The 72,089-nt window shown below is 42.8% G+C and overlaps 1 protein-coding gene and 1 non-coding gene across 2 annotated transcripts; both read right to left on the bottom strand.

Annotated features, from left to right (window-relative positions):
* Positions 1–1,900: 1,900 nt before the first annotated feature.
* LOC126278752 (facilitated trehalose transporter Tret1-like) lies at positions 1,901–29,598 on the bottom strand. Its single transcript, XM_049979029.1, has 4 exons — positions 29,357–29,598; positions 17,866–18,145; positions 8,792–9,079; positions 1,901–2,910 (listed from the first exon to the last, which is right to left on the bottom strand). The coding sequence occupies exons 1-4, from the start codon at positions 29,596–29,598 to the stop codon at positions 2,407–2,409; spliced, it is 1,314 nt and encodes a 437-aa protein (XP_049834986.1). The 3' UTR covers positions 1,901–2,406.
* Positions 17,005–17,078, bottom strand: Trnat-ugu (transfer RNA threonine (anticodon UGU)). The gene has a single exon. It is a non-coding gene; the product is annotated as a tRNA-Thr (tRNA).
* Positions 29,599–72,089: the final 42,491 nt, after the last annotated feature.

Consider the following 72,089-nt stretch of genomic DNA (forward strand, 5'->3'; position numbering starts at 1 on the left):
CTTTTATTATTTTACAGTTGATGATTTACGCGTGCTGGTTTGATACTCATAGTAAAAACAGGAGGAGCAGTAATGTTCTTAGTATCTTGCACACATTATTAAAAGCCGCAGTTTTACTATCACTTGGTTGTTTTAATGTTTCCATAGAAAAATAAACTCGGTTTACATTCATTAAAGGTTTTCCTCATCGCACAGTTTGGCATCAAACCATGCCGAATACTGGCGAAGATAACTCGCAATTTACTGTGTCATGTATTTTGATGCAGTCTTCTTGGGATGTGAATTCTTTTTTACTCTGGATGAATTAAAAGCAGGTTTGAGTATTTTCCATCAAATGCCTTACATAAACTTGGAAATAGATATCGTATGGGTGCAACAGCGAAATGCACTTGGAAGGAATGCCTTGAGTACTGCACGATGGCGATCCCTCACCTCGAAAAATCAACTAGTACGATTATGAATATGTTTGTGTTCCTCATGAGTTAATTGACACAGGAAATACGTTCTCCTTCACGTGGTGTTAATCACATCAGTCAAAAAATTTTGTTGTGTATGCCTGTTACTAGTCTCCCAGATTTTGCCGCGCGGTTAGATGCGCCATTTCACGGATTGCGCTGCCCCTCCTGCCGGAGGTTCGAGTCTTCCCTCGGACATGGGTGTGTGTTGTTCTTAGGATAAGTTAGTGTAAGTTAGTTTAAGTAGTGTGTGCGTATAGGGACCGATGACGCCAGCAGTTTGGTCCCTTAAGAATTCACACTCATTTGAACATTCTCCCACATTTTACTGGAAGAATGATGACATTCTCACATTTTTCCGCCTACTCATCCACTTTTTTTTTTCTTCGATTCCTCGGTCTAAAGAGACAGTGCGCTCTTGTAGGCATACGTAGACCTTTGGCTGTAATGTTCTAGGAAGGTTTACAGTATACTGCGCTGTATACGTGTGATTCACTTTCTCCATACCCCGTCGCGATACTTCAGCATTTGATTACAAGTATTTTGGTAGTGGCAACCTGGAAAGAGAACATACGTATGTGAATATTTTATTATGCGTAACGCTACAAACAGTGTTTCGATTGACGTCGACGATTGGGAATTCTCGACTCAAATAGCTCTGAGCACTATGGGACTTACCTTCTGAGGTCATCAGTCCCCTAGAATTTAGAACTACTTAAACCTAACTAACCTAAGGACATCACACACATCCATGCCCGAGGCAGGATTTGAACCTGCGACCGTAGCGGTGGCTCGGCTCCAGACTGTAGCGCCTCGAACCGCACGGCCACTCCGGCCGGCAATTCTCGACTCACCTCTTCGATCAGACGTTTTAATTACAATGCCTTCCGGGAAAGTTATTTGCAGAGTACTTGAGTACGCCGAAAGTACAATCCTTTCATGGAGATTTATTTGCAATCCTTTTAATTATTTTTATAAAAATATTAATACGTACAGTATATGGAACATTATTTCGGTTTATTTCCTTTTAAGTAACCTAAAAGACTCTCCACCCGAACAGACCTTGGAAGGACTTCGACCGCCGTGTCATCCTAAGTTTGACGTCACTGGACGCGGGTATGGAGGGACATGTGGTCAGCACACTGTCTCCCGGTCGTCGTCAGCTTTCGTGACCGGAGCCGATGCTGCTCAGTGAAGTAACTCCTCAGTTGGCCTCACAGTGTCTCTGTGTACCCTCGTTGCCAACAACGCTCGTCAGACCAGAACTGTCACCCATCCAAGTGCTAGCCGAGCCCGACTGTGCTTGACTTCGGTAATCTGACGGGAACACGTGTTAGCACTGCGGGAAGGCCGTTGGTAACGTAAAAAAAAAGAGAATAAGAATACTGATTCTCTCAGAGACTTCAGTCTCCGACCCTCGGATAACCGTTATCTACTCTCTCAGCCGCGCCATCCGCGGCCTGGGAACTACAGTAACACAAATGACTCATCTCTCGCCAGGCCCGCGTCTGACTCCCATTAATATCACTCTCAATTTTTGGCCAAGCCCTGTATGTACCATACATTTGGATGAAATCGATAATGAAGACTAGGCACGATCACCTTGTGAATACGCGGACTCCAGTTCTCTACTGGCCAAAATACACATGTTTCTTCGGTACAGTTTAAGTTGACGTGTCATGTTTTGTCGGCGAATAGTCACTTGCACAGATTAAATGTTTCTGGGCAGCAGAATTTGGGTCAAAGCCTGACGTCGCGACAATATGTGTACGTAGTAGGTTCAGACCGTAATTTTGCAACATATTTCGGATCAGTCCTCCAGAAGGGGTGCAGTCCAACATATGTAGAAGTATTGTGGAAACATCACTCTCGTGCAGGGTGGACCTGAACGTGGCAGACTAAACGTTATGTGTAAACACGTCAGAAATATCTTCGGCACAAGTAGAACGCGTCATTGTGAGCTGCTAACGAAGACATCCTTTCCACCGTTGAGTTCCTTGAGGATGTCCTCCAAAGGTCGTCCCTTGGTTTCCGGCAGCAGCCACCATCCCACGAGGCTGCAAGTCAGACACGCAGCTGCAAAGAACCAGAAGGTGCCGTACACTCCCATGGACTCCGACATGGTTGGGTACAGTTTGGTCAGGATGGTTGCAGTGACGCAGACCATTGTGTACATGGCAATGGCAGCCAGACCTCTGATCCTCGGAGCCGCGATCTCAGAGAGCACCACATACGGCAGCGGATTCAAGCCAAACGAATGCATCAGCACATATATGGACAAACATGTGGCAGGCAACCATCCGACGGACGATATGTCTACGTCCGTCTCCTGCTTGAGGTACATGTAGACCCCCAGGAGGGCGACACAAGTTCCAATTACCGCATTGGAGAGGAACAGTAGGGGTCGTCGACGGAGGCGATCCATCGCCAGAGCGGACGCCAGACCGCCAACAACCTGTGCAAACAGAGGAAAAATGGTACTGTACGTTTGGAAATGTCTTTACAGTGTTTGTTTTCGAAATACTAGGATATTGGGGATGCGACTGTGTAAGTACACTACTGGCCATTAAAATTGCTACACCAAGAAGAAATGCAGATGATAAACGGGTATTCATTGGACAAATATATTATGCTAGAAATGACATGTGATTACACTTTCACGCAATTTGGGTGCATAGATCCTGAGAAATCAGTACCCAGAGCAACCACCTCTGGCCGTAATAACGGCCTTGATACTCCTGGGCATTGAGTCAAACAAAGCTTGCTTGAATGGCGTGTACAGGTACAGCTGCCCATTTAGCTACAACACGACACTACAGTTCATCAAGAGTAGTGAGTGGCCTATTGTGACGAGCTAGTTTCTCGCCCATCATTGACCAGAAGTTTTCAATTGGAGAATGTGCTAGCCAGGGCAGCAGTCGAACATGTTCTGTATCCAGAATGGCTCGTACAGGACCTGCAACAAGCGGTCGTGCAGTATTCTGCTGAAATGTAGGGTTTCGCTGGGATCGAATGAAGGCTAGAGCCACGGGTCGCAACAAATCTGAAATGTAACGTCCACTTTTCAAAGTGCCGTCAGTGCGAACGAGAGGTGACCGAGACCCCATGCCATCACGCCGGGTGATACGCCAGTATAGCGATGACGAATACACGCTTCCAATGTGCGTTCACCGCGATGTCGCCAAACACGGATACCACCTTCATGATTCTATAAACAATACCTGGATTCATCCGAAAAAATAACGTTTTTCCATTCGTGCACCCAGGTTCGTCGTTGAGTACACCATCGCAGGCGCTCCTGCCTGTGATGCAATGGTAACCGCAGCCATGGTCTCCGAGCTGATAGTCCATACTGCTGCAAACGTCGTCGAACTGTTCGTGCAGATGGTGGTTGTTTTGCAAACGTCCCCATCTGTTCACTCAGGGATCGAGACGTGGCTGCACGATCCGTTACAGCCCTGTGGTAAGATGCCTGTCATCTCGACTGCTAGTGATACGAGGCCGTTGGGATCCAGCACAGCGTTCCGTAATACCCTTCTGAACCCACCGATTCCATATTCTGCTAACAGTCATTGGATGTCGACCAATGCGAGCAGCAATGTCGCGATACGATAAACCGCAATCTCGATAGGCTACAATCCGACCTTTATCAAAGTCGGAAACGTGATGGTACGCATTTCTCCTCCTTACACGAGGCATCACAGCACCGTTTCACCACGCAACGCCGGTCAACTGCTGTTTGTGTATGAAAAATCGGTTGGAAACTTTCCTCATGTCAGCACGTTGTAGGTGTCGCCACCGGCGCCAACCTTGTGTGAATGGTCTGAAATGCTAATCATTTGCATATCACAGATCTTCTTCTTGTCGGTTAAATTTCGCGTCTGTAGCACGTCACCTTCGTGTTGTAGCAATTTTAATCGCTAGTAGTGGAGTTGTACAAATCACATCTGAATTAACATACAGAGTATTATTCATCCTGTACTAAGTACACCGAACAAAAAATTAACCACCCACAGGGGACATTAAGGTAATACCGTGTTATGCGCTATCTAATCGTCAGTCAGAAGCTTCTGCTAGATATTGTGTAACTGAGGAAACATATAAATTCCATTTATCACTGTCTGCTTTTGTGGTTCCCAGTTCGAATACTTCTTTGATGCAGCTCTCCATGTTACTATGTACTGTGCAATCCTTTTCATCTCCGAATTACTGTCTCCGACATCCTTACTGTTCTCTTTGTCTACCTTTACGATTTGTACCCCACCTTCCCCTACATGCCACTATTACTAGACTGGTGATCCCTTGACGTCTCAGAATATGTCCTATCAACCGATCCCTCCTTCTAGTCCGGTTGAGCCTCAGATTTCATTTCTTCCCAGTGCTATGCGGTAGCCCCTCGTTAGTAACGTGATGCACCCACCTAATCTTTAGTCCTGCTCTCTCTCTGCCGCTGAACGTCACTAATTCCCACTGTACATAACATCAACATACCCATTTCCATTTTCAAATGTTATAACCTACCTACTCCGGGTAGAGCTCCAGTTTTGTTTCCTAGATGACGACACCCTCCAGAGTAGTCCCCGTCCGGTGATCCTAACTGGGAACTATTTTACCTCCTGAATATTCTGCCCACGAGAAGGCCATCATCATTTAACCACACAGCAGAGCTGCATGTCCTCGGGAAAAATTACGACCGTAGTTTTCAGTTGCTTTCAGCCGTTCGTAGTACCAGTACAACAAGGCTGTTTTGGTTAATGGTACACGGTCAGATCAGTAAATAATCCGGACTCTAATTAGTGAAAACGCTATTGGCCGGTTCCAGGAATCACTTGTTTTTCTGACCTCCGTCGTGGCTGCAACTACCATACGGCTAACTGTACCACGGAGGCACGCAAGACGCGCCCCCAACGGTAAGGTGCTTAGTTGAAGGGAGAGGGGGTGAGCAGTCCCTCACCGTATTCAGGCCTTTATTAATACTTAGGACTGTGTTACACGGTATTAGCGTGACATATCCGGGAGTGACTAAATTTTTATCTGTGTGCTGCTGTTTTCCCCCTTGAAAGCTTGAAAGAGCTAGTCTGGTATCATTGATACGGGAATGTGCAAGAGGTGTATTATAAAAGTAGAACCATGTTAATTTGGACAAGGAGAAACTGAACGTATTTTAAAACTGGTGTAATCGACATACGTTTAAATTTAAGTGGAATGACGACGTACGAAATAAACGAGTATTGAAAAGAACCTATATTATTAATTAATTTGATACAGTTCCTCACAGTCGTTTCGTGAACAAAGTAAGAGCATATGGACTATCAGACCAATTTTGTGATTGGATTGAAGAGTTCCTAGGTAACACAACGCAGCATATCATTCTTAATGGAGAGAAGTCTTCCGAAGTAAAAGAGATTTCAGGTGTGCCGCAGGGGAATGTCCTAGGACCATTGCTATTCACAATATATATGAATGAGCTTGTGGATAACATCGGAAGTTCACTGAGGTTATAACAATAGGAAATTGTACTGAAATGCAGGAGGAGCTGCAATAAATTGATGCATGATGCAGGGAATGATAATCGAATCTCAATGTAGACAAGTGTAACGTGCTGCGAATACATAGAAAGAAAGATCCTTTATCATTTAGCTACTATATAGCAGGTCAGCAACTGGAAGCAGTTAATTCCGTAAATTATTTGGGAGTAGGCATTAGGAGTGATCTAAAATGCAATGACCATATAAAATTAATCGTCGGTAAAGCAGATGCCAGACTGAGATTCATTGGAAGAATCCTGAGGAAATGCAGTCCGAATACAAAGGAAGTAGGTTACAGTACACTTGTTCCCTCACTGCTTGAATACTGTTCGCCAGTGTGGGATCCGTACCAGATAGGGTTGATAGAAGAGATAGAGAAGATCCAACGGAGAGCAGCGCGTTTCGTTACAGGATCATTTAGTAATCGCGGAAGCGTTACGAAGATGTGCAAGAGAGAAGCTCAGTAGCTCGGTACTGGATTCTGTTGAAGTTTCGAGAACATACCTTCACCGAGGAGTCAAGCAGTATATTGATCCCTGCTAAGTATGTGTCGCGAAGAGACCAACAAGATAAAATCAGAGATATTATAGCCCACACAGATGCATACCAATAATCTTTCTTTCCACGAAATCCATACTGCATTAGTCAAAACTAGAAGAAAAGTTGCTATAATTAGGTGTACGGATACCAGTACGTGTTGTGATGTGGGTCTTCGAAGATGGCGTTCACAGCCTGCATTGAAGAATGAGGCAGGATTCGCGAGAGTTGGGATAGTAAATTAACAGATCACGCTCGAGTGGGTAGATGTCAATCCTCGAGCGATTATGGAGGTGAGGAATCAGGATCGCTTCTTTAATGAATGCAGAGTAATTATTGGTGCTAGACTCAATGGGCAAACACTTCACCAAACAAATTAACAGGTGCTATGTAACAACGATTTTTGCGCTATGAAATACCAGCATTTTTGGAGAATGTTACCCTTGCAGAAAGACAATGACGCTGCTTTATGCAAGACTGCGCAGCATCCTATTTTCTACGGCTCGTGCAACAGTACGCCACCACGACGCTGCGTGGCGATCCGGTAGCACGGCCATCCCCTTCACCGCACGTACATCAGTTTCATATATAGCTATGAGGACGTTTAAAGGCACTGGTGGACGCTCAGCCCATCGAAAATGTGCATACGTCAAAAGGGCGTGTGATGGAAACTCGTGACGCAATACGGATGGAGCCATATGTATTTGAAGGAGTGGGTGGTTGATTACGAAGAAGGGTTGAAGGATGTCGGAATGTATGGTAACCACACGCGATACTACGTATACAGGGTGTTTCACAGTTCATGTTACACAATTCTCGAGATTGTAGAGGGGACTTATTAGATCCAGTTTTACGTAACAACCATGTCCGGAAACGTCATCCAAGGACGCTATAGGACGTCAGAGCTATAAGACGCAGGCGCCTGTAAATGTACATATCTACTGGGTGATTCCGTGATGATACTACAAACTTTCAGTGTTAATGCAGACGGGTAAATGTATCAATATGAGGTACGGGTCCCTGGTCCGGAAACGAGTGAATCGAAAGTTACAAGCGAAAATCATTCTGATACCTCTGACAATGGAATACATATACCGGTACTGTTGCTCCTAAGAATGTAGGATATGCAACTTCCAGAGGTGGTGGTATTGGCCAAGACTAGAAAAAATGTGCAGTAAACATGGATTCTAAAATGTATACATGAGGAGCTGGGAGCATTTGTTCATCTTCGCTAGTATGAAACACATCTCCTCTATTGAACAATGTGCATTTTGGAGCTCATGTTTACTAGATACGTTTTCTTGTTTTGGTCCATACTAACATCTCTGAAAGTTGCTTGCCGTGCAGTCTCAATAACAACAGTAGCAGTACATGTATTCATGTACAGTACATGTACATGTACTCCACGGAATCACCCCGTATATACACACGTTTCCAAGCGCCGGCGCCTGTAACATTCTCTGTCGCGTCGTTGTTCCGACATGGGTTCCTACGTCAAACTTGATGCACTAAGTCCCCTCTACAACGTCTAGAAGTGTTCAATATGAATTACCCTGTAGTGTCTGCTTCCACGTAAGAGACGAGGGAGAAAAGACAGACTGGTCCATATGTCAACACGTACTGGTCTGTGGACGTAAAATTATAGTAGTTGTTTTTGTTTTGACCAACTCTTGCAGAAACAATTTTTTATTAAAATATTTTTCTTATTCTTTTAGAAGTCCTATACGCTCTTCACGCTTTTGCTGTGTTGGTCTCTTCGCATAATGAAAGTGGCCCCAGATAGCAACCAAAGGAAACACGAAAAGACGGTGTATGTATCAGGTAGTAACAGGACTTACGAGAGTGTAGCTCCACAGGGTCGAATTTAAATCTCTTCATGAATGCTTTCCATGCATTTCCGTTCCCTCACTATTTTAATGAACTTCAGACGATTACTTATATTTTCTTTTCTTATTTTTATTCCCGTTCCTCTTTCTCTCGCTGCTCCTCCTTCATTCCCTTTTTTCCTACCCTTTCCTTATTTTTTACTTATCAGGGCGGAAACGGCACCCAGTGCATACTGTTGGGCTGACATACCCTAGTTGAGCCACTAGAGCTCCAAAAGGCTGGGTTGTGCAAAACACATTACAGAGGATGTCTGGTGTAGTTGTAATTGTAAAGATGAAAATAACAGCACGAGGTACGAGATAAGAAAAGACTGAGAAAACCGCGAAACCAAACGAAACGCCTAAGTTGACATGGAGGCTGCTGCGCTCTGAAGCAATAACGTACCTGCAAAGCACCTAAGATGATTGTTGCCACCTCGGAGGGTACGGATCCTCCAGCCTCATCGAACATGATGACAGCATAGTTGAGCACAGCGAAGGAACCGCAGAGCTGCAGGTTGGTGCCTAGGTTGATGGCATTGGCGAAGCCCCTGAGCGAGGCCCTGGAGCATAGTTCCTTGAGGGTGACGCGTCCCGTCCCACCTTCTTTGCTTCCGGCCAGCGATGCCTGTATGCGTGCCATCTCATGCTCCACCTGTTCCTCTGAGATCCCTCGACGCAGCCACCTCAGAACCTGCGACACAGGACGCACGCCCAGCTCACTTAATGTCCTAATTGTTTGAAGCATAATGATGCTGTGAAAGCCATGGATCAGTGAAGTCAGGCTGATGCAGTAGTTCTTGACTTCCAAAAAGAATTTTACTTGGTACTATATCAGTGATTATTAAAAAGGGTATACTCATGTTGAGGATTTTTTGGTAGGGACGACGTACCTAGTTATCTTGAACGGCAACGCCAGCCAATAGATTGGAACTCTTCCTCTTCTGCATCTACGTCCATGTTCTGCAAGCGTCACTGAAGTACATAGCAGTGGGCACTTCCTGTTGTACCAATTATTCGGGCTTCTTCCAATTCCTTTAATGTATGAGGGGTGTGAAGCACGTCTGGTTAAACGCCTTGTAGCATGCAGTAATTAGTCTAATCTTGTTTTTGCGCTCTACAAGAGAACAATGCTTAGGGACTTGCAGGAATCTCCCACTTATCGGTTCTTAAAATACTCTAAGTAGGCTTTTTTGGGATAGTTTGGGTCTTTCTTCATGTGTCTGCCTGTTCAGTGTCTCCAGGATTTTCATGACACTCCAGCGTTCAAGGAAACCTGTGACCATTCGTGCTGGTATTCCTAGTCCATATTCAATACCCTTAATTAGTCCTATTTGCTACTTGTCTCACAACGTTGAGTAGTATTCTAAGACGTGTCACACGAGTATTTTACAAGCAATCTTGTTTGAAGACTGATCGCATTTCCGTATTATTCTACCAGTGAACCAAGACCTGTCATCTGATTTATCGACACTTAGTCTGTGTGATCTTGTGATGTCATAGTCTTACAAACAGTTACACTCAGATACTTGTATGAGTTATCCATTTCCAATTCTGTGTCACTGGCATTGAAGTCAAAGGGCACAAAATCAAATCGTTCTCTGAAGTGCTTACATTTATAAATATTTAAATCGTGCTGCACAAATATTACGGCATATCTTTATAAGATTTCCAGATGGCGAAAGACTATTTATTTTCTTTAAAACTACAGTAGTTCTTGTTTTGTGACTTGGGTGTCATGAACTAATCCTGTTAGAAATAGGAGCTAAATACAGTATCAACACACAGGCTACAAACAAAATATTGGAGAATCTGACAACAGGAAGTAAATACGTAATCAACAGGAAAGGAATGAGAATGTTTTGTTCTTGTTTTGTGACTTGCCTGTTAGGAAGAGTATCTAAATACACAAGTTACATACAAGAGAGTGAAGTATCTAAAACAGAAATTGAATACATAATAAAAAAGACAGGGATAACAAACGAGCTAAAAGCAAAGGAAGTAATGTGTATAATAAGGGAAAAACTAACATTAAGCCAGGAAACGAAAGTGAAGAAGAAAAAGTATATATGAAAATAAGAGATAAATTTGGAAAGAACATGGCCTTATCACAATAGCCGACGAGGGAGCCATATAGTCATAAAGAAACAGGAATAATAGTCACAAGTCTGTAAAATTTCTAGGAGACAGCAACAGAATGAAGGTAGCCAATGGCTCAACACAAAGACAAAAAAGAAAATATACAGAAACTTTAATAAAAAAAAATCTCGCACTTATTCACAAAACAGGAAATGAAATGGTTAAAACAAAAGAATCCCAACGCATCAGCTTTACAAGGGATAACAAAATTCTTAAGCTGGACATTCCAATGAGACCAGTTGAGTATTTTAAAAGTGTATTATTCGATCTGGGGCCAGCGCGCCTGCCTAAACCCTTTAAGAGATGTACTGACAGACAAAGCCATCTGGAAAGGTACAAACACACGAGAAACATAAAAATAAGAAGCATCCACAATAGCCAGCAAATAGCACACGCTCAGCGACAACAATGTAGTATCGTACTGGACTGGCAGCATGTTCAAAGAATCAACAAAGACTGAAAGTAGCCTACAGGATGGCAAAGTCTAAACAAGAGAGACTGAAGACAACCAACACTAGCACAGACAAACACAACATATTTCGAATCTGTCAGCTCACATGTGAAGACTGTAACTCAGTTTTTAGTGGACACACAGAAATTTCAGGGTTAGATGCACCTACGACAAAGAGAGTAATTACGAGTGACAGTAGCAGTTGCACATTTTTTATGAGTAGGTGGCACAAACCAAAAGACATAAAGACCAATCTAAAAACTGTTAAGTGCAGCAAAAACCTCACACAGAAACTCACAACAGAAAAACATTACCCTATACCAAAAGCCACAATATGAGGACATAATGAATACACAGCGGTCTACAATAGAACCCCATTCTCAGCGCTCTTTCTCTCTCTCTCTCTCTCTCTCTCTCTCTCTCTCTCTCTTTCTTTCTCGCTCTCTTTCTCGCTCTCGCTCTCTTTCTCTTTCTCTCCATCCTGTAGAGAAATGGAAAATTGGAACCAAGAAAGGGTAAACACACTCAATTTAAATACACAGGCTCTACCCTACCACTCACCAACTTACATAGCTCGTTTATAATCAACATGCAACATTTTCGAAACTTGTTAGTTTAATGTAAACAATGGTAGTTAAATGACAAAAAAGTAGTTATTGACAGTAGAATTTAGTGACAGTGCTATATTCTAATATTAGCAAGGCAGAAAAAAATCAGTAATTTCGCCTGAGGCCTAACATTTCGATAAATATTTGTCACATAACGGTGATAAATCCTAATTAATTGCAGATGACAACCTGGAACAAAATACCAGCTATACTGCAAATGTCAGACAGCCACATAAAAAAATGTGAAACTAAGATATATGTAGTTTTTCTATAAATGATTTAATAAATCTGAATACCATAACTGAAAACTATATTTATAAGAATGGAAAATTTCTTTACATGTTATTTGACCGAAAATAAGTGAACACGCTGAAACTGCACCGAAACATCTTTGGGAGTTAAACAGAACAATCTGTGTCCGCTCAAGTGATTACTGTATTCCCATAATTATAAGATTAGACCAATTACACTACATACAGTGTACAGAAGCATTTAAGCAATCATTCTTCCCATGTTCCATACGTGGTTGGATAGGGAACAAACTAACACCTGGTAGAATACTAAGCACTCATTGTCATGCTCGTCACAGAGGTTAGCACAGTATGGACGTAGCTGTGGATTGGGCGATTACGTAGCAGAGCAGCGTTTTTCTTGGAGAAAGTAATTCGTATCGACTCATAAATTATTGAATTATTTCAAACGTACAAATGAAATACAGTGACGGAAAAAGCGTGACACGAAGGAGGGGTTGTGCAACATACGGGAAAGTCGTTAGGGGTGTTGCTACATGATCTCTGTTCAAACATCGCAGCAGTCGGATGGGTGGTGCTAGTAGCGTCGCTGTGACGATGCATCGCAGGTTTGCTTTAAATACACGCTTTAACAATCATAAGCGTTAGTTACCTTTGGGACGGGAGGTGGTGAGTTGACGTTAGTGAAGTTTATCTTCAAGGCGACAAAGACGCATTTGTCAACACCTCATTGAGTTTCAACGAGGTAGTGAAATAGGGCTGCATTACTCCTTCTCCGATATTGCAGAAGGACTTGGCAGGAATGTAGCACAGTGTAAATGATTGCTGGTAGCGGAGATCACGAGAATGTACGATCGCAAGAAGACCGGGCTCCAGAAGACTACGTTGCACTACAGAGAGGGAAGACCATCTTGTTCGGCGCATCGCACTGCGCCTAAAGCAGCAGTTTAAGTAGCATTCGGCACCACAATGACATTACGAAATGTTAGAAGTCTGGTACTTCAAGGACGGCTTCGAGCTAGACTCCATGTAGCGTGCATTCCATTAGTCCAAATCACCGCCATTTACGACTTCAGTGGTGTTAAGCGAGAGCCCATTTGGGTAGGAGGCGGCTAGAAGAGGGCCTGCAGCCAATGTGTTTGCATCCTAGACGCACTGGATCTACACGTGGGTTATGGCACAGGATACGATATCGTACGAGAGCACAAGCTCTCTCGTGTTTATCCTGACTGCAGATCTTCATGTCAGTCTGGTGATTCGACTTGTGCTGTCGTTCATGAGCAGCATGGCAGGGGGTGTTTTACAACAGCGTAATACTCGCCCACATACCGTTGTTGTAACACAACATCCTCTATGGAGTGTCGAGATGTTGTCTTGACCTGCACCATCGCCATATATGTCTCCAAGCGAGCACATATGGGTACATCATTGAACGACAGTCCCAGCGTCGTCCACACAGAGCTTTAACCGACCGTGTATTGACCATTTCAACAGACATGGAACTCCGTCTCACAAATTGACATACTGCACCTGTACAGTATTTTGCGGGCAAGCTTACACTCAACATTCTGGCTGTTAAACTGGTTATTAAGGTACCGGTACTTCATATTTGCAATGGATTATCTCCCGCTAACATTAACCTGTGATCTTCACTGGTTGCTCATTTGGATAGTTCTTTGGAAAAGAAAATTATCTGCAACTACATTGCCATTAACATACCTTAAATATTAAAGAAGTTTAGCGTGACCGCCAATGTCGATGGACTTGGAATCACAAATGAGAACTTACGACTAGTGTTTATTCTCTCCTTCAAAATGTCTTTGATGTCACTGGATATGTCGCTAACACGGCTGCTGATTGTGTAAGCAGAGAGAGAAATTTTTGAAATTTCAGTTACAGCTTCTGAACCAACGATTATTTTTTTCTTTACGCATGGGCATTGACAACCTCTCTGCTATTGTGTGTATTTTTACCTTTACAATAAGTTAGGCTACCTTCCTGTGCTTTGTACGAAACACGTGCCGATGTAATCATGAGCTTCACTTATTTTTTATTTTGTTCCGACACAACAACAGTCCAAAGTAACTCATGTCTTTACTAAAGAGAGGAATGTTTTGTTTTCAGATTTTTCAGTTGTCTGGGCTTTGCTGCATTTTTTACCACACACAACTCACTTGGGGATCTGGGCATGCTGTGTCACTACACAAAAAAGTAAGATAAATAATTAAGATAATAATTATTGTGTTGCCCTTTACCTAAGTTAGGTTTCTTTTCTTCGGGCCAGAGGGTTTCACTACTTGCATTCAGTTCCAGACCAGTCCGTACAATGAACTAAGCCATGCCGGGAAACAATAGTTTAGTAAAGCTGTGACAGAAAATACTGGTGCAGTAATTACAATATTCGCACTATTGCAGAGCACAGCTGTGATAAAACTGAACTGAAGTACTCAAACAATGGAAAATCCAGGATGAAATAACAACAGTATTGTTGAATTGAAACACTACATTGTTGTCTGACCAGTGTATGGGTCCTTCGGCGACGAACGGAGAGTGCAATAAATTTTCAGGAACGGCTACCAATTGGAAAGAATGTGAAATCAATGCAATAAAAATAATAAAAGGGGGTCATTTTTGTTAATCCCCAGAATTTTAGGTAAAAGAACGTACAGCTAGCCGCACATAAAGATGCGGTGCAGTGGTGCGGGCGAGAATACAGTTGCTCAAGGAAAGCAAAGTATAACAACTATATCGAGTAAATACATAAAATTTATTTTCAGTAAGAATATCACTTTCATCAGCATGCGTTAAATAATTAAAGAATAGACAAGAGTAATAATTATTGGTATGTCTAAAATCGAACTCTCTTAATTTCTTATAATAACGCGTAAAATACATTAAGTGTCTGAGATACGTCAGCAACTCCGTGTAGGTAAAAGAACAGGAGTTTTTGCAAGATGTGGTGCTCACCATTTGTTTGTGCATCTAAACGTGGTGAAATAAGGAATGCTGGCTTAACAACATCTAACAACCAAGGCAGCAGAAATTACAACTATGCCGACTCATAAGATGCCAATACATAACCATAAGACAGCAGGAAGCAGCAATTTCTCAAATGTTATAGCCATAGTATCACAATAAAGGATCACCAACAAAAACATGGCGACCAGACATCTGTCGTCTTCGAGTGATCTCTGTTGTCATCCAAAAGAACCAGCAAGACCAGACTAGCATAAAGCTGCATGTGTGATTCAATTCCTTCAGTGAGCTGCAAAGCTGCCCCCTTGTGGGACGCTAGGGAACATTTCACTAAGAAACGAAGACCAGAATAATTCGGTGAGCAGTAGAAATCGATGCGAGTGCACGTATGATTTAGTTGCACTGTATCTAATCGGGTGTTATTTTCATCTAGCAACAGAAAGGCATTTTCAGAACTTAAAATTAAAGGAATAACTATATTTAACGATCATTCATTTGGTAAAGTCGTAAACTGGAAGTTCTGTGTGGAAATTTTGCCAGAATACGGAGAACCGTTGTGCACCCAAGAGACTGTGGAATGTTTAACAGCAATCCTATACAGAAAATCAAAAGCAAAAATAATATTCTGTAAGGCTCTCAGCTAGAAGAATTGCAAAAACAAGAATAACTAATTGTTAAGAGGATAAAAGCGATAGTTAACTTGAAAAAAATTAAAATTCGAGAACATACCTTCTCTGCTTCTGTCCGATTTCTGGGTGGAGAAAGAATCAGACGATTTGGAAGTAGATTTAAATTACAAGTTAAAAATCAAGGTGGATATTATTAAAAGTACACGAAACAAACATAAAGAAATAAGTGAGAGGAAGGAATGAGGCTTAGGAATGGGGAAGGCGGAAGAGGATGGGGAAGGGGGAGTGTTGGGTAGATGACTGTAGATAAGAGTAACGCTGAAAGTCATAAGTCAGAGGCCAGAGGTCAAATGTGATGAGAATGCCTTTTGTCCTCCTATTGACGACGATTTAATCAAATTCACATGTGTTGAAATTTCCCATATTACTTGAACTTAAAATTGCCGCATTGTTTACACTCTACAATATTTTCTGGGCTAACTGTATGCCGGCCGGTATGCCCGCGTGGTTCTATGCACTACAGTCTGGAACCGCGCGACCGCTACAGTCGCAGATTCGAATCCTGCCAAGGGCATTGATGTGTGTGATGTCCTTAGGTTAGTTAGGTTTAAGTAGTTCTGAGTTCTCGGGGACTGATGACCTCAGAAGTTAAGTCCCATAGTGCTCAGAGCCCTTTGAACCATTTTGCTAATTTTGTAATGCGATACTGCGCCTTTTACTTAACTAGTCACCTCTGCTCCTGTCTGGTTGTGGACAATTGTCCTTCGTCTCGCATTATTTCCTTAACACATCAACATTCTCTTCTATCGTTTTCCGTAGTGAAAACTGAGGGCTTCTGTGAGAGGTCCAGCATAATTGGGAAGCGATGTTCTCTGAGAACACTCTCATTAACTTTGACTGTTTCTGAAAAAAATTCTTGTTTTTGACTCATTGAATGACTTATGCAAGGGATTTCCGCTGATTTTCAACTGCCTTTTATGCCTACAGGACCACCTCTTTTTGCCCATAAATCACTTTTCACACACATTTTAATTCACTACCGATTTTTTGATAAGATAAATGCTGCAAAGTTGTCACCACCTGTTGAAGGTGAATACAGAGTTCATCAATCCTCTGTGTTCATTCGATTGTTTCCAGAGATAAACTTCACAAGTATCACTGCAGTATTGTGTGACATGATACGGAATCACCGCCACTTAACAAGTCTCACTACATTACTGTGTGTCTGATACGAAATTGTAGCCCGCAGCATCCAACAGAAGTTTTTCTGTCCACACCATCACAGTGAGTGTAGATTCCTTTTGTGAAAGTAAACCCTGATAGATTGTACTGAAAGAAGATATAACTGTCTTTATTGTGGTATTGATGCTGTTCTTTTTCAGTATTCAATCCTGTTGCCTATACCCACAAAAAAATTAAACTATATGTAAAGATAGTAACTGTTCTCAAAGGATAGATACCATTGACGACCGTGCAGTTTCTCTAGAATAAGTGATAATTAATTGGAAATCTCAGCTGCCGACAGGTGTTGTTGACATACCTCGATGGCGACAGCTGAAAGGTTGTGCCCCGACCGGGACTCGAACCCGGGATCTCCTGCTTACATGGCAGACGCTCTATCCATCTGAGCCACCGAGGACACAGATGGATAGCGCCACTACAGGGACTTATCCCTTGCACGCTTCCCGTGAGACCCACATTCCCAACTCTCCACAATCTAGATACGTGATGTTCCTAATAGAAGCTTTGCCCATCCACTCATCATTCGCGCCCACCCAGGTGATGATTCCCGTAAGAGTTCGGGTAACCTGTGCGCATTCGCACAGACGAAGGTCAGATGGATAGAGCGTCTGCCATGTAAGCAGGAGATCCCGGGTTCGAGTCCCAGTCGGAGCACACATTTCGGCGGTCCCCATCGAAGTATGTCCACAATACTTGTCGGCAGCTGAGGGTTTCAACTAATTATCATTTTAAAAAATTAAATTTCGTCCGAACGGGCTTCGGAATACCCAATGGTACCGGCCAACCACCGTGTCTTCCTCAGCCGGTAGGCATTATTGGATGCGGATATGGAGGAGTAAATTGTCTGCACATTGCTCTCCCGGGCAACGTCAGTTTCGGTGACCGGAGCTACTACTCAAGCAGCTCCTCAACTGGCCAAGTGTTGAGTGGACCCCACTTGCCACTAGAGCTCGACAGATCCATACGGTCACAAATACGAGTGCCACTCAAGCCTGACAGCGCTGAACTTTGGTGATCTGAAGGTAAATAGTGTTACAACTGCTGTAATACTGCTGCCGCTTGTGTCCATACACGCCAGTAAATTGTATGAGGTGGGAGAAACAGTAATACAACTTGTACAAAAAATGTAGTTATTGGATTGTTGCTGTAAAAACAAAAAAAGCAGCCCTCGCAGCATCTATTACCTTTCTCGCCTGCTCGTACCGATGAACGGCTGCCAACCTGTACGGAGTCTCAGGCATGAAGGCGAAACAGATGATGAAGATGGCTGCAGGAGCGAGGTTCACGTACAGCACGGTGTAGTAAGGCAGAACGGCGCCGATGACGTAAGCGAACAGCAGGCCGCTGTTGCACAGCAGGGGCAGCAGGCAGCCCAACCTGCCCCGCACCTCGTCGCTGGTCGTCTCGCTGACGTACAGCGTCGTCAGCATCAGCGAACCGGCGCTCTGCGCACCGGCCAGCACCCTGCAAGCAGAGGAGATATGCAGACGGATGTTGTGTTGCGTACACGAAGTATAGAAACGGCAGTGCGTTGCCAGAGTCATTTGTACTCAGGTTACTAACGGGAGTATGGCCGCGCGATGGGATTTAATAGGTTTTGAACGTGGATCGTTAGCTGGAGCTAGACGCATGAGATTTTCCATTTTGGAAATCTTTAGGGAATTCAGAATTCCACAGTGTCGAGAGAGCTCCAAGAAAACAAATTTCAAGCATTGCCTGTCACCACAGACAACGCAGTGGCCGATGGCCTTAACTACTGAGAGCAGCGACGTCTGCTTAGAGTTGTCAGTGTTAACAGACAAGGGGCACTGCGTGAAAGAACCGCAAAAATCAGTGTGGGACCTACGACGAACTTATGCGCTAGGACAGTGCGGCGAAATTTGGCGGCGTAATGGTCTATGTCAGCAGACGAACGCCGCTAGCGTCTTTGCTAACAGTACGACAAAGCCCGCAGCATCCCTCCTCGGTCCATAACCATATCGGTTTGTACCTAGACGACTGGAGAACCGTGGCCTGATCAGATGAGTCCCAGTAACAGTTGGTAACAGCTATTGGTAGGGTTAGAGTGTGGCACAGGCCCCACGAGGTTGTGTATATGTGGAATGGGCTGGGTCCTGTGGTCCAACTGAATCCATCATTGACTGGAAATGGTTCTGTTCGGCTACTTGGAGTTCACTTGCAGACCTTCACGGACTTCATGTTCCCAAACAACGATGGAATTTTTATGGATGACAATTGGCTGTATCACCAGGCCACAATTGTTCGCGATTGGTGGTTTAAAAAACATTCTGGGCAATACAAGCGAATGTTTTGGCCCCGCTGATCACCCGACATGAACTCCACTGAACCGTTTAAGGGCCATAATTGAAAGCCTAGATCATGTACAAATCCGGTACTGGCAACACTTTAGTAATGTGGACGGCTGTAGACGAAGTGTGGCTCAGTACATCTGCATCGGACGTCCAACGATTTGTTGAGTCAATTCCATGTCGAGATGGTGCACTACACTGGCCTAAAGGAAGTCCGACACGACATTACGAGGTATTCCATGACATTTTTCACCTCACTTTAAGTACCCCTTCAGAACTGTTTCATCGACTTTGTGGAGCTGTGGATGTGAGCTCGATGAACACAATATTGGTGACGTCCTTAAAAGGAAACATTGGTTGTTTTGAATCTCTGTAAGCAATGTAAACCAAGCACTTAGGCGGTCAAGTGATCCTCTGCTGCTGATTTAAGTCATTGCAGTTATATGGTGTACACATGGCAGTCGGCTTAATGAAATTGGCGCAGTAAGGTGGATCGACGTTGAGAATCGATAGCCTGGCAGAAAAGAGCTAGTCTGGTTTGGTGTGCTCATGATCAAACAGTGATTTAAGTTGCCTGCCTGTTCGGTGGAAACAGGATTATGGGCTTTCATGGCGAATTCTTAGGCTGAATATCTATCACGCTCACAAGCTATTGCTTTTGTGAGCTATCATCGATCAGTATATTTTGCACTGTATGGCTTATTTCACTGACACCAATTGTAACAAGACTAGAGGGGTGTCACAAACCTTTTGGGTCAAGTGCAGACAGGTGTTATTAGGGCCACAAACGAGTACCGTGAGATAGGAAACCAGCGGTCGGAAATGCACATTTATTGTGTTACGGACATACACAGCGTACACTGCGTAACAACAAAGTAACTCTGAACCCTTACGGTGAGTGTTCAAAGTGAAGTCTGCCAGTCTCGATGCATGTATTGCAAAGGCGCAAGCAGATCCTCGGTGTCTGTTGTAGACTGGAACAGGCAGCGGACGACCAGACTTAGCTCGTAGCTCGTGTGTCATGTGAAGTCAACCCGTATCGCAGCGGTGCATTAACCTGTGCCACGTGCCAAATGGTTCAAACTGCGCTAAGCACCTGGGACTCAACATCTAAGATCATCAATCCCCTAGACCTATACTACTTAAACCTAACTAACTTAAGGACATCACACACATCCATGCCCAAGGCAGGATTCGAACCTGCGACCGTAGCAGTCGCTTAGTTCCGGACTGAAGCGCCTAGAAAAGCTCGGCCACAGCGGCCGGCGTGCCACCTGCACACCACTATCCCTGATGTAAGTTGTCCAATGCATATGATAGCTTGCGTGTGTTCATGGTGAGGTGTGTTTCTGTGTACAGTGCATGATGCAGAGTCAAAGATGGCAAACTACTTGTCACGAGAGTTGGCAGACATGCATTTAATGTATGGTGAGGCAGGATGTGGTGCTCGTAAAGAAACACAAAAGTGCAAAATACGCTTTCCCAGCGGGTGTCATCCTAATTGGATACCAACTTACGTGAGATGCGGTTCACGCCACAGAGAGCTGGCCAAGGTTCCCGCCAAAGGCATGTCTGGGTACCATGCTTCGAGGAGATGGTTCAAAATGGTTCAAATGGCTCTGAGCACTATGGGACTCAACATCTGAGGTAATCAGTCCCCTAGAACTTAGAACTACTTAAACCTAACTAACCTAAGCACACACATCCATGCCCGTGGCAGGATTCGAACCTGCGACCGTAGCAGCAGCGCGGTTCCGGAATGAAGCTCCTAGAGCCGCTCGGCCACCGCGGCCGGCTCGAGGAGATGGGTTTGGGTCGCCTGGCCGACTACTCAGAAACAAGCACCCGCGACTTGCGAGCGAAATGCGAACTTTGGTGGACGAGGTATTAATCTCGTATGGTAAAGAACTTTGCAAGCTCTGGGACCAACGGACTTTGAGCCCCACGTTCACATCTGTCAAGTGATTATCCTCCGCAGTGCTGTAATGCCGAACTTCGTACAGTTTGTATTGTTCATGAATGAGGCCCCATTAAACGTTGATGGTGTTTTCAACAGTCGCATGAGGCATGCCTGGAGCGGGGATAATCCCCAATCCACCCACATCGGTGGCCACCAGCAATGATTTTATGTCAACGTTTGGGCCGGCCTTGTCAAAGTTCACCTAATTTCTCCTTATTTGCTGCTATTTAGAAAAGAGAATGTTCTTTATTAACTTAAGAACGACGCGTTTCGACCGGAAAGGGTATGACCAGGTTATCTGAAAATATAAGCGGCGACTATATTACAATAACTCCGGCGGCGTAATACTCTGGACTACCATAAAAGCGAAATAAACTTCAAAAACCGACTGAATAAAATCATCTAGAGAAGCGTAATGTAAAACACGATAAAAGATCAGAAATTGTCTGCCAAACAGCATCTGCCAAGAAGGCATGATACAGCATAAAACATACTAAAAGACAACCTATATGAAGAAACATTCAAAGTCAGTGAAATAAAATCATCGGGATCAGACATTTGTAGAGAGCGAAGGAGGAACTGAAAGTGCGTGTTACCTTATGGAGGTGAGAATAAGTATAGCAACGCAAAACAGGACCTCCCGCGCAAATCGTACACAGCCGTACACTACAACGGTCCCAGAGGTCCGTCCGTATTCACATAGAATGTTGACTCGCAAAAGTCGGAAAGCCATTGTATCGTCTTTTTAACACCGGCAGTCCCCTGGCGACAGATAGACGTGCTGCAAGCATACAATAAGGGAAAGGCGTCTCATGGAGGGTGGTATCTTAGGACCACCGTTTGTCTTTTTATTTACGCATGTGTCATAGTCACACACACCTCTGGTTACTTTACAGGAGGGCACGAAACAGGACGGCTGGAAAAATGTAGGCAACCTTCGTTGTTTCGGGTAGCGCTCAAATGTCGTCAAAAGGGTTTGAAGGGTTGCTAGTAGTATACACTATAGCAAAAACTGAGGTCGCGCTGCGCCACAAAGGGATGCGACCACGTTCAGTGGGGTCACTGCCTCACGATGTCCTTAGAGAACGGTTCAATCGTGCGAGAGGTGTCAGCAATGTCAAAGGTTGTCAAGAACAACGTGCTGTTACTCATCACACTACGAAAATGCATAAAGGGTGGGAATCAATGCCTCAAGGGAACGGGTAGTTTAATTGACGTCCTTTATGGCACTCTTTACGGCCATTTCGTTTCGATTCTGAGCTGCGGCGCATCTGAAATACTTTCCTCGTCCATCCATAAGAACACCGCGTGATTGCAACACTCAGCGTTGCGGTTCTGACCTCTATCTCAGAGGCGTCAAAACAAGGGGTGAAAAGGGGGGGAAGACTGGGTGTGACGACATACCCATTGCGTGAACATCCACGGTGGCGTTGGGTAATATTGTCGCGAAATTTGGTGTGAATGTAACAGCGCATGAACTTCTGGCCTTTTTTCGCATGTACTGACACTTTGCTGTTTGAAATGTCACCAAGCCCAAGGGTGACGTCGCAGAGCTCCACGCTTTGGCACCATTACAGACGAACGTTCTAGGCAAATTTCAAATTTATGGCTGGCAGTAGGGACAATTATGGGCTTTCGAACAAGTCATCCTTTAATTGCAGCATGTGGTGTGTTCTAAGTAGTTGCCTTTTGCTGGTTAGTGGTACAACGTGCTTATGTTTTAGAGGTTTTCCGCTTTGCTCAGTGGCTATCATCAGCTGTTAATAGTGAAACGTCCCCTTAGAAAAATTATACAAGACTGTGCTGAAACTGACACACAATATTTTTTTAGCGCAACGCCATCTGACTTTCAGTAATCCCTACAAGAGAATGGCCCTAACATTAACCTATATGTTTCACAAATCACTTACCTCACAAAAATCTTCCTTACTCGAACTACTGCAATACAGCGAGCGCCACTACTGCCAGCTAAATAAAAGATTCAAATTACAGAAGGCACTAACTACTGATAGGTATAGTTAGCTAATGAAAGATTTTAATACAGAACAAACAATGTATTTACCTTAACTGTCATAATATATATATCAGTTCATGACACCAATTCTTACAAATTTCAAAACTCCGCCATCTCTCTCCCCACGTCCACCACTGCTGGCGGCTCACCTCCAACTGCGCAACGCTACGCGCTGTTAGCATCTAGCTGCCGCTGCCCGACACTACAATGGCAGACAACAATGCAAACTAGCCACAGACTGCGCACAGCACAGCCAGTGATTTTTCATACAGAGCGCTATGTGGCGTTACCAATAAGAAAACGTAAACAGCCTACTTACAATAGTAAGATTCCATAGCTAGCGTTGTTGTAATTTTAACACAGATAAAGTGCGTTGATTAGTACGAAGATAATGTGTTTTATTGTTAGTGTTGACCAGGTCAATATCTGTCTAACGAAAAAGGATATAAATCCCCGATGGAAGCTGAAAACGTATATTAAGCTACGACTAGTGCCGTTTAGCACAAGTGGATTTCGCCAACAGTTGTGATATCGCATGATAAATATGTATGGCCTTAGTTGGAAGGGACGCTTGATAATACGAGCAAAATCGAATGAGTGCACTCGGTTAAGAATTAGCTTGGGTGTAGCTTACAGAGGGAGTGTACTAACTTCCCGCCACTTATTTAATTCATACTGACAAGTGATGCGAGGTACGCCTAGGACTTCAACATATGTAAACATGAAGATGCAACTCTCAACCGTTTTCGAGAAATCGAATTTGAAATTTTAGACATGCTCATATACTTTGCATAGCAGGTAATAGACAATATCTGCAAGAACAAAGAGGGAACAAGAAGGAAGGGCACTGATTAAAAAAAAGGTACAAGACAGGGATATAGTCTTTCGCCCCTACTGCTCAATCTATATATCGAAGAAGTAATGACGGAAATAAAAGGAAGGTTCGAGTGTGAAATTAAAATTCAAGGTGAAAGGATATCAGTGATAAGATTCGCTGATGACATTTCTATCCTTACTGGAAGTCAGGAAGAATTACCAGTTGAACTGAGTGAGCAGAGTACGGAATACGGATTGAGAGTAAATCGAAGAAAGGCGAAAGTAATTAGAGGCAGCATGAATGAGAACAGCGAGAAGCATAATATCAGAATTAGTGAAGCATACGAAATTAAGGAATTCTGCAATATAGGCAGCAAAATAGCCCGTAATGGACGGAGAAAGGGAGACATAAGGAGAACATTAGGACAGGCAAAAACTGCATTCCTGGCTAAGAGAAGCTTGCTAGTATCAAACACAGGGCTTAGTCTCGGGGAGAAACTTAAAAAATTCTGTGTTTGGAGAACAACATTGTATGGTAGTGAAACATGTACTTTGGAGAACCGGACAGAAGAGAATCGAGGCATTTGAGATAGTGCTACAGAACTGCGCTGAAAATTAGGTGCACTTATAAGGCAGTGAGGAGGCGGTTCAGTGGATCGGCGAGGAAAGGAATGTATGGAAAAACACTGTCAAGAAGAGGGGACCGGATGATAGCACATGGGTTACGATATCTGGGAATAACTTCCATGGTACACAAAGCTATAGAGCGTAAAAACTGTTGACGAAGATAGAGCAGAGACTGGAATACATCCAGTAAATAACTGAAGAGGTAGTTTGAAAGTGCTCATTTATTATTTTCGTAATCTTTATTCGGAAAAAAGGAGAAAAAATTATTTCATAAGGAAATGAGAAATAAAAAATAGGAAACAGGACAACTTTGAATAGTAATTTTATTTATATTACTGTGCCTACAGTTGCCGGCGCGGTTCCAGGCGCTTCAGTCTAGAAAACAGTAACCATTGTGACGTACCCCCACATTTAATGAACGGCGAATTTTTTAGCGTGCGTGGTGTTTCCAGTGTACCTATTGTAAAACAGATTTCGTTTACATTCATAAACAGTTCTCGGTCATCATACTATTTCACGGCATACCTCGCATATCGGAGCATATCACCCAATATTGGTGCTGACAATGGTGTCCGACTGACCGAACTTTTATGCAATCCTCTCTACATGTTCTCTCTAGCCTGTTCGATAGTGAAAGCGCAATATTTTAGTCGTTTTATAAGGTTCATCAACTAACTGTAATAATGAATGTCGTAAGGTTGCGCCAGCGGAGGACTTGTTGGAGGGATTAGTTTATATCGCACATTGGCACAATTACGTGGGAATGAAGAAAGAAGTACTAGCAGCGATATTGGATTCAGAGACCTCCTGCTTATAAAACTAAGGGCTTAGTCACTCTGCTACGGACTCCCTGAAAACTAGCAATCAAACAATATACTCACTCCTAACAGGTTTCCAAAGGCCCAGTGGTACCGACCAGCCGCCATATCATCCTTAACCGATAGGCGTCACTAGATGCTGACACGGAAGGTCAGTACAACGTTCTCCCGGCCGCATGCAGCTTTCGTGACCAACACCGCTACTTGTCAGTCAAGTAGCTACTCAACTGGTGTCACAAGGACTGAGTGCACCCCATTGCCAAAAGCGCTCGGTAGAGCCGGATGGTCACCGATCCAAGTTTTAGCCAAGCCCGACAGCGCTTAGTTTCCGTGATCTTTCGGAAACCGGTGTTACCACTGCGGCAAGGACGTTGGTGCAGGGTGCCCATAATTAAAGTTCCAGCTTCAAAAGCTGTAGAAAGAGAGCCACTGTTCAGAATAATGTCAAATTTGAACAGCATATTATTGACGCAGGGGGAACGTCATGACAAAAAGAACACCTAACAAAAATTTTACCAATAGATGGTACTGTAGGAATTTTAAGGTAAATGGGGTCAGCTACAATGACAGATAAACGGCATCTATGGTCTGAGTTACGTTCACACCATGTGTACTGTTCAAGATCGGTAGTCAACAATTATGGCCCTGTTAGGTAAGCCCATCCACCAATACAACATCGTACCACATCGGCGGGGAAAAAGAGCTTTTAATTGTTCTGAGACCAAAAACTGCATAAAAAGCAAAATAACATTGGGTTTTGGTCGTCGTGAAACGGGCGCAAGACATATTGAATAACCTCTCCGCCGTTCCTGCCAGAAGCAGAAATCGAGGAACAGCGTGTTCCGCACAGACCGGAGAGTCTCCAGAATCAAGTGCAGAATACATCACGCAGTGTATGCCTTGAGTTCAGCTACGTTCGTAACTGGAGCACTGAGTACATCATCTTTCAGATAAAGCTGAAGCCACTCGGACTAAGATCGGGTGATATGGACGGCCAGGCTGCAGGGAAATGACGGCCGATAATTCTAGCGATTCCGAAATGCTTCTGCAGCAGCGCTTCACTGTGGAATAAGGGGAGGAGCATCACCTTGTATAAAAATTCTCTTACCCACAAATTCAACCTGTTGAAGGGTTTCAATGACGTTGATGCGCTAAAGACGTTCCTAGCGTTTACCAATGACGATACAGATAAAAGGACCAGCACGACTCATCTCCTCAAACAAATACGGCATCCCGATAAACGATGCCATCAACCCGCTCCACACTTTTGCGTAATGGTACCGGCTGATGTGCATGCGGGTTTTCCATGGCCCTTATTCCGCAATTCTGCGTATTGATGTGTCCTTGGAGATGGAAATTGGCTTCGTCTGTCCACAGAATGTTCCAGAGAATGTTTATCTTGCTGGCAGGTCAAGAAGCAGCTGTTGAAGATGGGCGGTTTTTAATGGATAGAAATGCAGGATGCTTCGTGGGATTTTATGCACCGTGCTCGCAGGCAAGTCCAACATCCGGTCAATTCCCCATGCACTGCGTGTTTGCACTCCACCACTCGACCTCTCCTGCAATGCTGCGATCACAATTTCGACGGACTCCGCAACAACTGCTTGTCTCTCTCAGCCACATTTCATCTCAAAAGAATCTGTCTTTCCGAATTTTGTAATCATTTTCTCCAGAGCATCGGCAAATATCTGGCCAAAGCCTTTTTCCATACCTTTGGGTGTCCGGTACTTCTACTGGGCTACTGGCAAACAGTCACCGTTCTTGTACAAGAGCTTTACCAGCAGCACACAGTCCTTCATGCAAACAGTCACCCTGAGCGCCTCGAACTCAAACTGAAAACAGCTGTGTGCCACGCCTCTGTTGGTGTGCATATCCTGACGCTATTGGTCAAATTTTATTAACTTTCTTTTCTTCCATGACGTTGTCCATTCTGTTCAAATCTTACGTTATTTCTACAGCGTTTTGAAATAGAAAGTTTAATTATGGACAGCCTGTATGTAACCATGCAAATTGTAAAAAAGGGAATCGGTAGATGTGAGTACATGTACACAGAAAGAAATGAGAAGAATTGCATGACATATTCAAAAGAGAGAGAAGGGGAGAGGGAGAGGGAGAGAGAGAGAGAGAGAGAGAGAGAGAGAGAGAGAGAGAGCTAGCTTCACAAACAGGGGAAATCAATAACGCTTTGGCTCACCTCTAGCAGTTATTCAAATGGCTCAAATGGTTCTGAGCACTATGGGACTCAACTGTTGTGGTCATAAGTCCCCTAGAACTTTGAACTACTTAAACCTAACTAACCTAAGGACATCACACACATCCATGCCCAAGCAGGGTTCGAACCTGCGACCGTAGCGGTCGCGCGGTTCCAGACTGTAGCGCCTAGAACCGCTCAGCCACTCAGGCCGGCGGTAGTTATTCGCTTGGAATTGATTGATAGAGTTGTTGGAAGTCCTCCTGAGGGATTTATTGCCAAATTCTATCCAGTTGGTGTTTTAGATTGTCAGAATCACAAGATGGTTGGACGACCTGTTACGAAAAGCAGTGGTGTCCCAGACCATCACTCCTGGTTGTTGGGCTGTATTGCCGGCGACACTTATCATCCCACTTTTCTCCGCGGCTTTTCCAGACATGTATTCGCTGGTCATGGGGGCTTGAGGCATTTTTACTTCAGTCGATAAGATTCCAGGCCAAAGAAGTGTCAGGGTCCTCCATCCACAACGGGATTTTGGCGATATAAAGCACTAGTTGCACAGAATTTGGCACGATTTCCTTCAGAAGAACATCCAACAACTCTACCAATCAATGCCAAACTTGCTTGGATAAGGGGCAGAAGTCGACCAACGAGTTATTAACTTGCTCAATTCATGAAGCTCTTTCTATTGAATAGCCCTTCCATTTTTCTGAAACTGTGGTCATCTGTTTCTCTTTACATGTAACCCACATCAGCCTATTTCTGTCCCATTCGGATAATTCCATTGTGATGAGTCCTTTTTAGAGTAAAATGTGTCTGACAAAAAGAAATGAAGCACCCAGAAGGAGAGGAGGAACGCAAATCAAACTTCACAGGTTGAGAAAGCATGTGATACTGTGTCAATAATTTCAAAATGAAGTCGAAGTACAAAGAACTTGCCAGTATGAGGTCAATAATCAGTGGCCTGGATGTACGCACTGATTCGATTCGGAAGGGTGTCATAAAGCCGTTGTATCCCTTTTGGAGTGCAGCTGTCGTAACTCGTCCTTGATGCCCTGATACTGGAACTGGGATGGAGTTAACATTCGAACTGCTCCCACACATGTTTCATTGGACACACTTCTGGGGACCTTGCTGGCCCGGGGAACGTCTGAACATCACACAAGCAGTTCATGGAGATACATTCATGTGTGGAGGAGCATGTTTCTTTCGAAAAATGGCACCACAATTCTGATGAATGAGCAGTAACACAGGACGACGCAGAATGTCCGCAATGTACAATTGTTCTTCAATGTCTAACTGCCATGACGTGAGTCATAATTATCCGGTTACAGATACTGTTGAATGAGTTTAGTAGTATAGAAACATACGACTTAAATGGCTGTGTCTTTTGATTGCAATGAGTAGATAGTATCTGATACAAATTTAGAGTTAATATCTCAACCCCTTTTCTGAAGAAAGAGGAGGAGAGGGGGAGGGGGGGGGGGGGTGTCTTAACAGATACTCTGACAACAAATGGAAAAAATTGTGATATACTTACAACTTAACAATTTTCGGATTTTTTAATTAACTTTTCCTGTGAAACTTTGCTTCTTGACAAGTTTCATAATTCTAAGTCCAGTGGAAGTACCTATAGGTTTTGATGAGCTAATTTGTGAGTACCAATATATTTGAGATAATTTCATGATTCTGTGTGAACGGGAAGTACCTTATAGATTTTGATGACTTAGAAACTTAAATTTCGTACAACGCCAAGGGACAGTAGACTTCATTATTTGATAGAAATTTCATCTTGAAACCTCTAGCCATTCCTGCGAAACAAGGGCCTTAATAGACATACAGACAGACGTTTTTACCAGTTTAGAGTGGATCCCAAAAAAACATTAAAAATAGGATTTCATAATACAGTGACCATGCTGTCTAAAGATTTTCACTCTTACCTTGCTACATAGAGGGCTTCAATGGAAGTCGAGAACACCTTGATGGTCCAGCTGGCCAGCAGCGGAGTTATCGCGACATATCCGAGCATTTTGCGGCCGATGTGTGCACTGACCGCCGAGAACACGGGAACGAACACGAGCGTGGTCACGATTATGAGCGACGCCAGCCAGGATGCCTCGTCTACCGTCAACGGCCGATCTCTGAGGTCGCCCTCCGCAGACAGCAGCTGCGGCAGCGCCATCGCCGGCCATCCCATGGACGAGCCCAGGGCGAACATGTTCAGGTTCACTGCGCATGCGCAACAGTGTGTTGTAAGCGCCAGAGGTCTTTCGCTGCTGCACTTCAACCATAAATATAATAGCCTGGCCCTGACGTCATTTTCGTGGCTCCAACATCTCTGGGCGTAAGTCACGTGAATGTTGGCAAAACATGGTTGTTTCGTGTTGCGCTTATGGCTGTACTCAGCGTTTTGTCGGGGAAAATGGCATTACATTTGAGGTGTAAGTGTTTCTACGATAGTGCAGATGCGTTTATCGAAAGATTTCAAGTGAAATTGCTTTTATATGTTTTTTACACTTGAAATAGAGTATCACGTAAATTAAAGTTTGAAAGTGATGCCTGCAAAGTCAGACTCGTATTATATTTTGGAAAGTATCTGTGATAATTCGGTTACAGAAGTAAGTATAACTGTTTCTCGTTCCTACTCATAGGTTCCCTAAGGATGAAAAAAACCGAAGGCAGCTTTGGATATAGGCCCTGAAACGGAAAAACTTCAAAGTCTCACCTTTCATCTAAAATACCATTCTTTTTAAACTGATGGTTTAAACTTTTGTAAAAATAGTGGGAACTAAATCTTTGAAGTGCACCTAAAATTGATACTTGCTCCTAAAGTCGACAATTTTGGCACCTATAGTTGGCATAATTCCTATATCCCATTTTCTTTTATAAGTGACTAAAGCTCAAAACGCGGCGAATCCAATGTTTAAAGTTTTCACACGAGTCCCCTCTTACTGTCCAAAAGAATTATAACGACATTTAACTTTAATTGATAGTTTATAGTAATTTCGTCCCACTGCCCACCAGAGTGTAGTTCGATGTATTTGTTAGATTTTATAAATGGTACTGTGAACAAATTCAGGTCAAATGTAGTTCTGGCATAATTTTTCGCAAATAAAAAACTAAGTTTTGTTGGAAGCGTTTGGCAGTCAATTGAGAAATGTGCTGAAAATACGATACAAACACAGGATGGCAGACAGCTGATTTGAAATCCCGCCACGTTTTGCCAACAGTTCCGTGGTTTATGTTGGAGCCACAGTAGCCTTATAGCTTCTGCACAGCAAGGCCAGTCTACTAGTATCCATGGTCGAAGCTGCTGCACCACTGACTAACTGACCTGTTTAACACTAACAAGGGACGTCTTTGATCTAGAGCTCTCGGAACCGCGAGGAACCATTCTTAGACTAACGCTCGACCACGTAAAACGCAGTGGTCTGTGTCATTTCCATGCAAAACTCCGCACTTCTCTGCTAGCTCCATCAGATGATGGCATGTTACAACTGCACTAACAAGTTCTCGAGTTGCGTGAGTGGTATAGCTGTCTCTTGGACTGTTCGGATACAAGTTACTATGTAAACTGTGTATAATGATATCATGAGGACATTTAGTCCGATGAATGTGATCCAAATATTGAGGGCAAAGTTGCGGCGTGCTAAATATGAAAATGAAATCAGGGTCGAAGATAGGGAATACGCGGATATATTATACTACATAGCAACTCAGAAATGAGATGACACAGAAATACGTGACGTTACGGTGCACAGATAAACTGAATTTGAAGGACAAGAAGAACCTGAACCTGGAGGTGGCTGTTCAAGCAATACACGACGTTCATCCGTAGAGCAACTGAAACAATCCAGTCAAACCGAGTACGAACACTCTCCTGCCAAACAGTCGATGCCCAGTGTATTAGAGGATATTCCTGACAGAGTACTAGAGGACACTTAGGAAGATTAATACAATAGTGGCTTTAGTTCCTAGAGCAAACTAATAAAGCGCTGTAGGTGCATTAAAAGTAAGTTAAATTGCAGATTAATTCTAAACTATGTATGTTGCAAAAGGCAAACAGGAGCTCGTTTCAAAGGAAACAGACGGTCGCAATTACAAACTATAAAAGACCATGTAATAATGTAATTTGATAGGTGGTGGTGGTAAGTTTCTATGACACACACACACACACACACACACACACACACACTCACTCACACTCACACTCACACTCACACTCACACTCACACTAGAAGCGTTTAAAATTGTTGGATTAGACAATTTCAAAGCTTTTATTTCTCTTATCGACTATCTTAACATTGAATATGGCATTACATCCAGGTATATTGCTACACTTGTCACAAGTAAGCACAACAGTTTGTAAAAGAAGTGAACACGTTTATCAGAGAGCAGGGCGTGGAAAGAAAATGTTTGGAAGAGTGACCAGAATAATTTCCAATGAGAAATGTCTTCCTCATGAACACTGTCTCACAGAGGAGAGACAACTACAGCTAGGGTGTTGCAGTCTGTACATAGCTCTACCCACAGCTACACAATCTATGTGGCTTTATCACTGACAGGCAGACCAGCAAATAAGTTGTACATCTGTTTTCAAATGGCACAAGGCACTTTAGGTCGAAAAATTTCAAAGAAACTCGAAACAGCTGCCGACGAAACATTCATGTGTACGCAAGATAAATGACTAAAGAACTCCAGTCCTAGGCGAACATGTAGCAAGTGAAAAGAGCCTATTGCGGAATCTTGGTGCCTAACTTTTAACGCTTTCTTCCAGTGAACGTTAGCTGATGTACATTCGGCAGTGGCACCCAATACTCGGATGTAGTTTATTACCCTTTTTCCTGAAAGACCGCTGTTGATGTAGACATCACATTTGACTTGTAAATCCCAATGAACAGTATGTTACGCCATCAATGTATAAGATGCAGTGATTGTGACTGACATTCACCGCATTACAATGGTACTGAGGTCGGCGTTAATGAGCATTAAGCTCTTGATATTGTAACATTGCCTTCAACTCAACAACATAATAGAAATGAAAATGAATTCACTGACAGGCGTGAGTGGAAGAACCTATTCACCATTCGGAAGTTCACGACAGAAAAATGTAATATTCCGCAACCTTAGAGAAGGTTAATAACCACTTGGATACCGTACTCCCTACAAAGTATTTTCTGCGCCTCACTCAAATAGCGACCATAAACAAGTGTAACTCTTGAAGATGGCAAATAGCGGGTCCTACACCCTTATACGGTGTATCAAAGCCTCGGTTTTCAGGTCATGTTGTGTAATAGGCAATGATAACTAACCACTTGAATCTTCTACGTAGGAGAGAAAATTTACGTCTTGTTTCTCTGACCGAACGAAATATTTAATCTCTGTCAAAGCATCCTAACAACGACACTGAATTTGTGATTGACTGGAAACAGATATGCTTGGCGCACCCAGACGGGGAGTAAAATAAGGCGTTATTTTATCGTATGACTTAGTTGTGGAACAGCAGTTACGAAAGTCAAACAAGGACATGGAGCTATGTTTCAGTCTCATAACAAATGAGTATAAGCAGAAATGGAATCCAAATCAAACAGCCCAGTAACGTAAACAGTAGGTAGAATCAAATCTTCAGCTAAACCTCCGTACCACAAGAACCGCAGTTTGTGCAGAAACTGTAAAAGTCTTCGGCGAAGAACAAGGAGGGTGATATTCGTGGCCAGTGTGAAAGAATTCAACGAACGAGAAAGAATTAGGTGACAAATAAAAATAGACGAGAAAGAAAACTTACGTTGTAGACAATCGTTGAATTGGTGAGAAGACGTATTACATTCACGACTATACTGCAGTTTTACCAGAGCTGCTCGTGGCTAGTAGCGATACCTCCCATCTGAACAACTAGTACTTCATTCGTTTAAAAGGGAACTTAAGAAACTTGTGTAACATCGAGAACGTGTTGAGTGCCAGGCCATGAAAGATACATTGTTAGTCCCTAACAACACTGAAAGGTTACTATTCAACTTACACTCAACGGAACACGTCAAAACGTATCATTGATTCTCGTAACTACTTTCTAGTGTAATTTCGTTGGTCTGAAAAGAATTCCTTTTGTTGTTTCGGTGGCACGGCGACAGAGGTAGTTTGTGGGTCTTTTGACCTGCGAGAGAATGTAAGAGAAATTCCGAAAACACGTAACTGGATGCACTGGATGAAGGTTTCAGTTTTTTGGGAAAAGTTGTTTACAGAATTTCAAGAAACGGTGTGGGGTCAGACACTACGTATTCTACGGGTAGGTCTATCGATCCCACATTGATCAAGAAGGTAATGTTATAGTATCAGACAACTCCAAAAATAAGAAGTAATGCTTTTTACCATTCGTGTCTGGAAAGGTACTAATTTTTAATATTGGCCATTAGAAAAACACCATCTCTCAAGCACTGTATAGAGATTGACTTGGTATGGATGCAGCTGCCGATATCACCAACACGCTACAGAAATTCGTGTTTTCCACCTTAGAACAAATTCTACTTACTGACTGCCAATCCAGTACGTGTACTAATTGCTTGGTTCAAAAGTTCAACAACTCTAGAAAACTGAAAAAACCTGCATTTCCAGTTTTAATTCTATTTGTGCTTTGTTTTTAGCCTCTGCAGCACTACGTCGTTCCCTCCACCCACCCTCCATCCACACAAACACACATACACTAACATATACACATACACGATACAGAAATTGGAATACTGACTCTTTTCACCTTACCAACAACAGCAGCAAGTAGCTGAGGCCAAGTAGCTGGCTTCGTTTCGACCGACTGCAATTCTTCAACCGTATTCCCATTGGTGACAGGCTTGGTATAGGGCCATATCGCTGCAATGTTTTTGAAGACACCTTCCACTCCGCATCCGTCGGCCACATCGCACCGTTTGCTTGTGAGCGCCTTCATTCCTGTATTTACTAACCGGAAGACGGAGTCCCTTAAGTACCTGCGAAAAATCCGCACGATTATCCATAAGTGCGTGCGCAGCAGCCCGTGTTTACAACGAGCACGGAACAGACTGGTGGCGCATTAAAACACACACACACACACACACACACACACACACACACACACACACACACACACACGACACTACCAAATCGGCCGGAGGTCGATAAATGCGATGAAAATGTACAGACAAACAAATGAAACAATTCCAGAAAAACTGAGTGATTTATTGAAGAGAGAGCCTCACAAATTGAGAAAGCTACACTCAGTCGCAAAAGTATTCGGACAGCAAGTAACGGCGCATAATTTTGCAGTTTTCCACATGAACAAATAGAGAAATTGCACTTTGTAATGTATTTGGGACTCTGGGTACGATGTCGCAACGTGCAACACGCGTCAGATACGAAGGACTGTTGTTGGACATGTGTCTGTTACGTAATATTTCCTGAAAACGGCATGGGAAGGTGCAACGAAAAATTCGGACAAACGCGGACAACGTGAGAGAATAGTTCATTCCGAGACACACAGAGGGTGAAGCGACTGCAGTGTGTCCGACATTACCGCGAGACGGTAGCGATGATCAGTAAACACGTATTGCGAACCTGTGCAGGTCGACAATGGGACGCAGAGGGAAGTGTTCTACGTTCGAGCAAAGGCAACTTGTCGTTTATCATCACACGAACGGAAAAAACCTGCAGGGAAATTGCCGCAATAGTAAACATGAAGAAAAGTGTAGTTTACGACATTATTAAACGGTTCGAGAAAGAAGACCGATTGGAATTCCGTTGCAGTACAGGACGGCCACGGACATTTTCACAGAGAGATGAACGTGTGATTGTGCGAAAGGTACAACAGAATCCGAAAATATCTGCCACACGAATTGCAAGTGAGGTGGAGGGAGACCTTGGTATAAAAGTTCATCCCGAAACCGGGCGGAGAGTACTATGACGATCGCAGTACCATAGTCGAGTGGCACAGCGAAAGCTGTTCATAAATGCAGTGAACCAGAAGGAACATATGCAGTTTGCAAGGGAATACGCCGAATACGATCAGGCTTGGTGGACTCGGGTGATATTTTGCGACGAATGAAAATTTACGTAATGGAAAAGCTACGGAAAGGCGAAAGACCAATGAAGAGCTGAATCCCAGGAACCTTAAACCAACAATAAAGTTTGGAGGTGGGAGCATCATGGTGTGGGGATGCATGCCCGGCAGCAGAGTGCACGACATCTCGGTATTGCCAACAACTTTCATTTTTATCAGGACAATGGTCCCAATCATACCGCGCATATTGTACAAATGTGATTGCTCTTCAGTTGCCCGAAAGTATTGCAACCTCCCTCCCCAATCACCAGACGTTAACCCAATCGAACATTTGTGGGATAAATTGAAACGCGAGAGAGACCTTGAAAGAGAAACTGCGCCAAGAATGGGCAAATATGGGGCCAGATTTCAAGGAAAAACTCATGGAATGTATGCCTAGTAAATTGGAGGGGGTATTGAAAATGAAAGGTGGACCCACAAAGTATTGACATTTTCGTCGTACAACTTATGAACATTTATTGGACTGTGTCCGAATACTTTTGTAGCAGCAGGATGTGCAGGATGTTTCATTTTTGTTAATTTTTCTGTTATTTTTGTTTTGGAAACGAAATAATACAATAATTCTTTTGTAATTAATGTTGTTACGCATATATATTGCTAATAAATAAGTTCGGGTTCCATAGTCAGTGTTTCTCGAGAACTCATTGTGAAACTTCCCACTGTCCGAATACTTTTGCGACTGAGTGTATGCAGAAGAGGTTTTAAGATTATTTTATTCTCCTCCACTTGGCAAAACCGACTCAAATGATTTATCGCTACAGAAGACAGAAAGAAATCACCACCTCCCTCGCATCACGGAAGACAGATGCACCACATGCAACACATGCCACAGAAAAGTGTCAGAAGGATGTCAGGCAATTAATGCAAAAACTGACAACACGATCGGCTTATCCCATGCAAATATAATCTACCACTTTTGCTTCTTTGTGCACCAACGTGTTTCTTTTGGAAATTCTGAGAGGCTGCGAAAGACACAAAAATAGTGACTGAAAACTGGAGTTTTCAGCATAAATACTGTTTGAGAAAATTTATGTACCAAAAACTGTAGCTGATCGGTGGTGGATTCAAAATTTCATTGCTTTTATACTTTGTTTCTTTTGTACTTAATAAAAAGCATTTTAGCGTCCTTTTTTATATCTTCTATTTCTACATGTTCCCACAGAATTCAGTGATTATGTTTAGGGTACTAAATTTGAAAATTTGAGATAATAGATGAGTGTCGGGCACATTGTATCCGAACCCGGAGACCCGTAATTGCGCCTGGTGGGGGATTAAGGGCAATAAAATGGGATGCAGAAAATCGTCGACGTACCGCCGCGCTGTAAGGGTGCCTCTGATGACACCAAAAAGGGTTCATCCTATGAAAAGAAATGGCAGCACAGATAATGAGTCCTGGCTGTGGGCCATATAGTGGGCGATAACCAGTCTGGCACCCCACCACCGTCCGCGGCGTCTCTAGACACATCTGGAATCTCACTGGCCCGAGAACAGTTGACTTCAGTGATGAGTTTCGCTTCGAAGTGAGCCCCGATGACCAACGAAGACGTGTCTAGAGACAACCCGGACGGCAATGGGATACCATATCGACTGTCGCCTGTCATATGGCGTGACAGCCAGAAGTGATGGTCTGAAAGTGCCATTTCTTTTCACAGCACGACCCCTTTGGTTGTTCAAAATGTTCAAATGTGTGTGAAATCTTATGGGACTTAACAGCTAAGGTCACCAGTCTCTGAGCTTACACGCTACTTAACCTAAATTATCCTACGGGCAGACACGCACACCCACGCCCGAGGGAGGACTCGAACCTCCGCCGGGACCAGCCGCGCAGTCCTTGACTGCAGCGCCTTAGGCCGCTCGGCCCATTGCTTGTCATCTGCGGCACCCTTACAGCACAAAGGTATATTGATGATATTCTACACTCCGTTTTGTTCCCGTGAAGGAAAACCATCCTAGGCTTACACTTCAGCAAGATAATACCTGCCCGCACACGGAGAGTGTTTCTTCTTTTCGTATTTATGGCTGCCAAACCATGCAATGGCCTGGAAGGTAGCCGGAGCTCCCGCCAGTTGAGAATACACTCCCGGAAATTGAAATAATAACACTGTGAATTCATTGTCCCAGGAAGGGGAAACTTTATTGACACATTCCTGGGGTCAGATACATCACATGATGACAGAACCACAGGCACATAGACACAGGCAACAGAGCATGCACAATGTCGGCACTAGTACAGTGTATATCCACTTTTCGCAGCAATGCAGGCTGCTATTCTCCCATAGAGACGATCGTAGAGATGCTGGATGTAGTCCTGTGGAACGGCTTGCCATCCCATTTCCACCTGGCGCCTCAGTTGGACCAGCGTTCGTGCTGGACGTGCAGACCGCGTGAGACGACGCTTCATCCAGTCCCAAACATGCTCAATGGGGGACAGATCCGGAGATCTTGCTGGCCAGGGTAGTTGACTTACACCTTCTAGAGCACGTTGGGTGGCACGGGATACTTGCGCACGTGCATTGTCCTGTTGGAACAGCAAGTTCCCTTGCCGGTCTAGGAATGGTAGAACGATGGGTTCGATGACGGTTTGGATGTACCGTGCACTATTCAGTGTCCCCTCGACGATCACCAGAGGTGTACGGCCAGTGTAGGAGATCGCTCCCCACACCATGATGCCGGGTGTTGGCCCTGTGTGCCTCGGTCGTATGCAGTCCTGATTGTGGCGCTCACCTGCACGGCGCCAAACACGCATACGACCATCATTGGCACCAAGGCAGAAGCGACTCTTATCGCTGAAGACGACACATCTCCATTCGTCCCTCCATTCACGCCTGTTGCGACACCACTGGAGGCGGGCTGCACGATGTTGGGGCGTGAGCGGAAGACGGCCTAACGGTGTGCGGGACCGTAGCCCAGCTTCATGGAGACGGTTGCGAATGGTCCTCGCCGATACCCCAGGAGCAACAGTGTCCCTAATTTGCTGGGAAGTGGCGGTGCGGTCCCCTACGGCACTGTGTAGGATCCTACGGTCCTGGCGTGCATCCGTGCGTCGCTGCGGTCCGGTCCCAGGTCGACGGGCACGTCCACTTTCCGCCGATCACTGGCGACAACATCGATGTACTGTGGAGACCTCACGCCCCATGTGTTGAGCAATTCGGCGGTACGTCCACCCGGCCTCCCGCATGCCCACTATACGCCCTCGCTCAAAGTCCGTCAACTGCACATACGGTTCACGTCCACGCTGTCGCGGCATGCTACCAGTGTTAAAGACTGCGATGGAGCTCCGTATGCCACGGCAAACTGGCTGACACTGACGGTGGCGGTGCCCAAATGCTGCGCAGCTTGCGCCATTCGACGGCCAACGCCGCGGTTCCTGGTGTGTCCGTTGTGCCGTGCGTGTGATCATTGCTTGTACAGCCCTCTCGCAGTGTCCGGAGCAAGTATGGTGGGTCTGACACACCGGTGTCAATATGTTCTTTTTTCCATTTCCAGGAGTGTATATGGAGGGTTGCGGGCATGTCCCTCTAACTAGATCGAGATGTTGGCGATCTAACTCACCAGTTGGACAGAACAGGTACATCAATGAATGCCAAGCCGAATAACTACTCGCGTAAGGACAAAGGTGGCCCAGCGCGTTGCTGACCCGCTCAGTTTGTGTAGCTCTTTCCCCTAAATAAACCACCAACGTTTTTGACATTGTGTGTACATGTACCTCACACGTACCGATTTCAGTCCCATTTGGATAATTGCTTCTTTGTATGTGTGTGTGTGTGTGTGTGTGTGTGTGTGTGTGTGTGTGTGTGTGTGTGTGTGTGTGTGGGTGTGTGTGTGTTTTTTTTTTCTTTTAAAATGTATATTCTGAACAGGTAAATATATGGAAATGCTGTTTGCGGCAAGCTATAACCGACATTGTGGCTAATTAGTACACAAGTAATTTTTAATGTTTACAGCTGCCTAATTATGAGACTGACTTCGTTTTTCGTTAAATACAACTATATACTTTTGCTTACGACGAGAATTTCAGTGACATAAGTCGTGTGGATCCGGTAGCATCAAGAAAACAGCGGCGTGATGCACTGACCTGCTGTCAGCAGGAAACGTCCCGTTGATGTCTGCCCAACTGTATTCAATGAAAGCAAACACGTAGTTCTGTCCGTTTCTTGTGGGTACTACTACGAATCTCATATCCAGTGTTCAAAATATTGACCTAGGTCATTGGTCACGTTAGAGAGTGATTCTGGACGAACAATACTACATATGGATTTTCCATATCTACTTAGCGATGCGCGGTTCAGTGTTATACGGCATATACAGGGTGATTCAGAAATGCATGTAAATATTTTAAGGGTGTATTTGTGAGGTAAATATAAGACAAAAATGTTCTATAAATGTTTTTCCATAAACGCTTAATTCCAGAGTTATCGTTAAAATACGAAAGTCATGTCCGTATCAAAACGACGTCAGTGCAAGCAGCAGGATGCCATATTCTGGTACGTAATGCACATACGTATCTCCCAACAGTTGATTCGAAACTGCATGAATAGTGTTTGTTTGTGTTTGCAATTGCTGTTTACTCCTACTGTACAGAAGATGGCGCTGATGTTGTTGGTAACGGAAACGTACTTCCTGTCGTTCATTCATCGTCGGAAGGCTACAGGTTTCGTGCACATGATGTACTCAAACAGTGAGTATGCTGATATGCACCTTGTGTATGGTGCAGCAGATGGAAACGCACTTGCAGCAAGACGAAGGTACAGTGAGCTGTTTCCAAGACGACGGTTACCAAGTCATCAGACGTTTGTATCTGTGGACAGACATATGCGGGAGTATGGCATTCGTCCTGGGCCACATTCAGGTCGACCACTTGAGCATGCAGTGAACGTCGAGGAACATGTTTTGGACCTGGTAGACCAAGATCCAGCCATCAGTACGAGACAAATTAGTGCAGCAGTACGACTTCCACAATCTACTGTATGGCGGCTGCTTCGGAGACAACAGTTGCATCCATTTCACCTGCACAAAGTGCACGAATGGACACCTGCAGACTATCCTCGCCGTCAGCAATTCTGCCAGTGGTTACAAGAGCGTCATTTGAATGATCCAATGTTCATTCGGCGGATATTATTCACAGATGAGGCCATGTTTACTCGTGCGGGTGTAATCAATTCGCATAATATGCACCAGTGGGCTGTCGAGAATCCTGGCGCGAGAATTGTGCGTGGATATCAACATCAATTCTCCATAAGCATTTGGTGTGGTATTGTGGGGAATGACTTACTCGGACCTCATGTTCTACCTCCAAGGCTGACTGGGCACGCTTACCGCGAATTTTTGGAGGGGGAATTGCCTGGATTGTTACAGGATGTCCCTCTTGCAACACGAGCCACCTTGTGGTTTGTGCACGATGGTGCTCCTGCCCAGTCTGTGAATTCTTCACGTATTTTCCTTAGTTATTTTGCATTGATTTAGTTCAATCAACAGGAACTAAAGTAATACAGTATTCGCGGGGAATTGTTTCAGTTTGTTACGTCACGTTTATTTACCAGTTTGCGTTTTTAGTCCAAATGCACTGTAATTAAACTGTGAACTCTGGGAAGTAAATACTTTACGTTGTATTGAATGTATTATCATGTTTTGTTCATAACTCTGTAATAAGCCAAGTATAGCAAAAATTGTATAGAACATTTTTGTCTTATATTTACCTCACAAATACACCCTTAAAATATTTACATGCATTTTTGAATCACCCTGTATATATAAAGTTCAAATGGCTCTGAGCTGTGGTCATCAGTCTCGTAGAACTTAGTACTACTTAAACGTAGCTAACTTAAGGATATCATACACATCCATGCCCGAGGCCAGATTCAAACCTGCGACTTCAGCGGTCGCGCGGTTCCAGGCTTTAGCGGCTAGAACCGCTTGGCCACACCGGCCGGCCGGCATTTATCGTATTCGAGGTTCGTTTGTATATATTTACAGACATCTTATTTTCATTTTCCCCAAAGATAAAAGTCCATAGGTGTACGTCTAGGAGCAGGCCATTTTGTGTTCCCTGAACTAACTGTTGAGTTTTGCCAAAAGCATTCAAATGAACATCTGGGGACTCGTTTGAGCCATGGTCCTTGTATGTCTGTATGATTTTATGAACCTTAGTCTCAGTACATGCCACTTGACACTCTATATGCTAGTATGTATCTGTTATTGTGTGTTATCGTGGTCGTGTATCACGTTACGTTCCTCATAGGATACATCATTAAGCACTCAGTGCGGTATAATGTGCGAGTTTGTTTTACGATGGAGCGGTCTAATAGAGTGTAGAGTATTACGTTCATCAGTGTTGTCAATCGAACTAATTTACTTGCAGTTCTAATGGTTGAAATAGCTCTGAGCACTATGGGACTTAACATCTGAGGTCATAAGACCCCTAGAACTTAGAACTACTTAAACCTAAACAAACTAAGGACGTCACTCACATCCATGCCGGAGGCAAAATTCGAACCTGCGACCGTATCATTCGCGTGGTTCTGAACTGAAGTGCCTAGAACCGCTCGGCCACCGAGGCCAGCTTACTTGTAGTATCAATATGCGTATTCACAAGTGTTACACTTCTCAACAGGTTACGAGCCCAGTCCGGTATAATGACGTTCTTTACAAGAGCTGTTTTACTCAACTATGGCGGCGACGAATTATTTGGTTAATGTTCCGAGGCTGAATAGAAGTGAGAACTAAGGAGATGGGGCTTTTGAAATCGAGGACGTGCTAATTCTTGAAGGACTGACAAGTTTAACCCAGAAACACCTGTATCTGTTATTGCCAAGACCAAGGAGAAAACAATTCTTACTGTTCAGTTCCCTTTGTATGTGCAGGTAAAAGATATAGGGACGACTGTGAAATTTTTGCAGAAACTGAAAGTGTTGTTTAAAGACTATGTCAAGAAAGAAGTTATTTTCTATAAATGCAAAAAGTCAGGATTTTTTAAAGGTAAGTGCTCTAATAATGAGGTCAATAATACTGGACAAAACCGAACCCCATTTGCCTTCAGTGCTTGTTTTTCAAGTGGTTTTCAATAGAATTGACATACTGACAGGTGTCAGATATATTATATAGTGGCGAGACATAGATTTAGGAACCAGGTTTTAAATTGTAAGACATTTCCAGGGGCAGATGTGGACTCTGACCACAATCTATTGGAAGATGAAAACTAAAGAAACTGCAAAATGAAATTTAAGGACATGGGACTTGGATAAACTGACAGAACCAGAGGTTGTAGAGAGTTTCAGGGAGAGCATTAGAGAACGATTGGCAAGAATGGGGGAAAAATACATTAGAAGAAGAATCGGTAGCTTTGAGAGATGAAATAGTGAAGGCAGCAGAGGATCAAGTAGGTAAAACGACGAGGGCTAACAGAAATCTTTGGGTAACAGAAGAGATGCTGAATTTAATTAATGAAAGGAGAAAATACAAAAATGCAGTAAATGATGCAGGCAAAAAGGAATACAAACGTCTCAAAAATGAGATCGACATGAAGTGCAAAATGGCTAAGCAGGTTGACAGAGGTGAAAATTACCGAACTACCTGTTAAATAAGCCACAGCTGCAAAATACTAACACGAATTCTTTACAGACGAATGGAAAAACTGATAGAAGCCGACCTCGGGGAAGATCAGTTTGGATTCCGTAGAAATGTTGGAACACGTGAGGCTATACTGACCCTACGACTTATCTTAGAAAATAGATTAAGGCACACCTACGTTTCTAGCATTTGTAGACTTAGAGAAAGCTTTTGACAATGTTGACTGGAATACACTCTTTCAAATTCTGAAAGTGACAGGGGTAAAATACAGGGGGCGAAAGGCTATTTACAATTCGTACAGACACCACGTGGCAGTTGTAAGAGTCGAGGGACATGAAAGGGAAGCAGTGGTTGGGAAGGGACTGAGACAGCGTTGTAGCCTATACCCGATGTTATTTAATCTGTATATTGAGCATGCAGTAAAGGAAACAAAATAAAAATTCGGAGTAGGGATTAAAATCCACGGAGAAGAAATTAAAACTCTGAGGTTCGCCGATGACATTGTAATTCTGTAGAGACCTGGAATAGCAGCTGAACGGAATGGACAGTCTCATGAAAGGAGGATAATAGATGAACAAAAGCAAAACGAGGATCATGGAATGTAGTCGAATTAAGTCAGGTGATGCTGCGGGTATTAGATTAGGAAATGAGACGCTGTAAGTAGTAAATGAATTTTGCTATTTGGGGAGCAAAATAACTGAGGATGGTCGAAGTAGAGAGGATATAAAATGTAGATTGGCAATGGCAAGGAAAGTGTTTCTGAATTAAATTAAGAAATTTGTTAATATCGAGTATAGATATAAGTGTCATGAAGTCGTTTTTGAAAGTATTTGTGTGGAGTGTTGCCATGTATGGAAGTGAAACGTGTACGATAAATAGTTTATACAAAAAGGGAACAGAAGCTTTCGAAATGTGGTTCTACAGAAGAATGCTGAAGATTTGATGGGTAGATCACATAACTAAGGTATTGAATAGAATTGGGGAGAAGAGAAATTTGTGGCACAACTTGACTAGAAGAAGGGATCGGTTGGTAGGACATATTCTGAGGCATCAAGGGATCACCAATTTAGTATTGGAAGGCAGCGCGGAGGGTAAAAATCGTCGACGGACACCAAGAGATGCAGACACTAAACAGATTCAGAAGGATGTGGGTTACAGTAGGTATTGGGAGATGAAGAAGCTTGCGCAGGATAGAGTAGCATGGAGAGTTGTATCGAACGAATCTCTGGAGTGAAGACCACAACAGCAACAATAGTGATTTGGTGCTCGTGTGGATATCATTGCAAATAAAAGTTGGATGAAGAATAAATTGAATGCTGTTAGCACGCATAAAACAGTGGCTGTGAATCAGATTGAAATTCCAGTGTCATGTAGTAGAGCAATGATTTAACACCAGTTGGAAGGACTTCCTATGATCATACTATGAAAAATGTGGGTGCTCCAGAATTGATAACAGATCTGTTACCTCCCAGGACGTTGATTGGTCAATGAAATGGAACTTAATACTGAGTACTGCAATATTTTTTACTAGAATCAATACTTAGTTGCAACTGCAGATCTTATAAATCGTGTTTCCAAGTTGAACATTGACAAGGGAAGTAATTTGTTAGGAATGGTAACTGCATCCAGTTCGTGTAGAAGATTAAGAAATTTAAATGCAAAGGGTTTTATAAAAAATAAAGGATGGAAAGATGGTGTTGTTGAAGGAACATTGTGTGAAGATGTTAACATCAGTGTTCAAATGTTCAAATGTGTGTGAAATCTTATGGGACTTAACTTCTAAGGTCATCACTACTTAACCTAAATTATCCTAAGGACGGACGCGCACGCACACGCGCACGCGCACGCACACGCGCACGCACACGCACACGCACACGCACACGCACACGCACACGCACACGCACACGCACACGCACACGCACACACTCATGCCCGAGGGTGGACTCGAACCTCCGCCGGGACCAGCTGCACAGTCCATGACTGCAGCGCCTTAGACCGTAACATCAGTGTTAACAGAGCAGAAATGTGTGGTGTGTAATCAAGGCAAGCATACAAGCCAGGCTTTCGCACATAAAGACAGTATTCTTACTAAAGCACCTATAATTAAGCATGCAGTAGGCCATAGTAGTACCATAAAAGGCTGTAAGCCTTATGACCCTGAAGCAGTAGAAGCAGTGATAAGTAAAGACATGACTATAATCGAAAGTATCAATGTTGTTGAAGCTGAAATAAAGAATCATGAGGACATCGTGATACCAATGGAGGAAGTCGAAGAGAAAAAGAGAGGGGAGCCTACATCAAGAAAAGGCTTTTCATGATCGTTCAGAAGATACAGTTATGTCAGAGGAACAAACTTACGACCAACTTGTTACACATGAAGATGAAGTGAAGAAGATTAGAAGAGCACGTCTAACAGTTCAAACCAAGTAGGAGATATGGTGATTAAGAGATTTATTTTTCAGGAGGAATTTCAGGTCGGACGGAGGAGGCTCTTTCCGGATCTGACGCGGAAGAATGGAAATGTGCTAGGGATGACGAGATACAAGTTTTTGAAGACAAAGACACGTGAGAAATGGTAGGTCTTCTAGAAAGTGCTACTGTTCAGAAACGTAAATGTGTATTTAAGAAAAAAATCTACAGTGAAGGTGACGTGCGGATTAGTCGCAAGAGGATTCACTCAGAAACTTGTAACAGATTATGATAAAACCTTCGTACTTACGGTAAAGCATTCTACAGTCAGACTTTTCATGGCGTTATCTCTTAAACTAGATTTAAAGATCACACATCACTATGTGATGGCAGCTTTCTTGAATGATATTCTGAAGGCGGAAATTTTTATAAAACAAACCGAAGGCTTTAATCTTTGTGATTATAAGAGAAAAGTTTAAAAGTAAAAAGAGGTGTGTGTGTGTGTGTGTGTGTGTGTTAAAACAATTGTTCCGAGTGTAGAATCAAAGCGTAAATTATGTTTTAAATTATTTAGATTACAAATAGACTAGACGATGACTTTACTTGCTTTTAAAACATAAGAACAAAGACTTCGTTACTATGATAGCTTTGTAAATCGACTTTTGTATTTTCTCAGATGACACGGGTGAGACGGAATTCTTGAAACATAAGCTAAGTTTGGAGTTCTATGTCAAGGATTTTGGAATAGCTAAAAGCTGTTTGTGGATGGAAATCAAATATGACAATATTAATGGAGTACTATATAGCAGTGCCTGTGTTATTCCGAACTACAATACAACTTCCCTCGGTAATCAGTGCATGTCCGAAGTAACTTTGCATCGTTATTGAGAATAACACAGGCACTGCAATGTCGTGTTTGTCCACAGACATCGGGCAAGCGACTTTCAACTACAAACGGAATATACATAATGGATGTACGAGTACAGGTTGTAGACACATGGTAGGCGACATAAGGAAGTTTCGGTCTGGCCGCCAGAGGTGCACTGAAAGCCAAATGGTAAGGCGACCGCTCGGGATAAGCGGCAAATCCGTGTTCGAGTCCCCGTCAGACACAAATGTTCATTGTATTCATTCCATTATACAGCTGATGGTAGTCCACATCTGCAACTGCAGATAAGTTCATGTATTAAGCGAATGTTTGCTTCAAGTCAAGAGAAGTTTATTGACCAGTTACTGGAAAGGTTTAATATGACAATTTGTAAAACTGTAAAAACTCCTATTGAAACAAAACTTGATTTCCTAAATGAAAAAGAAATTTAGTTTTATGATGTTCCTTATGAAGCCCTAATCAGCAGATTAATGTATTTATCTGAACTTACAAGACTACATATTGTTTTCAATGTGAGCCACTTACGTCAGTGTAATAGTTCGTATTCTAACAAGCAAGAGCATTTTGAGATATTTGAAGGGAAATAAGGCCTATTGCCTAATGTTTACAAAGGGAGATTTATAACTACTCTTTCAAGCAGAGACACTGAGTATATGGCTCCTTCTGAGGTTTGTCAAGAGGCCATTTTTTTTTATACGTTTTTTGTATGAACTTATAGGCTACGACTTGTGTAACTTTATTTAATGATAGCATCAAATTTGTGTGCTGATCCTTGAAATCAAGAAAGGTCAAAGCATATTGAACGTAACAACAATTGTAAAAAGCACCTAAAGATGAACTGACACGGTTTTAGGTGTATTATGCAGTAACAAATATAATATGACCGAAATCTGGTTTTATTCAGCCCTGCGATGCCATTCCAGTTTTGGTGAAACTCTAAGAATCGCGCTGTTAACGGAAGGGATGTGGTAGAACTGCGCTCATCTCGTACGTAGAGAGTGGTGAGGAAACTGATAATTCATAATGTAACACCCGTAACCATTATCATGACTATGGTTTCATTGTACACATGTTCTCACTGTTATTTCAGATACGTGATCCGAGTTTCTTAATGTACTACAGACGCAGAGACGAATGGAAATTTTTGAGCGGGCGCGAAAGTTCATCGTACATTACAGATTCATGGCGTTAAGCCACTTGATATTCCTTAAAGACAGTTATAACCCTTGGTAATGCAAGAAGCTGGATTAGTATGGTAAGACATTGAACTTTCAGGTTAGTCCTCTGTGTTTCTCTGGAATTTAAGAACGGCATTAAGGCCGCTGCACTGTTTGCTTCGTTCCGAGACGTCGCCTTGTCTGGTACCTCGGTCCACAAGCTGTTAAAAGATTACAATGCCTACCTATTTATGGACGGTGAACTCTTTGTTGTCTTTTATTAACATTTGCACCTCTCCTTCTGCAGTCCTCTTGCATCCTTGGCTGAGACGTAATTCCAATCTCCCATTCATCAAGCGTATAATTCATTATCATTAGTCTGAGAATTGTTCCAATAAAACATTACTTTCAGGTGTACGCACACTGACGTTATCATGGCACTATGATTCCCTCAGATTTGAAACAAATTGAAAAAAAAGTCTTAAGCGTTAAATGTCGAGACAATCGTTTGTCGGTGAGCTGTTTAAAATACTCGAGAAACTTCAGCTCAAATTTGAGTTATACGTTTAAAACATAAAAGAACGGAAAGGTATTAAGCCAGTAAACTAAGATATGCTTTAAAGAATTCTCCTTTTCGGTGTAAACGTGGTAACCGCTGGGTTTGCACATTACCGCAGTTGAAAATGAGATGATTATTTGTGGGAATTGAACATGGAACTATCTCAGTTGCTGCATGAATGTTTTCCTGATATATTATAATTGTTATTTAGAGAAACTAATTACTTTCTATCTCAAACTATCTCATTATCATACAGAGTGATTTATTGTAAAGACTAGCTACCAGACCTAATTTTCAAACTCGTGGGGATGAATCAGCTATGAGTTTTAACGTGTTCCATCATTATTGTTACTTCACACAGTTTTTGATGACAAGCAGTTAAAATTTATTTTTTATTGAAGCTAAAATTGAACTAATAATCAGTCTCTAATTACCTTCTTAGTCACCATTCTGTTGTGCGTCGTAGGTAAACAAATTACAGAAGTGGATAAAAATGCATTATGAAATGATTTTTTTTTTAACTTCAGTCTATAACTATTCAGTTTTTGCTAATGAATAACGCTATAGTGTTTATAGGTCTCCTGAGGGATAGCTATCACACCTCTACCCTGTGTTACGAATAGGGGATGCTGCACACTATGGAAGCTGTCTAATATAGACAAAAGGTTATGCCGCCTACTCCATGGGAAAGTAATGGGAAAACTGCGAATTTAAGTGGTGTATCTGTTTCTTCCTCCCTCGCGTATTTCGTCAGTTCACGTCCGTTCTTTTACTAAGAAGGAATGACGTGAAAACAGGGCAGTGATTTTTGTCAGACGATCCCGGGAAAGTTGCACTGGTTAGATACTGGAGTTCTTAATCAGTGATTGCAATAAATTTTAACTCAGATGAGAGAATCAGTTATAAAGAAGCATCTTACTTGCGCAACGGCTTAATTGCGTGGAAATAGCTGAAAGACCTGTATCTTATCAAGAAAATATTAGCAGTTATGTCATTGACTGTTTAACAAAGGGATTCCGTGATCATGTTATTTAAAACTGAAATAATGATGAATAATTTGAAGGCGTCGGAATTGGATATCCTCGAACAAAACTTTAGAGAAGTCGAAGTTGTTAGACTTTTTGGCCGCGTATTTTGCACTAACAACATTGGAAATTGCTGCTGGCCAAATGCATCTCTTTGCTATCGGAATATGGTGGCAGTGTCACAGATGATCTAAAGCTGTAATAAGAAACATGGATAATTCTTTAATTAGTGGTAATTAATGTTAATAAAATTAATTTACTTAAATATATTGTACGATATTTATGGCTCTGAGCACTATGCGACTTAACTTTTGACGTCATCAGTCGCCTAGAACTTAGAACTAATTAAACCTAACTAACCTAAGGACAGCACACACATCCATGTCCGAGGCAGAATTCGAAACTGCGACCGTAGCGGTAGCTCGGTTCCAGACTGTAGATATTTACGGAATAATAAATATTACAAAATGGTTACCGCACATTTTATGGAGAAGGCGTCTAGTCGTAACTGAAAGTAAAACAGAAGTTTGGATGTTCATGTGTTGACGTAATTAGCATCTCTGAAAAGTGAACAAATGGTGATGAGATCGTTGGGAGGCGACACGCAGTTAGACATCCTGTAACTCAACGAAAATGTACGTGGGAGGCTTGTCCGTTCTGTAGAAAACAATAAGTTGCTATCTTTGCCGGAACTGACAGTGGAGAAGAACGTTGGTCAACAAACAATTGTTTCGAAACACAATATTACAACTAGAGCTGCACCGCCGACAGTCCATGCGTTTTCTTTGTTACGACAGCGGCACCTTCGGTACGATAGCAACGGCTCCAGAGTGACGGCTCGAGACTGGGTCAAGGAACGATAGAAGCAGGTCACTTGATCAGATATATCACGCTTGATGTTACATCTCGCTGACAGTCGTGTCTCGAGAAACGGTCCTAAAGAAGGGCGTCTAGCGATACGATCTCGTGTGGGATATACAACCGCTCACTTGACGAAAGGTCTGTGCTAAACACTGGAAAGTAGCACAGGTCACACCAATATTCAAGGAAGGAAATAGGAGTAACTCATTGAATTACAGACCCATATCACTGACCTCAATTTGCAGTAGGATTTGGGAGCATACGCTGTACTGGAACACTATGAATGAAATGGAAAAAAATGACTTAATGATACATAACCAACACGGATTCAGAAAATATCGTTCTTGCGCAACACAGCTAGTGCTTTATTCCCATGGATTAATGGGTGCTGTCGACAAGGGATCTCAGATGGCTTACATATGCCTAGATTTCCAGAAGGCTTTCGATACCGTTCCTCACAAGCGACTATTAATCAGTTTGTGTGCATATGGAGTATCGTCTCAGTTGTGTGACTGGATTCGTGATTTCCTCTCACAGAGGTCACAGTTCGTGGTGATGACGGAAAATCATCGAGTAGAACAGAAGTGATATCTGGCATTCAGCAAGGTAGTGTCATAGGCCCTTTGCTGTTCCTGATGTACATAAATGATCTAGGTGATAATCTGGGCAGCTCCCTTAGATTGTTTGCAGATGACGCTGTAATTTACCGTCTCGTAAAATCATCAGACGATCAATTCCAATTAGATAATGATCTAGAGAGAATTTCTGTATGGTGCGAAATGTGGCAATTGGCACTAAACAAAGAAAAGTGTGAGGTCATCCACATGGGTACTAAAAGAAAACCGATAAATTTTGGATATACGATAAATTTCACAAATTTGAGGTCTGTCAATGCGACTAAATACCTAGGAATTACAATTACGAGCAACCTGAATTGGAAATACCACATAGATAATTTTGAGGGGCAGGCGAAACGAAGACTGCGCTTTGTTGGCAGAACACTTATAAGATGCGACAAACCCACTAAAGAGACAGCATCCATTGCACTTGTCCGTCCTCTGCTGAAATATTGCTGCGCTGTACGGGTGGGGATTGACGGAGGACATCGAAAAGTGTAATGAAGGGCAGCTCGTTTCGTGTTATCGCGCAATAAGGGTGAGAGTGTCACTGATATGATACGCGAGCTGTGGTGGCAGTCACTGAAACAAAGGCGGTTTTATTTGCGGCGAGATCTATTTACGAAATTTCTATCACCAACTTTCTCTTCCGAGAGAGTAAATATTTTGTTATCGCCAACCTACGTAGGGAGAAATGATCAACATAATAAAATAAGAGAAATCAGAGCTCTAACGGAAAGATTTAGGTGTTCCTTTTTCCCACGCTTCATTCGAGAGTGGAATGGTAGAGAAGCAGCATGAAAATGGTTCGATGAACCCTCTGCCAGGAACTTAAGTGTGAATTGCAGAGTAACCATGTTGATGTAGATGTATATGTAAATGTAGATGTGGCAGTGTTGTGTTACGAGAGAAATTCCTCGTCTTACGAGGAGGATTTCACGGAAAACAACTAGTGTTATCTCGATTATTTTCTTCATGTGGAAACCACAGTCAAATATTTGTTAAGGAGACTGAACCATGAACAGGAGGGGATATCTTCAAAAATTTGTCACTTTCCAAAAAAATAGTAGCTTGAAGAATAAATAGTAATGTAATAGTTACCATCTTTTAACAGATATTATGTGAATATTTTGATGTATGAACCACAGCTTTTGGTCTCTCACTTTTTTCTGAATAGTCTAGGTACACAAATCTCTGAATAAAAACATAGTAGAAGCTTAATTTTTTCTGGGTGTTCTCTGTACTATTATGTTTAAAGCAGACTTCTAAAAGATGTTGCGATCATTAATAATGGTGCAACAAGTTTTTAATAATGATTATCTTAAATTTCAGTAATTAACTCAGTTTTTCTTTAAGAAATTTTTAATTTTCAAATTTAAGACGTAAGAATAGTATACTTTTTCAGTTAAGCGTGTATCAAAACATCAAAAAACATCAGAACTTTCTAGAAATTCAGGTTAAAGTTATAGCATGTTTTCCTACCTACCCTGGACAACACTAATGTATCCCACGTCCATATGTATCTTGTTTTTTGTGGTACTCTCCCTCGTTTTCTTTTTCAAACTTGGTCTTCTTATTGTTGTCTCTTTGGTGATGTCGAATACTGATTTCTCTGCTTCGAAGAGTCTCCCGCGGCCAGTGGTAATTAAATTTCTTTGCATCTTCAGTCCGCCAGGCACTTCAATCAATTCTATAACCGTAAAACTTGACATAAAACTTGACACTACCATCACTAAAACACAGCATAGCGTCCAACACACCTATTTTCAAAGTTCTACCAGACCAGTTTTTGGTATTAGTCCCTACGCACAATTCTCTAATAGTTTGTGTGACTAAGACATTAGAGACTAAAACGTAATAAAAACCAAACAAGCGAGAACAAAATTCTATCAGAGCTGGCAGTGTGCTACGGGGGCGTCGTCTTGTGTGCAGGCACTTCCTAATTTTGGCCTTCCTTCGGCATAATTTCATCGACGTAAACTTTTTACTGTTGAGAAAAGTACAGAAAATTTTTAAGACAAAAATTGAAATATTTTTTTTGGAACTTACATACTAGACCCCCTAAAAGAGAATTTGAAGTTTTCCGCGTCGGTTGTTTTCCAACAGTATTCACTTTATTACATCGTTCTGGTTCGGCCAGCCTTGGCCCACATGGTATTTTCAAGAGCTGTCGGTGTCAGTGTAATGGACAGTTGCAATCTTGATCAAATTAGTGATGACCAGCAACACGTTTCATAGATGTCGACGACCCATAGGATATGCCATTTGGAGGAGGACTTATCTGGCTGCGACAAGGACAAAACTGTGCTACGAGGTTTTTTGGGGTGCGCCATTATGAAATAACGCTTTTTTCCCTGATTCATAATACTGAAGTTCAGTGTCCATTCCTTTCGAACGCTTGGTGGAAGTATAAGGCTGTCTTGTCCTGATATCTTCCGTAGCTCCTGCAATCGCTGGTGACGAAAATGAAAGGAGCTTGCCTCTGTTTGGAGACACTCTAAATGTTAAACAGGTCGCTGAGATTTTTAACTGATGACCTGGGAGGTTCGGTGTGTTGGTAGCATGTAAGATGTCGACAACGTTCCTACTAGCAGAGGGCCCTCGATTTGTTGGATTCTGGAAAACTCGAATAAGGAAAAAATGAGGAATCAGAAAAATAGTAAATGGAATTAAGCAAACCGAAGACAGCCTTCAGTGACGTATCGCAATGGTAAATGACACGACATGTAATGTAACCATAGCTAACAAGGGAAACTCCCCTCAGATTTTGTGGTAAGAGCGCCCAGAGCCCGTCAAAAACTGAACTCAGATGAAGTAGGCAGACAGGAAGAACGTGTACTGAACTGTGAAAGAAAGGCAAAATAGGAACTGAGAACATTCCAAGGACAGGAAGTACAATGTAGAGGAGCGTCAGAGGGCAATGGCGTCGTAGTTACGTGGTCACGGTGTTGGACCGCGCAGCAACCGATTCGTGTTCAGATGTACCTCGTACCAAAACTTGTGTTTTAATCGCTGTTGGTTGTATTCAAATTTGTGTATGTGTCGTGGTGTAGCGTCCGTTTGCAACAGTAAGGAACGGAACTTAAATGACAGTTGCACAACTACTCTATTAGCAGCCGAAAAAAAGTGGCTTTCAAATGGGAAATGCAAACGTTTGATGACAGGTCGACAAGACAACCGAATGTTTCACCGGAAAACACGTGTTGTGTCGTAAATGGCATTAGTGACAATACGTGTGTCATATGACAGGAATTTCTTACCTGTGCACCTAATTTGTACTCCTCGTGAGTGAGTGAGTGCCTCCTTGCCCGATTTAGGTGTTCACACTCTTGTAAATGTGAATGTGATCACTCCCAAGGAAATGATGAAAACGTAATAGTTTGTCACATAAACTGCAGCAAATGAACGCAAAAGTTTCACAATCACACAGTTTCTCTGTATTTTGCCAAAACATGTGGTTTTAAAAGTTTTTGAAGTTGAGTTCCGTTTTGGAACCTTTGACTCCTGAATTCCTCTCTTGTAACGTAGTTCACACCCGTTTATTTGTTGTTTTCATTTCTGTGAGACGTCTGTATGTATCTTTCCTGCTCTCACTAATCATCACGATTACTTGCGACGGTAGCGTATTGTTACATCACTCATGTTCTATAACCAGTGATTAGTATGACAACTGCCAAGACTACAGAAAGAGAACAAACTTTTCAACGACTGAACGGACAGTTCCTAATGTTGTGAAAAAAGTAAAAATAAATATAAACGGCACGACGGAGTTTCTAACCCGGTTTGCCCGATTTACAGTCAAAGATCGTGATCACTTAACTACGACGCCACGGCTGTTCACCTCTGCACAATATTTCGCTTGTTTTTCACAGTCCAGTACACCTTGTTCCTGTTTTCATACTTGACCACTCTTCAGTTTTTGACGTTCTATCCATTGGGCCTTCTTACCACTAAATCTGATGGGGGTGCGATGGAGAATTTCCCTTGTAAGTAGTTATTTTCCTACATCGCTTAAGGCAACTGCCGGGAAGGTTGCTTTGAAAGAGAACGGCCGATTTCCTTCCCCATGCTTCCTTTATCTGAGTTTGTGCTCAGTATCTATTGATCTCATCCTTGAGGGGAAGCTAAACACTACTCTTCCTTCCTTCATAACTAGGTACCCAGAACAAGTAACAAGCAGTAGAGACAGTACGGAACAAACGAACTACATGACGAGGACGAAGAGGAAGATTTAGGTGAATCTTACCACATGGCTAGCGCAGATGGTTTGCGATCATAGTGCGAGACGCTTGTGCTCACTGAGCAAATGAAAAGGTGTGCTTTCCGTATATTCTTTCCCTTATCAGTACACCTAATTTTCAACATTCTTCAGTAGCATCACGTCCTAATATTTCTATTTTCTTCTGTTGAGGTCCCCCCCCCCCCCCCCCCCCACAGTCCATGTCTTAATGCCACACAGTTCTGAGCTTCGAAGTACATTATAAGAAATTTCTTCCCCAAATTAAGATCTATGTTCGACACTAGTACAATTCTCTTGGCGAGGACGCACTTTTTGCCTAGCTGGTCTGCTTTTTAAGTTATCCGTATTTCGTATGTCACGGGTTACTTTGCTGCCTATGGAACAGAATTCCTTAATTTCATCTACTTCGTGATCACCTGTTATGTTGTTGAGTATCTGCTGTACTTGTTCTGCTGCTTCTCATTACCTCCGTCTTTCTTCGATTTACTCTGTGCTGTTTAGACTGTTCTTCCCATTCAACAGATCCTGTAATCCTTCTTCACTTTCACTGAGGATAGAAATGCCATCAGCGAATATTAACAATGATGTACTTTCATTATAGCTAACACTTTCATTATAGCTAACACTTGGTTCAAGAATCATAAAAGAAGGTTGTATACATGGAAGAATCCTGGAGATGCTAGAAGGTATCAGATAGATTATATAATGGTAACACAGAGATTCAGGAACCAGGTTTTAAATTGTAAGACATTTCCAGGGGCAGATGTGGACTCTGACCACAATCTATTGCTTATGAATTGTAGATTAAAACTGAAGAAACTGCAAAAAGGTGGGAATTTAAGGAGATGGGACCTGGATAAACTGACGAAACCAGTTTCAGGGAAAGCATAAGTAAACAATTGACAGGAATGGGGGAAATAATTACAGTAGAAGAAGAATGGGTAGCTCTGAGGGATGAAGTAGTGAAGGCGGCAGAGGTTCAAGTAGGTAAAAAGACAAGGACTAGTAGAAATCCTTGGGTAACAGAAGAAATATTGAATTTAATTGATGAAAGGAGAAAATATAAAAACGCAGTAAATGAAGCAGGCAAAAAGGAATACAAACGTCTCAAAAATGAGATCGACAGGAAGTGCAAAATGGCTAAGCAGGGATGGCTAGAGGACAAATGTAAGGATGTAGAGGCCTATCTCACTAGGGGTAAGATAGGTACTGCCTACAGGAAAATGAAAGAGACCTTCGGAGAAAAAAGAGCCACTTGTATGAGTATCAAGAGCTCAGATGGAAACCCAGTTCTAAGCAAAGAAGATAAAGCAGAAAGGTGGAAGGAGTACATAGAGGGTCTATACAAGGATGATGTACTTGAGGACAACATTATGGAAATGGAAGAGGATGTAGATGAAGATGAAATGGGAGACACGTTACTGCGTGAAGAGTTTGACAGAGCACAGAAAGACCTGAGTCGAAACAAGGCCCCCTAGTAGACAACATTCCATTGGAACTACTGACAGCCTTGGGAGAGCCAGTCCTGACAAAACACTACCATCTGGTGAGCAAGATGTATGAGACCGGTGAAATACCTTCAGACTTCAAGAAGAATATAATGATTCCAATCCCAAAGAAAGCAGGTGTTGACAGATGTGAAAATTACCGAACTATCAGTTTAATAAGTCACTGCTGCAAAATACTAATGCGAATTCTTTACAGACGAATGGAAAAACTGCTGGAAGCCGACCTCGGGGAAGATCAGTTTGGGTTCCGCAGAAATGTTGGAACACGTGAGTCAATACTGACGCTACGACTTACCTTAGAAAATAGATTAAGGAAAGGCAAACCTACGTTTCTAGCATTTGTATACTTAGAGAAAGCTTTCGACAGTGTTGACTAGAATACTCTCTTTCAAAGTCTAAAGATGGCAGGGGTAAAATACAGGGAGCGAAAGGCTATTTACAATTTGTACAGAAACGAGATGGCCGTTACAAGAATCAAGGGACATGAAAGGGAAGCAGTGATTGGTAAGGGAGTGGGGCACGGTTGTAGCCTGTCCCCGATGTTATTCAATCTGTATATGAAGCAAGCAGTAAAGGAAACAAAAGAAAACTTCGGAGTAGGTATTAAAATCCATGGAGAAGAAATAATGTTGAGGTTCGCCGATGACATAATTCTATCAGAGACAGCAAAGGACTTGGAAGAGCAGTTGAACGGAATGGACAGTGTCTTGAAAGAAGGATATAAGATGAACATCAACTAAAGCAAAACGAGGATAATGGAATGTAGTCGAATTAAGTCAGGTGATGCTGAGGGAATTAGATTAGGATATGAGAAACTTTGCTATTTGAGGAGCAAAATAACTGATGATGGTCGAAGTAGAGAGGATATAAAGTGTAGACTGGCAATGGCAAGGAGAGCGTTTCTGAAGAAGAGAAATTTGTTAACATCAAGTATAGATTTAAGCGTCAGGTAGTCGTTTCTGAAAGTATTTGTATGTAGTGTAGCCCTGTATGGAACTGAAACATGGAAGATAAATAGTTTAGACAAGAACATAATAGAAGCTTTCGAAATGTGGTGCTACAGAAGAATGCTGAAGATTAGATGGGTAGATCACTTAACTAATGAGGAGGTATTGAATAGAATTGGGGAGGAGTTTGTGGCACAACTTGACAAGAAGAAGGGATCCGCTGGTAGGACATATCCTGAGGCATCAAGGAATCCAAATTTGGCATTGGAGGGCAGCGTGGAGGGTAAAAATCATAGAGGGAGCCCAAGAGATGAATACACTAAGCAGATTCAGAAGGATGTAGGTTGCTGTAAGTACTGGGAGATGAAGAAGCTTGCACAGGATGGAGTAGCATGGAGAGCTGCATCAAACCAGCCTAAGGACTGAAGACAACAACAACAACAACAACAATAACAACATACTTTCACCTTGAATTTTAATCCGACTCTTGATCCGTTATTTAATTTCCATCGTTGTTTCGTCGATGTATAGAGCGAACAACAGGAGCGGAAGACTACATTCCTTTCTTACACACTATTTACACCGTGCCCTTCGTTCTAGGACTTCCACTCCCATTGCTCGCTCTTGGTTCTTGTACATATTGTACAGTATACATATTGTATATTGAAGACATTGAAATACCTCGAAAATTACACATCGAAACAAAACAAGTTTTGATTCCAATTTGTCTCAGAGGGGTCCATCCAGTAATACCTTACTCGACCCCCACCCAACCTCGTTCATGGTAGGCTTGTGGATGGGTGGGGTGAGGGGTAACTTTAGAATCGTCAATGGAAACCCCATATTTTGTATTGCACATTATGATTGTACGGAAAAATATACATACATTTTGTCTGAACCATTTTCTTCGTTTCGCCACAGATGGCGCTGCAATCGGAGGAATAGAAATGGGTACACAATCGTAATTTACGACATGCTACTCAATGGCCCTTGAATATCCAATGGCACGTGGGACGCACCTCCACGCTGAGAGGGTATGATAGGCCATTATATCACAACTTCTAGTTGGAACCCCATTCGCAATGTTGTATTCCTGCGATTGATCGAACGGGGGAGTACTCGACGCACCACGGTGGCCGTGGCTCCAATGGTCAACTTTTCCAATTAGAGTAAGTATTCAAACCTAGTACCGCCAGCCCCAATACACCTCGTGATCCGCTTTTCGAGTGACCGTACACAGGACTGGAGTATATCTGCGGGAATGTCAGCGCAGGAGTTTCTTACGCGGTCGACCACGTCTTCACGGCCTGTTGGCACTTGCTGGTACACCGTATCTTTTATGTATCCCCACAGAAAGAAATCCGGCTATGTTGATTCCTGCCATCTAGTGAGCCATTTAATGGGGCCACCTCTGCCGATCCACCAACCAATTGCATAATGAGCTGGGCTCCGTCACGCTTAAACCAAATATGCTGCAATATCCTGCAGTAGTACCGGTACTTTCCTTTCCAAAAATGCTCGATGTTCGCGTCCATTCAACTTGTCAGCGATAAAATAACTCCGAGCTACACGCAACACGACGGTGGCAATCTACGCTGATGACACTGCCAGCCTCGAGTAAGATTGGAAGCCGTCAAACGTTAAGTCACGACTATCGACTGCACTCAGAGCAGCAGAGCCTAGGCTGGTGAAATGGCGTGATAGAGTAAATATCGACAAGTGCGAAGCCGTTCTGTTCACTAGAAGACCGAAACTACTACTCAAACATCAACACTGCAACCCAGTAACACTACATGCACGCCCAATACGTTTCCATGGGAAGGTAAAAAACCTCGGTGTCTGGCTTGAGCGGAAACTACTCTGGGGGGACCATATTCAACACGTGACCAACAAGGCAGACCTGCGAGTATCAAACAACTCTATCCTATGCTTAACAGGCGTAGCCCACTGAATAGGAGGGTGTCCAGGTCCAGGTGCACCACACTTATCAGACCTCTGATGACCTATGCTGCTCCAGTCTGGAGATCCGCTACGCCCACAAGCCTGCGCCGTCTGCAGCTCGTACAGAACAAAGTACTCAGAACCATAAGCAACGCTCGGCGCTACACACGCACCGCGGACCTTCAGCGGGAATATCGGCTAGTTACCATCTGCAGGTATTCCAAAAACTCTCCACACGACTGTACAGAAAGACGAGACACTTGCGTTACCCGTTTAACCTTTCTCTGGGTAACTACAACAACCATAGATGGAAACATAATAGACCAAAGACACTACTAGCAAGAAACTAAACATCTGTGGTCCATAGCACGCTACCACGACAGCACTAGCGAGCCCCTGCAACACAGCCACTACTGGCAACCCCAGATGCTCGACCCACCGAAAAATAGGCAATCGCAGGGAAACCGTACTGTACACAGCACACAAACCAGCCACACACACCCCCTACACTGTGAGCTGACCGACGACCGGTCGCCCACTAATGTATGACGACCTTGAACTGTTACAGGGACGCAGGCCCTACAACGAGCACACGCAACGACAAGGGTAACGATGCACGATACGTCGCGCTAACATAACCACACCTTGCATGCACTGTCGCAGCTACCAAGCAGCTGATTTCCTTACTACCCGTCCTACTGTTGCAGAGGTATTTTTCCCTTGGCCTTTGCCTTGACACTTTTTCCCCTCTGCCCTTACAAACCGCTACCCTTCGATCGCTTTCTTACACTTTGTCTCCTGACGGACCATGTCAATGAGTAATCCTACCCAGACGCTTGGACAACATCACAACCCGCATCCTGAGACTCACGCTTTGAAAATTAACTTGTTATACGGTGGTGACAGTAGAACGTTTGGTTTCGTCACATGTTGGTGTGGGCCTGGAGGGGCCCCATCCTAAGGGGACCATGCGTTATGCGATCAGGGGCGTCGATGATCAACTTGCTCTAACCAGTCGGGATTGTCTACAGTCCAGTAATGCATATTCTGCGCATTGCTACAATGGTTTATGAATGTACTCTCATTGTAAAAAAATGCCTCCCAAAATAACATGGTCTTCGTTTGAATTTGTTGACGTGCCCATTCACAACACACACCCCAGTTACGGAAATCAGTAGTATGAAGTTCTTGATGCACTGACACGTAAATGCAGTATTGTGACAGTACTATCACAGACATACCAGAATCGTGGTGTTATTTCCGGGCTCTTATTCGTGAGCCACTACGAGAGACTCTCCTCTAACACGTTTGCTTCGTTTAATTTTAATGTTCGGTATGCTGCCATCAGTCATAAGGACGTTCACAACATTCTAAAAGAACGAAAGAGGGCGAGCTTTCCCTGGAAAACGCTCGGCATACAATGCAAAAGCAGCCTCAACATATCTCCTACATTCTCCGTAAATCAGAATCATTTCAATGCTCTCTACTGTGGTTGGAACATTCATCATCCATTAGCAAGTCTGTTCTCCAATTGTTAGGTTACTACGCAGACAATAAATACAGCGTAAGTATTGTAATGTTTAGTGCCTCTATCTGTTCTACGTCTACACGATACGTGAGCCCCGGTCGCAGTTTACTGCCTGTTATGATACGTCGTAGTTCATTACACGGCCACGATGGCGCGTCGAGTTCGATACGTCGGACGAATACAAGGTTGTGATTGAGATATTTAATTAAAAGTTATGAAATTCCGGCATCTCCTACGCTCGCAGTATGGAGGTGGGATCCTCCAGGGCCACTGAGTAGCATATCGTAAATTAGGATTTTTTACCTATTTCTTATCCTCCGATTATAGCGCCATCTGTGGCAAAACGAAGAAAATGCTTCAGACAAAAATATGTAGACTTTGCCGTAGAATCTTAATTTGCAGTTAAAACCGGGGGCTTACATTGAAGATATCAAAGTTGCCCCTCGGCACCCACGCAAAGAGTGTCCCTCCAAGACAAACAAATTGGAATCATAACTTTTCTCGATCCGGAGTCTAATTTTACAGATATTTGAGTGCGTTCAGTTAAAATGAACTCCCTGTATATTACCTGTCTTTCCCTATAGCTTACCCCTATTTTTCTCTGGATTTCGAACATCTTGCACTACTTTACACTGTCAAACACTGTTTCCATGTCGCCAAATCCTATGAAAGTGTCTTGATTTTTCTTCAGTCTTGCTTCCAGTATCAACCACGTCAGAACTGCTTGTCTGATGCCTTTCCCTTTCGTAAAGCGGAACTCACCGTCATCTAACAGATTATCAATTTTCTTTTCCATGCTTATGTTTATTATTCTCTTGAGCAACTCGTGTGCATGAGCTGTTACACTGACTGGTGCGATAATTGTCGCACTTTTCGGCTCTTGCAATCTTAGGAATCGTGTGGATGATGCTTATCCGAGAGTATATCGCCAAAGATATAGTCTGCACACCCACGTAAATAACATATTTTTTGCCACTTTCCAAAATGATTTTAGAAAATCTGATACAATATTATGTATCCATTCTGCCTTATTTGTTTTTAGGTCTTCCACAGATTTTTAAAATTCTGATTGTAGTACTGGAGCCCCATCTCTTTCCTATCGGCTCTCTTCTTTCGTCACGACATTAGAACCTTGAAACTTCCACTCGCAGAGGCCCTCAGCGTATTCTTTCCACTTATGCGCTTTTTCTTCTGCATTTAACATTGGAATTCCAGTTGCACAGTTAATGTTAGCAACATTGCTTCTAATTTTACCGAAGGTTTTATTACTTTCCTGTATGCTAGTCAGTCCTTCCGACAACCGTTTCCTTTACGATATTATCACATTTTTCATGTAGCCATTTCGTCTTAGTTTACTTGCACTGCCTGTTTATTTCATTCCTAAGTGGTTTGTAATTCTGTCAGTCCTTCCGACAACCATTTCCTTTACGATTTGATCACATTTTTCATGTAGCCATTTCGTCTTAGTTTACCTGCACTGCCTGTTTATTTCATTCCTAAGTGGTTTGTAATTCTGTCAGTCCTTCCGACAACCATTTCCTTTACGATTTGATCACATTTTTCATGTAGCCATTTCGTCTTAGTTTACCTGCACTGCCTGTTTATTTCATTCCTAAATGGCTTGTAATTCTGTGTTTCCGAGTTTTCTGGAACATTTTGTACTACCTTCTTTCATCGACCGACTGTGGTATTTCTTCTGTTTTCCACGGCTCCTTCGCAGTTCCCTTTCTTGTACCTGTGTTTTTCTTTCCAACTTCTGTGATTGCCAGTTTTACAGATTTCCATTCCTCTTCAACTGAACTGAGTTATTCATTACCGCTATATCTATGGCCCCAGAGGACTTAAAGAGTATCTCTTCATTCCTTAGTACTTCTGCAGCCCACTTCTTCCTGATTAGTCTCTTCATCATTACCAAATTGTAATATGAGTCTGTATCTGCCCCTGGGTACGCCTTAAAATCCAGTATCAGATTTCAGAATCTGTGTCTGACAATGACATAATCTGAGTGAAATCTTCCTGTATCCCCCATCCTTTTCCAAGTACACCTCATCCTTTTGTGATTTTTGAACAGAATATTCGCTGTTGCCACCTGAAATTTGTTACAGAATTCAATTAGTCTTTCTCCTCTCTCTCCTACTACTGTGCCAATAATCTCCCGTAATACTTTTTTTACTTCTCTTTCCGTACTGAATGATTCAATATCCTCAAATACTTTCTCTGTACCTTTATCCTACGCCTACGACGTTATCGACCTGGACTACTGTTGTCGATTCTGTCGGTTCTATTGAAAACAACTCTGTCACTGAGCAGTAACTCACTCTCTGTCCTATCTTCCTCTTTTTAACGAATCTTGATCCCGTTATATCATTTTCTGCTGCTGTTGATACTGCCCTATACTCGCCCGACCAGAAATCTTGGTGCATATGCATGTGAAATTACTATGTTCTGTCCAACGTATTGAGCAGCTAACCTGCTACTAACTGGAAGGCGATAAATGCCTGTGCCAAGACGCATTCATAGCTGGTTCATCTCGAGGCTCAAACTAAATGGGACAGGACGTGGCAATGGTCAGATCTCTTGTGGTTTCGTTGACGCCAAACTCCTGTAAGCTTCAGAAAATAGAGCCGTTTTCAACAAAGCGCGAGTGCTGAGTAATAGAAGCTGACCACGTTTTTTGCCGACAGATATTTCAAATTCAGGCTCAGTTTCAACAAATTGAAAAGTGACTCTCACTGTGTTCCTTTGCCTTCGGCAGGAAGAGAAACCACCGTTAAAAACTTGTAAGGCTCCTATCTTATTTTTGGTATTCAAAGAAAGCGATTTGAGCTGTCTTTTTATTCGATGTGTCATACTTCATATCTGTACACTGGGTGTTTTTCAAACAGAAGTCTTCGGTAGTCGATATGTTACGCCACTGAGGTTATGAGTACTAGCAATGTGATCTCTGGTTTGTCAGTAACATCGCCGTTGCCAGTGTAGCATTCAGTGAGAAGTAAAAGAGAGAAAATCGTGAAAATCGTGTGTTGGTGACGCTGGGTGATCAGGAAATAACAAACGAAGACTGATTTTAGACCTGTGAAGATACTCAAGTAACGTTGCAGGATTGCTTTATCGCGGGTAATTTATGATAAGTTTTGAAGAGGAAAATTTTTAGCATGATTTTTCTTTATTGGTTTGTGTCCGTTAGTTTGATTGTCGAGATGAGATTGAGCAAAATTATCTCGTCACATGGTTTGCACTCAGACGTATGGATTCACCGCTCCTTCATCAAATGGTTCAAATGGCTCTGAGCACCATGAGACTTAACATCTATGGTCATCAGTCCCCTAGAACTTAGAAGTACTTAAACCCAACTAACCTAAGGACATCACACAACACCCAGTCATCACAAGGCAGAGGCTCCATCATTTCAATAACTAAGTACCTGTCAAAATTACACTTTTTATAGTAAGCGAATTTTGTGAAGTAACTGTCAAGGAATCAGAGCTTCACAATACAGTTTTATGAATCCTGGTCTCGTCTACGTCATTCGGTAAGTTCAAATTACTTCTACTGTCTCTCCACGAAAATTTTTGTGCAGTTGTGTGTTGCCACAAGTGCACTTCACGGAACACTGTCTTTCAAAGTAAAGCATAAAGTGCTTAGTATGGCTGCAGTTCCTCATATTAAACGTGGGCAAGATTTGTTTTCTGTAGCTGGTTTGCTCCTGCACTTCGTTTTGACATTCATCACTTTCGAGCAGCAACGAGAAGTCACAAAAGTTCGTTAGGACCAGTTTAAGGTTACAGTCGGGGCACAGTAAAATCATTCTCAGTTATGCAATGCACTATAAAATTATTATCAGGTCCAGTAAAGGCAAAGTTCACTGCAGGCTTCATTCCTTTGTGGGACATTCTTCTTTTTACACTAGAGGTGTTACGTGTTCGCGTGCGCCTTTTGAATTGGGAATTTTATTTAGTCCGGTTTGGTATGTAAATTTTCGGGGCAATTCTTACAGATGCATTTTGGACAGCTATTCTTTCAAAGTTGGGTTTGTAATTTTACGTAGAATTTTTACTCTGCTAGTTTTTGTGTGTTGGAATTGCGAGATACACATTGTGACATCAAGCGTTGTAGTAGTGGTCGCTGTACTGCGTAACAAAAAGTTTCACAGGACAACTTCTTTACGACACAGCTTTACGTTTTCTAATTATTTTTTATAAAAGTTAAGTGCAGTACAATTGCGCAGTTTCAGATGGATTTGGTGACTCTTTTTTATTAGATAGCGTTTGTTCACGCACGTCACTTGCGTAACTCAGGTTCACATTACAGCACAGATATACAAGAAAGTTTATCTAAAGGAAACCTTAGTTTACGTACACAACAACAATAAACAATAATTTAAAAAATATACTGTTACAAACTTGATATTTTTTTAATGATTTCCGCCATTTTGAGCAGATTATCAGCTCCTTTCAAACTGACAGCAGAAGAAATCTGTTTCTAGATTACGGTTCCTCAGTATGTTAGGAATCATTATCATGAAGTTTGTTTTCGCTCGGAAATTTCGTTAATGTTTTAAATGGCGACTGCATTTTAAGAAGCTTGAAATAGGGAAATTATCGATAAACCGGTCGTGTTTGTTATCGAAAGGATCATGTTCGTTTCATGCGACTGACTATTAATTCTTGCTGTTTCTTTGTTTGCGGCTTTATGTGTCAGCCGTGGGTGCGTCTCTCCGTGGGGCGGTGGTAGAAGTATCATTGTAGTAGTAGTAGTAGTTGTTGTTGTAGTGGTAGTATCAGCTTGTGTTACAAGTAACACACGGATAGCGTGGATGGGTAATTTACTAATTAATTGGAGTATAACGTGTATATACGTAAATATAATGTTTTGCATCAAATATTCCATGTTATTATATGCACTGACGGAAAAACTCGCAATACCAAGAAGACGTTGTGCGATAAACGAAAGTTGGTAAGAGTGCTGGTGCATCTGAAAGATAAGTTTTATTCAGATTTCAAAACCAGTTGCGTAAGGGTGATGTTAGTAGCGCCACCACGATGATGCAAATCATGTTTGGTTTAAATACGCGCTGTAACGATCTTGAGCGTTAGTTACCTTTGGGACGGGAGGTGGTGAGTTGATGTTATTCAAGAATATCTTTAAGGCGACAAAGGCACCATGATCAACACCTCACTGATAATAAACGAGACCTTGTAACAGGGCTACGAGAATAGGGTTGTTGCTTCTGCAGTACTGCAGAAGGACTTGGCTGGAATAAATCCGCTGTTCATAACTGCTGGCTGCTGTAATCACGGGACTGTTCGGTCGGAAGAAGAAGAAGAAGAAGAAGAAGAAGAACAGGCCGCGGATCGCCACGCGGTACTGCCGTGAGGTAACACCATCGTGTTCGGCCTGTATGGCTCTGGCTCATCGTAGTGCATCTGCAGCAGCAGCAGCAGCAATTCGAGCAGCAGTTGGCACCACAGTGGCACAATGAATTGTTACAAATCGATTAGTTCAAGGATAGCTTCGAGACAGACGCCCTGTAGCGCACATTCCACTGACCAGAGGGGTATAAGGTGAGAGCTCGATGGAGGACAGGGTGGAGATCTGTTGTGTTTTCTAACGAAAGCCGATTCCCCCTTGTGATTGAAGGAGACCAGCTGAGGGCCTGCAACCAAACTGTCTACTTGCTAGACATATAGCACATAGAGCTGGAGCTATGGTCTGGGGTGCTGTTTCGTATGACAGCGGGAGTTCTCTCGTGATCTATCCCACGCAGCCTGACTGCAAATTTGTAAGTCAGCCTGGTGATTCGACGTCTTGTGCTGCCGTCTATGAACAGCATTCCAGGACGCATTTCCCAGCAGGACAACGCTGGCCCACATATCGCTGTTGTAACCCAACATGCTCTAGTGTGTCGAGTTGTTGCATTGGCCTGTTCACCTGCCTCCAATGGAGCACACATGAGACATCGTCAGACGAGAAGTCCAGCGTCATCCACAAACAGCTTTAACCGTCCTTGAATAGACCAACGATCAGATAAAACAGGCACGGAAATCAGTCCCACAAATTGACTTTCGTCACCTGTCCAACACGATACATGCACGTTTGCATCCTGGCGGTTACACCTGCATTTCACTCTTCACATTTTCAGTGGCTTATTCCTCGCTTACAACGGTAATCACTTACGTATGTTACATAGACACATATACTCCCGAAATTTCATTACTCTACAGTAACTACACTACTGGCCATTAAAATTGCTACACCAATAAGAATTGCTGACGAGAAACGGGTATTCATTGGACAAGTATACTATACTAGAACTGACATGTGATTACATTTTCACGATATTTGGATGCATAAATCCTGAGAAATCAGTACCCAGAACAACCTCCCTTGGCCGTAATAACGGCCTTGATACGCCTGGGCATTGAGTCAAACACAGCTTGGATGGCGTGTACAGGTACAGCTGCCCATGCAGCTTGAACACAATACCACAGTTCATCAAGAGTAGTGACTGGCGTATTGTGACGAGCCAGTTGGTCGGCCACCATTGACCAGACGTTTTCAGTTGGTGAGAGATCTGGAGAATGTGCTGGCCAAGGCAGCAGTCGAACATTTTCTGTATCCAGAAAGGCCCCTACAGGACCTGCAACAAGCGGTCGTGCATTATCCTGGTGAAATGTAGGGTTTCGCAGGGATCGAATGAAGCGTAGAGCCACGGGATGTGACACATCTGAAATGTAACGTCCACTCTTCAAAGTGCCGTCAACGCAAACAAGAGTTCACCGAGACGTGTAACCAATGGCACACCATACCATCACGCCAGGTGGTACGCGGGTATGGCGATGACGAATACACGCTTCCGATGTGCGTTCACCGCGATGTCGCCAAACGCGGATGCGTCCATCATGATGCTATAAACAGAACCTGGATTCATCTGAAAAAATGATGTTTTGCCATTCGTGCACTCAGGTTCGTCGTTGAGGACACCATCGCAGGCGCTCCTGTCTGTGATGCAGCGTCAAGGGTAACCGCAGCCATGGACTCCGAGCTGATAGCCCATGCTGCTAAAAAACGTAGTCGAACTGTTCGTGCAGATGGTTGTTGTCTTGCAAAAGTCCCCATCTGTTGACTCAGGGATCGAGACGTGGCTGTACGATCCGTTACAACCATGCCGATAATATGCCTGTCATCTCGAATGCTAGCGATACGAGGCCGTTGGGATCCAGTACGGCGTACCGTATTACCCTCTTGAACCCACCGATTCCATATTCTGCTACAGTCATTGGATCTCGACCAATGCGAGCAGCAGTGTTGCGATACGATAAACCGCAATCGCGATAGGCTACAATCCGTCCTTTACCAAAGCCGGAAACGTGATGGTACGCATTTCTCCTCCTTACACGAGGCAACGCCGGTCAACTGTTGTTTGTGTGTGAGAAATCGGTTGGAAACTTTCCTCATGTTAGCACGTTGTAGGTGTCGCCACCGGCGCCAACCTTGTGTGAATGCTCTGAGAAGCTGATCATTTACGTATCACAGCATCTTCTTCCTGTCTTAAATTTCGCGTCTGTAGCACGTCATCTTCGTGGTGTAGCAATAATGGTCAGTAGTGTATTTGTTTTGGAGTTGCGATTTTTAATCATGTGAAATGACATGGTGAGACAGCGTCAATATGTTCTGTCACACGCTTTCACAGATATTCAAGAAATCCCATCTGATAGCTTGCATTTCCTCTTCACTTTACTCATGGTCCTGTCCGAGTCTCATAGTTATTGTATTTTGTCCTGGTTCTGTAGTTTCTGCTCTACTTTTAGCCTTCTAAACAGTCCTTGACGTACACTCTTATCTCTGTACTGAAGGATTCCATGCATACATTTATAGTAACCTCGGCTAGGTAGTTTGAAAACGTCCTTTATATGTAGCATAAATGGCATTACCGGGCATCACGATTGCCAAATGGATAGTGATGGCACATACCTAAGAAAAAGATGTGATGATGACCGGTGCCTGCAATATTTTTTACTTTTAGTGGAAACTGTGTATGTACCAAAACCTTTTGCAAGCAAAGTGAAAGCAAGTACTTTTGAATTCCGAATACAATATCTGATCTAGAACAGCCTTTGCTATCCTACTTTTAAACACGAACGTAATTGTATAAATTGCGTTTCATGTGCCTGATATCAATTAATCTAAACTGCATCTGAGTATTCGTAAATGAAACAGAGAATGGTTACCAGTATTACTCGGAACGAAGTTCTCATGAAACAGTCAACTCCACGGTCACTGTTACGTAACGAAAACTTTCACCTGGTATAAAACGCATCCGCTCAGTTTATATGAAATTTTGTAAATGAAAATTTTTGTAATTCTCTTAAAGGCTTGTTTAAGCCCTTCAATAGATTCGGCTCTGTTCAATCTGCAAAAATTACGGGCGGAAATAAATCGCTGCGTGGCAGTTTTCCTTCTTATTAATTAACCCGTAAAGGAAATGGCTTAATGGCTTCTTCTTTTGCTCTCTTTAAAAAAATATTGCTCACTGTTTACGCAATAGTGCAAGGTATGACAGTGCTACTTTTCACGAAACAGTTCTGATTTACACACTGAGGATAAGCTTCAGCGAAAAGTTTCATAAATGAGTAACAAAATGAAAATTTTGCTTCCGTAGGCATCCATAGCCTCTAAATGTTTCATGAAAGATACATAGTCCATTCTAGGCTTTACTGTGCTTTATTGAACTCGTGCTATTAGCTATTTTCGGTTGTAACCCATTATCAAGCACATTTGCTACCTCGTGTATTACATATCGTGTTCATAGCATTCTTTTATGACACATACGTAACACCAGAATTCACATCACATCACATCACAAAAGAAGTGGTGAGCACTAAATATAATACATGACACACCAAATGCGCTTGATAATGGTTCACGGCCGAAATTAGCTAATAGTGCAATTTTAGTAAAGCACAATGCAGCCTCAACGGACAATGTATTCATTTACTAAAGTAAGAGAATGTTTTGTAATTAGATTTAAACCTTTCAATAACACAGAAAAAACTCAAACTAACATGAACTGTTACTCTTTCTAAGAACTGTTACATATTTAAAATTGCTCTTTGTACACAATCTTAAAATTACGTAATATTTGCTCTTTACCTTTCTTCATAAAATATTTTAAGTTATAGTGCAGGGGAAAAACGAATTAGAATACGTAACACATGTCTCATAATTCGACCTGTAGATGTTGTTAGACACAATGAAGTCTTTACAATAATTTGTAAACTAGCTGCCGGCCGGTGTGGCCTTGCGGATCTAGGCGCTGCAGTCTGGATTCGCGTGACCGCTACGGTCGCAGGTTCGAATCCTGCCTCGGGCATGGATGTGTGTGATGTTCTTAGATTAGTTAGGTTTAAGTAGTTCTAAGTTCTAGGGGACTGATGACCACAGATGTTAAGTCCCATAGTGCTCAGAGCCATTTTTCTAAACTAGCTCTTGCAAGAAAATAACCTCAATTCAAGACTCTATTTTTCCAGAGTGTCCAAAGCGCTGTCCCTCTAAACAGTCCTTTCAAAAATAAAAAAAATAAAAATATTTTGCCTCAAATTACACATATGGAACATGTCAAAAAAATTCTCTGCGGCATATTCTCCATTCAAGCTCCCCACCCTGCCACAATATAACACACCTCTCTCTCTCTCTCTCTCTCTCTCTCTCTCTCTCTCTCTCTCTCTCTCTCTCTCTGCCTGACAACTGCTCCCGGTCCTCCCTAGCCTGAGATATACTCCGCAATACTACTAGTTCTCATAGCCAAAGAGTATGTATCATCCATCGCCCATGTGTTCCACATACAAAGATGTTCAGAGTGGTAAACATTCCAAACATCTGTGATTTCTCTTGATATTTACATTCAAAGTTAGGTCAAATAGCAATCATAAAAGATAAACTGTGATTTCTCATAATATTTACATTTTTCAACCATTTATAATGCTTGCATACCTAATATGGACACGTTTTGAAATAACTCCCATGAAACTGCGATAAAACTGCATGTCTGTTATCAGAAACAGTATACGTAATTGTGTGGTGCACTGATGACAGCATATAGATACTCGTCAGTTAAAGTTAATTGTTACCGTGTTCTAATGAGACTGTCGCCAGATAGTTGCTGTTTTGCAGTGTATATTCTGCTGATAAACACCGTTCACAATAGTTGCGTGACACTCAGTTCTTCGTGACGAGAGTCTGTTCTCGCCATGGATAACGAAACGAATGTTCAGCCAGTCGTGAAATTTACACCCAGTATACAATTTCTCTTGGAGTAACATTCACCGTGACAGTTTCAAGTCTGCATCTGTCCTCGTCTCCAGGAAAACGACTTGTCGTGGATGACTGTCCACTCGAAGTCACGACACACGTACTCGAAGTCACGACACACGTACTCGAAGTCACGACACATGTACTCGAAGTCACGACACACGTACTCGAAGTCACGACACACGTGCTCGAAGTCACGACACACGTGCTCGAAGTCACGACACACGTGCTCGAAGTCACGACACACGTACTCGAAGTCACGACACACGTACTCGAAGTCACGACACACGTACTCGAAGTCACGACACACGTACTCGAAGTCACGCCACACGTACTCGAAGTCACGCCACACGTACTCGAAGTCACGACACACGTACTCGAAGTCACGACACACGTACTCGAAGTCACGACACACGTACTCGAAGTCACGACACACGTACTCGAAGTCACGACACACTTACTCGAAGTCACGACACACGTACTCGAAGTCACGACACACGTACTCGAAGTCACGACACACGTACTCGAAGTCACGACACACGTACTCGAAGTCACGACACACATACTCGAAGTCAGTAATATATGTATGTTGCTTATCCACTTATTCTAGACGCTGTATCCGTCATGTCGATATAATATTCTTTAACATCACTACAACCATTTGAAACTGACTTAAATCTTCATGAAGCGAGGGCATTTCAAGTTCCAAGCTACAGAAGTGACCACTTCGGGCGCCAGGCTGAGAGGCTTTCAATAAGTAATGCGAAGCATTTTTTTCTCGGCCAAGTTTAATTGAAAAAAACACGGAAATTTTTGTGGGGCATGGTGGAATATTCCCACTTCAGCCGTTATAGTCTCATGACGTTGCGATTGGTGGCAGCGCTGTGCGTAGCCTTTAAACTGATGTCGGTAGCGGAGGTGCGTTCCAAGTAGAGAATTGTCGTTGAGTTTCTTTTGGCGGACAACCGCAGCAGCGCATATACTTTTAGACGCTTTCAGCATGTCTATGGAGACATGGTAGTGACCAAAATC

The sequence above is a fragment of the Schistocerca gregaria genome, chromosome 6 (assembly GCF_023897955.1).
Source record: "Schistocerca gregaria isolate iqSchGreg1 chromosome 6, iqSchGreg1.2, whole genome shotgun sequence".
In the NCBI taxonomy this organism is placed as follows: Eukaryota; Metazoa; Arthropoda; class Insecta; order Orthoptera; family Acrididae; genus Schistocerca; species Schistocerca gregaria.

What these genes read in the sequence shown, in the direction of transcription:
- LOC126278752 (XM_049979029.1), bottom strand. Translation starts at nt 29,598, where the DNA reads ATGGCGCTGCCGCAGCTGCTGTCTGCGGAGGGCGACCTCAGAGATCGG. An exon ending in GGTACGAGCAGGCGAGAAAG is followed by an intron (nt 9,080 to 17,865) that starts GTAATAGATGCT and finishes CCTGTGTCGCAG; the next exon opens with GTTCTGAGGTGGCTGCGTCG. An exon ending in TCATCTTAGGTGCTTTGCAG is followed by an intron (nt 2,911 to 8,791) that starts GTACGTTATTGC and finishes CTGTTTGCACAG; the next exon opens with GTTGTTGGCGGTCTGGCGTC.